This window comes from Capsicum annuum, chromosome 3 (assembly GCF_002878395.1).
Source record: "Capsicum annuum cultivar UCD-10X-F1 chromosome 3, UCD10Xv1.1, whole genome shotgun sequence".
NCBI classification, from domain to species: Eukaryota; Viridiplantae; Streptophyta; class Magnoliopsida; order Solanales; family Solanaceae; genus Capsicum; species Capsicum annuum.
In genome coordinates, this window is record NC_061113.1 from 17430416 (window position 1) to 17502504 (window position 72089).

A 72089-nucleotide genomic window follows, 5' to 3' on the forward strand; every position below is an offset into this window, starting at 1 on the left:
AACAGTGATTCTTCGAGCACGCTGTTCTACATCCTTTGTTGTGATGAGTCCTCATGTTCCGAGGACGTGATGTTTGATATTGGTTTCACGGAATTGTTTACATTTAATAACTGAGTATGAGTTAGTTGGGGCATGTCTTAATGGCTCGCTGGTTTTATTGATTTTCTTAGAGGCTTGTTAGACTAGTATAGATGTTGGGAGTTGACTAATAAGTCATATTTTGTTATCTTTCTAAAATTCTTTTATTCTTGAATGATGATTACTCTGTTAATATTTGAGGGTTATTTATGGAAACCCTGTTGATTTGTGTTGAACTAAATGAAAATGGCTCAAAGGGTTAGCTTGGGGCTACTCGTAGCCTCAAGCACCGTGTGATGCTCCGGGACCCATTTTCCGGGGCGTTACAAACTTGGTATCAGAGCCTAAGGTTTTAAGGTATCCTAGGGAGTCTGACAAGCCGCATTAAGTAGAGTCTTGATCATCAGTATGTAGTCTGCCACATCTATGAGCAAGAGACTACAAGACATTTTAGGAAAAAGTGTGATTCTTTCTTTCAGAAGTCTATCGTACTTAAGTGTCTCTCTCTGCTATTGATTCATGCTCTCCTCTTTCAGAAATCAACAGCTTTCATGGACCTCATGAATTGAGTGTTCAGACCATATCTGGATATGTTTGTCATAGTATTCATCGATGATATACTGGTGTACTCCCGTAGTGAGGATGAACATTCTGATCATCTCTGAACTATTTTGCAAACCCTTAGAGATTACAAGTTGTTTGCCAAGTTCAGTAAGTGTGAGTTTTGGCTAAGGTCAGTTGCTTTTTTGGGTCATATCATTTCTTTCGAGGGTATTAGAGTTGATCCCCAAAAGACCAGAGCTGTTAGAAATTGGCCTAGACCTATTTCTCTGATTGATATATGAAGTTTCTTGGGTTTAGCTGGCTATTACCACCGTTTTATTGAGGGTTTCTCCTCTATAGCATCTCCTATGACTCGGTTGACCCAAAAAAAAGTAAAGTTCTTGTGGTTCGAATCTTGTGAGAAGAGTTTTCAGGAGTTGAAGACTCGACTCACTTCAGCCCCTATTTTGACTTTGCTTGATGGTGTTGATGGTTTTGTGGTGTACTGTGATGCTTCATGTCACGCCCCAAAATCCCATCGGGCCGGACTGGCACCCGAAGCCGAGAAGGCCCGGGAGAACCCGTTCAAATACCTGTACTTTCACTTACATGTCACCAAAAAAATTGGACAGCACTTCGTTGCATATAGAAAGGTCTAATTACCTGTATCAGCACAACACGCACAAATATATATATATAATACTTGGCCGTCAGGGCCACCACATATACAAATATAACGTTACTATATAAACTTCCATGACTTTACCCTTCCTTATGTCTACAAAGCCTCTAGGATATACATGACATAACTAGGGTCGGGACAAACCCCCGCCCACACGTGACTCATGTACAATAACAAAACATAAGGAACCGACTCGGAAAGCTCCGAAGCAAACTGGAGCTCACCAACAATAGCTGTATGACCTGGCTCCTACTTGTGCGGTGTATGAGTTGAGGTACCTGTGCCTGCAGCATGAAATGCAGGTCCCCCGTGAGGGACGTCAGTACGAAATATGTACTGAGTATGTAAAGCTGTAAATAATCACATATGATATAGGAGCTCAATAGAAATCAGAAACAAGTGGATAAGTCGTAATAGGAGTGGACCACACTTACTAGAACTTGTGACAACCTGTACATTGTATTTATTCAATCACTTTACCTTCGTTCTTATCGTCTTTGTAATCATTACTGTACTGTACTGTGACCATTAGGATGCCTCCAGTACATATCAACTGGGATCGACCCATGCTAGGCTTATGCCCCTGGGATACCACCCATAAACACATGAAATAGGGATCGACCCATGCTAGGCTTATGCCCCTGGGATACCACCCGATAAGAGAGAACTTTCATCACTTAGTTCAATTAATCTTTGAGATTGTTATTTCGGTCGTCACCACATTTTTGATACCTTGAAACAATGATACATCAATAGGAACCAAGTAATAGACCTTCTATACAATAACGATGTAATAAGGACTCATTGGTACATCAACAATATGTTTCAGAATCATCAATATCACAACAATGAAATAAGAGCCTTTTGGTATATCAATGAACATTTTGACACTTTATAGGATGGAAACAACTTCGTTGGTAACGTAGAACAATACATGTTTTTGGACAACCTCGGAATCTTACTTGATGGAACATTGGTGTTTTCATGCCAAAGAACATTGTTAGAGTATGCTTTACATACCTCGTTGTAGATTCAGCTACCAATTCAACACAACTTCCCGCCTTTACAAATCACTTATCTACAATGAAATGTTTGGCATCTAGTATTAGCAACCCAACACCACAATTCTCTTCCATAATTCCATACTACCAATATTTGCAAAACATTCCAAAAACCAACTTGAACAATAGGTTTATGTGTGTATATGTATATAATCATCATCTCAATACCACATCATCAATACCACATCATCACCCCAAATTCCTTCACAATTTAACATAATCCAACCATGCACAAGAATAATCCAACATCATTTCCAATCATCTTTCAACAACAATCAAATAACATACTTCTTATGCTCACATGCATATATATATATATATACATATCCATATAAATAACACCAACATAATTTACATCCTTACCAAAAAAAATGGCCCTTTTGATTTCGAAGTCCTGTTGGCACAAATAAGGGGTGCTTCTCGAAGCCCTTGAGACGGTGAACACAACTACGGAATCAATTTGGATTTTCTACGGTTGAATCACAAGATAATTGGAGTTGAACTTAGGCTAGGGTTTCTTATTCTTCAATGATTTGGATGATAAATGGTGGATATAAGGCTAAGTATATGTATATAATGACCAATTTTCGTCCATGAGGTGATGGAAAATGACCATATTGCCCTTAAAAATTTAAGTAAATCCGAATCTGTCCATGGTGGACTGTTTTGATAGGCTAAAGTAAATCGGCCATAACTCTTTGCTCCGATATCGGATTTGGGTGAAATTGGTATCGTTAGAAAGATAATTCAAAGGTCTTTCATTTAATATAAATTAATCCACCCAGTTCGTCTTGTACAAGTAGTTATGATCGTTTGAAGTTGACCCTAAAAATCTGTTTTGAGAGGCTGAAGTAAAACGAGTATAACTCCTTACTCAGATGTTGGATTTGGATGAAACCAATTTCATTGGAAAGAAGACTCAAAGATATTTCTTTTGATATATGGTAGCTCAACCAGTTCATTATATTGAGGGAGTTATGATCGTTCAAAGTTGACCCAAAAAAACTGGCAGGCCTCAGTAGTTTCCTGCACATTTTACTGTTCACATCCCGGCCACCGTTTTAAAGTTTCGAACGAGCTCGCTTATATCCGAAACTTATCCGTTTTTGGAAATCTTTATATCGTTGGAAAGCTTATTCAATAACCTTCGTATGGAACCATCGACGGGAAAATTCCGATATAAATAAAGTCGATTCCTATACACCTATAATCAAACTATACACTTGAAACCATCTCAAAATAATCAATACTCATACTTAAACTCATATATACCTAACTTAGGATCAATACATATACCCCAACACATATAACAATGACTAATGCACGTAATTAAGTACGGGGTGTTACACTTCAAGAGTTGGTTTGGGTTGTGTATTGATGTAGAAGGGTAAGGTGATAGCTTATGCTTCTAGACAGTTGAAACCCCATGAGAAAAATTACCCCACCCATGACCTTGAGTTGGCTGCTATTGTGTTTGCTTTGAAAATATGGAGACACTATTTGTATGGTGTCCATGTTGATGTTTTCACTGATTATAAGAGTCTGCAGTATGTGTTTACCCAGAGAGAATTGAATCTTAGGCAGAGACAATAGTTAAAATTATTAAAGGACTATGATATGAGTGTGCTGTACTATTTGGGCAAGGCCAATGTTGTGGCGGATGCCCTAAGTAGAGTGTCCATGGGTAGTGTTTCGCATGTGGTAGAAGGTAAGAAAGAGTTGGCTCGTAATATACATCATTTGGCTAGATTGGGGGTTAAGTTGTTTGACTCTGATGAAGGTAGTATAGGGGTTCAGAGTATTTCCGAATCCTCCTTGGTTTTGGAAGTGAAGGAAAAACAATACTTAGATGCTAGTTTGGTCAGACTGAAGGAGTCAGTTAAGGACCAAAAAGTAGAGGTCATCTCCCAAGGGGGAGATGGTGTGTTGAGATTGTAGGGTAGATTGTGTGTCCCAAATGTTGATGATCTGAGATAGAGGATTATGGCTGAAGTGCACGGGGCGCGATATTTTATTCATCCTGGTGCCACCAAGATGTACCGAGACTTGCAGAAAATCTATTGGTGGAGTGGCATAAAGAAAGACATAGCAGCATTTGTAGCTAAGTGTGCAACATGCCAACAGGTTAAGGTTGAACACCAAAGACCTGGTGGTATGATACAAGAGTTTAGTACTCCTACCTGGAAGTGGGAAGAGATAAATATGGACTTCGTGATTGGTTTACCTCCTTCCTAACACCATCATGATTCTATTTAGGTTGTGGTTGATAGATTGACTAAGTCTGCTCATTTCTTGCTTGTTCATACTTTATATACTACTGAGGATTACTCTAGATTGAATATCCGAGAGCTAGTCAGACTGCATGGAGTTCCCTTGTCTATCATTTTGGATAGGGGTACTCAGTTCACTTCGAAATTTTGGAAAGCTTTTCAGAAGGGTCTTGGTAACCAAGTGCTTTTGAGTTCTGCATTTCATCCGCAGACCGATGGTCAGGCTGAGCGGACCATCTAGACCTTAGAGGATATGTTGAGAGCTTGTGAACTCGACTTTAAGGGAAGTTGGGATGATCACTTACTGTTGATAGAGTTTGCTTACAATAACAGTTTCCATTCTAGTATTGGAATGGCTCCGTTTGAAGCCTTATATGGGAGGAAGTGTAGATCACCCATAGGTTGGTTTGAGGTGGGTGAAGCGGCTGTGAGTGGTCCTGATTAGGTATTTGAGGCTATGAAAAAAGTTAAGTTGATTAGGGTAAGGTTAAAAAATGCGCAGAGTCGTCAGAAGTCATATGCGGATGTTAGAAGGAGAGACCTTGAGTTTGAAGTTGGTGACCTAGTGTATCTGAAAATTTCACCCATGAGGGGGGGGGTGAAGAGACTCAAAAAGAAGGGGAAGCTTAGTCCCCGTTATGTTAGTCCTTACAAAATTCTTAGCCGTGTTGGTAAGGTAGCTTATGAGGTCGAGTTGCCTTCCGAGTTGTCCTCTGTTCATCTAATATTCCATGTCTCCATGCTTAGAAAGCATATTAGCGATGTTGTGGTAGTGAATTCCTCTGTGAGTGCTGACATTCAAGGAAATCTTTCTTTTGATGAGATTCCTATTGAGATTCTTGATTTCAGTGTCCGAAGACTAAGGAACAAAGAAGTTCCCTTGGTCAAGGTGTTGTGGTGAAACCAATCTGTTGAGGGTGAAACTTGGGAAGCTGAGGCGGATATGCAATCCAAGGACTCGCACCTATTTTTTGCGAACTCCGATCAAGCCGAAGGTATCGTTCTTTCCTAAACCATGGACTTTTGATAAAAGCTGCAGTAGTTCAGCTGTCATTTATTATGTACTCAGCTGTAGTTTCTTGAATTTATGCATTCTATGTTGCTTTCGGAGTGAGAAACGATGTGGTGATGAGTCTAAAAAATGGTTTCAGCTGTATTCTCTATTCCCTATCTAATCTTGACATGTCTAGTGTCATTCGAGGACAAATGTTTCCAAGGGAGGGATGATTTAATACCCCGGGAAATTTTTCGTTGAAATTTGTGCGTAAACATGTTGGGTTCTATATTCTAGAATGAATAATAAATTTTATGTGCGGAATGTCTAAGATTATGACCCACCATTGTGTAGAGTATCAAATAATCTTTCCAACGATATGTGGATCATCCAAAACAGACACCCGAGCGACTAGTTATGAACATTCCGATCGAACCATGAATAGTAGTGAACAGTAAAACGTGTAGGAAAAAGTACTAAGGCCTGGCATATTTTTTTCTCCAACTTTAAATGATCATAACTCCTTGTACATAATGATCTGGGTGATCTACTATATATCAATGGAAAGATCTGCGAGTCCTCTTTCCAATGAAATTATTTTCATCCAATTTTTCTATCGGAGCAAAAAGTTAAGGTCGATCTACTTCAGCCTATGAAAAGTAAATTTTTGGGTCAACTTCAAATGATCATAACTCCTCGTACACAATGATCTGGGTGAGATACTATATATCAACGGAAATATATGAGAGTCCTTTTTCTAATGAAATTGGTTTTATCCAATTTGGATATCGGAGTAAAACGTTATGGTTGATCTACTTAAGACTATCAAAACAGTCCACCAAAGGACAGATTCGAGAATTTTTTTGATTTTTAGGGGCGTTTTGGTCATTCCCCCTCACTTAAAATCCATCCAACCCCTATATTAAAGCCTATTAGAAGCATTATATATTATATTTCATCAAATTCCCTCAAAAAGAAAACCCTCAGCTCCTACATCCAACTTCAAGAACCTCCAAAGTTCACCATTAATTCTGCAAATTTATTCAAGATTTCAAGTTCCTAGTTCAAGAAATCCAAGAACCATCATTCAAAGGCACAATTAACATCTCAAAAATGAGTATCGATCTAAAGTTAATCATTCAAGGTATGTGGGGTTTTTCAACAAGAACTCTCTTTCGTTCTTGTGCCCAAAAGTAATTTTCTTTACAAAGGCATGATTTTTATTTGATTTTTACGAATTTAAAGCATGAACCCATATCTTATGATGATTATTATGAAATCTTGATGTTTATGATTTTGAAAGATGAATTTACATGTATGGAGATATAAAGCAGGAATCTTGAACGATATTTATCATGATTTTGATATTTGGATCGTGAATCCCCATTGGAAATTGTGTTTTTTTAGAAAGTGTGTGTTATAAGTACGTTGATGTTGAATATTTGAGATATTTTGAATGATTTGACCTTTTGGTCTTAATGGAGTTGTTTTAAACTCAAGTGTGAAAGAAATCCACAACGTGGTTGATTTTGATAGATGGAAAGCATGATGGCTCCCGATGTATATTTATATATTACTGAAATTATTTTGTTATGGATTGTCTTTGAAATGATCTGAGCTAAGTCTGGGAGAAATCTTTAGCACCGAGTTGGAGGTGACCTTACTTCCCTAGAACTACGTGCCCCCGTAAGAGTGAGCCTGAGGCTGATTTATATAGTGATCACTAGTTTGTGTGGATTTAAAATCGATAGTCCTACTCCGATGGCAAGGATAGGACGGCTCTCCCCAACGTGGGTTGTACGTTGGACTCCATGTATCTCACATGATTTATATTGGTTATAGGATCTTCCAGTGTGTGTGTTTCCTTGTGTCTATGGTGAATGGTGAAGTGATTTGAAAGTGGAATTGTGAAAGTTATTCTTTCAAAAGATTTAAATGAAATTTACATTATGAGAATTGATATTCTTGATGAACTGAAAGTGATTGACAAATTATATGATGACTCACATGTGTTATTGTACTTATTTCATCCTCTCATGATAATGATGATTTTCTTCGAGCTATGTGGGTCTTTCATACATCCTGCATATTTCTTATAAATATTTATGATGATGATGTTTATACAACTGCATACACCCTCATATACTCGGTTCCTTTCCATGGTACTGACCCACATCTTCGGATGTGGGCTGCATTTTCTCGAAATGTAGGTTCAGGTGCTCAGTTCCAGGTTCGACAGTGATTCTTCGGGCATGCTGTTCTACATCCTCTGTTGTGGTGAATCCTCATATTCTGAGGATGTGATGTCTGATATTGGTTTCACAGAATTGTTTACATTTGATAACTGAGTATGAGTCAGTTGGGGCATATCTCAATGGCTCGCTGATTTTATTAATTTTCTTAGAGGCTTGTCAGACGAGTATAGATGTTGGGAGTTGACTAATAATTTGTATTTTGTTATCTTTCTGAAATTCTTTTATTCTTGGATGATGATTACTCTGTTGATATTTGAGGGTTATTTATGGAAACCCCGTTGATTTGTGTTGAACTAAATGAAAATGGCTCAAAGGATTAGCTTGGGGCTACTCGCAACCTCAAGCACCGTGTGACGCTCTGGGACCCATTTTTTGGGGCGTTACATCTAAGAGGTTAGAGGATGTAGGTCCTATAGAGCGGGAGGAATTTGTCACAACTTTCTTAGCTAGATTCTTTCCCCAAGAGCTGAGGGAGGCAAAAGTTCTAGAGTTCATCAACCTTAGGCAGGGAAATATGACGGTTAAGGAGTATTCTCTCATATTTACTTAACTAGCTAAATATGCCCCTCATGTGGTTGCAGACAACAGGGATAAGATGAGCAAGTTCATGTCAGGGGTGAATGATAGCATGGTAAATGAGTGTAGGTCTGCGATACTAAACAGTGATATGACTTTAGCCATGCTCATGACTCATTCTCAACAAATAGAGGAGCAGAAGATTAGGACTAGGGAGACGCAGAACAAGAGAGCAACGTCAGGCAGTTTCAATTTTGCTCAACCAAAATCAGAAGGAGGAAACCGTTCGTAGTTTTATCCTAAGCCAGCAATTCCAGCTCCTTCCTCCGCCAGTGCGCCAGTGTTAAAATTCAGAGATGGCAATAGAGATCGAGCACAAGGCTCTAAGTCTCAGGGCAGTGTCAGCAGTTCCTGAACTAATTCCCTGTGTTAGACTTGTGGTAAGAACCACAAGGGTTCCTATAGAGCTGGTAGCGATGTTTGTTTCGATTGTGGTAAGCCAGGCCACATGATTAGAGAGTGTCCGCAATCAGATCTACAGGGTCAGCAAAATCGCTCTACAGCCCAGTTCGATCGCCCAAATCAATAAAGTGTCGCTTCCAGTGCTACTAGTGGGCAACGCCCAAATAGACTCTATGCTCTTCAGACTCGACAGGATCAAAAAAATTCTCTAGATATCATTACTGGTATGTTACAAATTTTTTATGTTCATGTTTATGCTTTGCTAGATCCAGGTGCATCCTTGTCTTTTATTTCTCCTTATATAGCAAGTGATTTTGGAATCAGTCTCAAAATTTTAGCAGAGCCCTTTTTAGTCTCTACCCCAATGGGTAAAACCATCATAGCTCGGCGGGTATACAGGCACTGCCCGATTATGATATTTCAAAAAGCCACATTGGCAAATTTAGTCGAGTTAGAGATGACTGGTTTTGATGTTATTCTCGGCATGGGTTGGCTTTATTTCTGCTATGCCATAGTCGATTCCAGAACCAAGGTAGTTCAGTTTCAATCCCCGAATGAGCCCTTCCTAGAGTGCAAGGATAGTACTTCATCTTTTAGGGGTCATCTTGTTTCCTACCTTCGGGCAAGGAAAATGATTTCTAAGGGGTGTATGTATCATCACGTGAATATTAAAGATTCCAGTTCTGAATCTCCTATTCTTGAATTAGTCCTAGTTGTAAATGAGTATTCAGACGTGTTTCCGAAGATCTTCCAAGCATTCCTCCTGAAAGGGAAATAGACTTCAGCATTGATCTCCTTCTAGATACTCAACCTATTTCTATTTCGCCATACAGAATGGCACCAGCAGAACTCAAGAAACTGAAAGATCAGTTGAAGGATCTCTTAGATAAGGGATACATCAGGCCCAGTGTATCCCCATGGGATGCACCAGTCTTATTCGTGCGCAAAAAAATAGTTCTCTTAGGATGTGTATTGATTACCGTCAGCTCAACAAAGTTACGGTCAAGAATAAGTATCCTCTTCCCAGAATAGATGACTTGTTTGACCAACTTCAGGGTGCCAATTATTTCTCCAAAATAGACCTCAGATCAGCTACCATCAGCTTAGAGTTAGAGAATATGATATCCTAAAGGCATCTTTCTATACTCGATATGGTCACTTCGAGTTTCTAGTTATGTCCTTTGGTCTTATTAATGCCCCATCCACTTTCATGGACTTGATGAATCATGTGTTCAAGCAGTACTTGGACATGTTCGTTATAGTCTTCATAGATGATATCCTGGTCTATTCCCGCACAGAGTGTGATCATTCAAATCATCTCAGGATTATTCTTCAGACTCTCAGATATCACCAGCTATTCACCAAATTTAGTAAGTGCGAGTTTTGGATAAGTTCAATAGCATTCCTTGGCAATATTATTTCTAGTGATGACATTAGAGTAGATCCTCAAAAGACCAAAACGGTAAGAAATTGGCCTCGCCCCGTCTCTCTATCAGATATTATGAGTTTCTTGGGATTAGTTGGCTATTACAGATGGTTTATCAAGGGATTTTATTCTATTGCATTCCCCATGTCCAGATTGACTCAGAAGAAGGTCAAGTTTCAGTGGTCAGATCCTTGTGAGAAGAGTTTTCAAGAGTTGAAGACTCGACTCACCTCAGCTCCAGTTCTAGCTCTTCCAGATGGTTTAGATGGATTCGTGGTATATTTTGATGTGTCTAGAGTGGGTTTAGGTTGTTTCCTCATGAAGCATGGTAAGTTCATAGCCTACGCCTCCAGACAGTTAAAGCCCTATGAGAAGAATTATCCTACTCATGATCTTGAGTTAGCAGCCGTAGTATTTGCCTTAAATATTTGGAGGCATTAGCTATACGGAGTTCATGTAGATGTCTTCATGGATCATAAGAGTCTCCAATATGTCTTTTCTCAGAAAGATCTCAATCTTAGTCAGAGAAGGTGGTTAGAGCTTTTGAAAAATTATGACATGAGTTCCCTTTGCCATTCGAAAAAGGCCAACGTTGTGGTTGATGCCTCAATAGACTCTCCATGGGTAGTGTTTCTCACGTCAAGGACAACAAGAAGAAGATAGCTCAGTAAATCCATCAGCTCGCCAGACTAGGTTTTCTCTTAGTCAATTCTTTAGAGGATAGTGTATGTGTTCAGAGTAGTTTAGAGTCATCTCTAGTTTTTGAGGTAAAATAAAAGAAAGCGAGGGATCCTATCCTTATCAAGCTAAAAGAGTCAGTTCAGAATCAGAGAGTAGAGAATTTCTCCCAAGGGGGAGATGGGGTTCTTTGTTGTTAGGGTCGTCTGTGTGTTCCAGATGTAGATGCTTAAAGCAGCAGATTCTTGTAGAAGCGCATAGTGCATGATATTGTATTCATCCAGGGGCCACTAACATGTGCCGCGACCTACAGAAAATCTATTGGTGGAGTGGGATGAAGAGAGATGTTGCAGAGTTTGTGGCTAAGTGCTCTACATGTCAGCAAGTTAAGATATAGCATCAGAAGCCTAGTGGACCCATGTAGGAGTTCACCATTCTTACTTGGAAGTGGGAAGAAGTGAACATGGACTTTGTGATGGGTTTTCCCTGAACTAATTATCAGCACGATTCAGTTTGGGTTATTGTAGACAAGATGACCAAGTCATCTCATTTCCTTCCAGTTTATACCTCTTATTCAGTCGAGGATTACGCCAAACTCTATATCAGGGAGTTGATTAGATTACATGGTGTTCCATTATCTATTATTTCAGACAAAGGTACCCAGTTCACCTCTTACTTCTGGAAAGCATTCCAAAAGGGTCTTGGTACCCAAGTCCATCTCAGTACAGCCTTTCATCCTCAGACAGATGGTCAAGCAGAAAGGACCATTTAGACTCTTGAAGATATACTAAGGGAGTGTGCAATTGATTTCAAGGGAATTTAGGATGACCATTTGCCTTTGATTGAGTTTGTATACAACAATAGCTATCATTCCAGTATTAAAATGGCTCCATTCGAAGCTCTCTATGGCAGGAGGTGTAGATCTCCAATTGGTTGGTTTGAAGTTAGTGAGGCCTCAGTCATAGGTCTTGACTTGGTTTTTGATGCCTTAGAGAAATTTTAGTTGATCAGAGAGACTCAGAGCTGACAGAAGTCTTATGCATATGTTAGTAGAAAGGATCTCAAGTTTGAGGTCGATGACTATGTCTATCTCAAGATCTCTCCCATGAAGGGAGTGAAAAGGTTCGGCAAGAAAGGGAAACTCAGTCCTCGCTATGTCGGTCCCTTCAGGATTCTCAGTCGTTTAGGCAAGGTAACTTATGAGCTTTAATTGCCTTTAGATTTTAGCCTCAGTTCATCCGGTCTTTCATGTATCCTTGCTCAAGAAGTACGTAGGTGACCCAGCAGTTGTAGTCCCTATTTAGAGCATTGATGTTCAGAACTGTCTCTCTTATGAAGAGATTCCAGTCGAAATCTTAAACTATCAGACTCGTCAATTGAGGAACAAAGAGGTCCCTCTAGTTAAGGTTCTTTGGCAAAATCAGTCCATCGAGGGAGATACTTGGGAAGTAGAAGCAGATATGTGTACCAAGTATCCTTACCTCTTCTCTGCCGATTCAGATCAAGTTTAAGGTAATAGTTTGCCGTAAGCTTATTCAGTTTCATATTCAAGTTCCCATTATAAATGTGGTATCTACTACCATTTCATACTCTGTCACGCATTCATGTATCAGTTTAGTTATAAAATCATGCACCAGCTATGCATCCTCGTCTTGAGAAACTCAGTTTATCAGAACACTCAGTTAGCCATGCATCAGATGTGCATGAGTTTAGTATATTTAGCATGTCAGTCATGAAGTCATGTCTCATTAACTCATGTTTAGTTCATGTTCATTTATTATTTTCCCTTTTACTCAGTCTCATTTGAGGAAGAATATTCTCAAGGGGGAGATATTGTAATACTCGTGCTTATTCCTAGCTAGAAATCATCTCAAGGATGCTAGTACTTACTTTGAATTACAAATATATTTTTGTACCCATGGTATTTTTTTATATTTCTACTTACTATCAGGTAAGAAATTGAGTTAGCTTTCTAATGATACCAATTTTGTCCAAATCTGACACCAAACGAGGAAGTTATGGATGTTTTACTCAAAACTGACAGAAATGCCCAGGTGTGACGTCCAAATTGAAGGATTGCCAAATAAGTGATGGACCGCAGCTTTGACCATTACAGCCAAGGTAGTAGGGCCACGTTCTGGATAAGGATTGACGGATGAGTTGATGGACCGTCAGATTTTGGACGGACCATCATCCAGGCCGTCAACTCTTATCCAGTGAACCCCATTTCTGGTCCATGTATGACGGTAGAAATGACGGACTGTCAAGTTCCTGATGAACCGTCAGTTGGGTCGTCACATGCCACGTTCAGTTTACTTCCAGGCCATTTTAAAGGAGGTATTTTGGTCACTTACCACTCGCCTATATATACCCAAATCAGTTCGAATTCAGCCATTTTACTCATTATTATTTCACAAACAAAAACTAGGGTTTCTCTCTAAATTTAATCTCCAAGAAAAAGACCCAATCTTCTTCAAAAATTAAAGGATTTCAAATCCTTCAAGTTAAAAAAAAAACATCAAGAACCTTGAGTCAGGTATGTGTAGTGTTCATCTATGGATCCATTTCATTCATAGAGCTCAAGAACCATGTTTTAAATATTTTGTGATTTTCTTATTGTGATATGAGCATGTACATGTTGATGATTGTTGTTTAAGTTTCAAGATGATATCTAAAGGTGATTTCATGAAGTATATGTGTTTGTTAGTTGAAGCCATGATCCTTATGTCGCTTAATATGGTGAAATTCATGAACATATTTAAGCTAGAAGAATGCATGCAAAGTATTTGATATTATGCCTAGATGATAGAATTCATGTCTCATGATTTAATAGTGCTTAAATGACAACTCCATGCTCTATGCTTTATGATTTCCCATGAATTCCATGTGAGTGATATGCGTTGTTGTTGTGATATGGATTGACCATGATATTGAATCTATGCAAGTATATACATGTTGGATGAATTTCCTTTCTATGTACAAGATGTTGAGAACTATGATTAGTATGAAATCCCCTACTTATGATATTATGAATTGTGGACTCCAACCTTATGATCATGTCAGTCATGTGTGTTAGTTTTCTTCTATCTAGTCCTGGGGGTACTTGTACCTGAAAAATATAGTTGTGTACCTAGATCCATGTCATGTTATCACGATAATCTCAGTCAAGCCATGATCTATAGAACTCAGTCGGGCATGTGACTCAGGAAACCTCAGAAATCTCGTGATCTCAGTTAATTCACAAATAGTAGCACTAATCTGTCAGTCAACGGAATTCAACTACCCAGTCTATGTACGTTCAGTTAAATCAAGTTTAGTCTATTTAGATAGGAGTAGAAGTTAGAACCAAGTTAACCCAAGGATGGGAACTCACCTGTCAGTTTAGGGTGTGATTCTTAGTAATCATCCTTGTGTACCAGAACTATGTAGCCAGCGTAAGTTGAGACATCTTAACCTGTCAGATTAGGGTTGATGAGGTAGCTTAATCTGTCAGTTTAGGGTTCCCACCATTCTCATTTTGAGTACCTACCAGCTAAGGGTCACTCACAGATGTCCTTATCGGTGGCGCAGTATTGACACCCTTCCAGTCGGGGCAGAGATTGGACCCCAACTTAGCTATATGCATTATTGGGGCATGTCGGTTAAACAACTACCTCCCATAATTTTAGTCCCAGTTTTAGTAACAGAACTCAGATAGTTCTTCAGATTTCAGTATATCAGGACTGTCAGATACAATCAATTCAGTTACAAAACGAAACACAGATAGTTCCATTAGATTCAGGACTATCAGACACAGTCATTTATGTTATCAGAATTTAAGTATTTGTCATGATAGGTATTAGTATATCATGTATTAGTGTCCAGATCTAGATATCACGTAATCACAATATCAGTTACTACATATACATATTTGCACTCTTACGTTCATATCAGTCAGTCAGTTAGCATCGTTCATGCATGTAAACTCTTTTTGCATTTAGCCTACCTCACTCTTATACTCAGTACTCCCAGTTGTACTGATGCATTTATGCTATGGTGCTTTCTTTCACGTTACACCATAGGTTCGCAGATACGAGCTCCAGATCAGCAGTAGTAGTAGCATTCCAGTCGCAGACTTGCAGTGAGTCCTCATCCATGCGAGGATGATATTATTTATTTCATTTATTATTTTAGTTCAATTTTGCTAGACTGAGTTAGTTGGAGACATGTTCCTTCAACTCCTTATTCAGATAGTATTTTGAGGCTTTCAGATTTGATTTAGATTTGATTCAGATTTCAGTTATTTTGGGTATTCGTTACCCCATATGGATGTTATGATTTGTCAGATATTCTGTGTAGTTGAACCTTATGGCCTATTATTTATATTTTTCACATTATTACATCATATATTGCAGTATACGGGTATAGATATCAGCCATGGGTTAGCTTGTGGTCCTTTGAGGTCATAAGCACCGTGTAGCACTCTGGTTCAGAAAAATCAGGGCATTACAAATTATTGTCTCAGCCCAAAGGTTTTTAGCAATATTTCCTGGAAGCATCATTGTTCTAGCCATATCTTCAAAAGTTCTGTTTTTCCTCTCCACTACTCCATTTTGTTGTGGTGTTCTAGGAGCTGAGAAGTTGTGATCTATACCATTTATTGAACAGAATTTTAAGAATTTAACATTCTCAAATTCTGAACCATTGTCAGACCTTATGGAAACTAATGAAGTGCCTAATTTCTTTTCAATTTTCTTAATGAAGATTTCAAAGACATCAAAGACATCTTCTTTGGAGGCTAGAAACAAAGTCCAAGTAAACCTAGAATAGTCATCAATAATCACAAACACATACCTTTTTCCACCTCTGCTTTGAAATATCATGGGTCCACATAAGTCTACATGAACCAGGTCAAGTCATTTGGTTGTGCTAACATGGTTCTTTTACTTAAAAGAGGATCTTACCTGCTTCCCCCTTACACATGCACTACATAGCTTTTCTTCCTTGAACTTGGTATTGGGTAATCCCAATACCATGTCTTAGGATGAAAGTTTGTTTAGTTGTTTCAGACTTGAATGACCAAGTCCTCTATAACACTTAGACAAGTCAGCTCAGGTCCAGGTAATGCCATGATGTCATCTTTGTATAAATTTTTATATTTCCTTGCAGTGAGCACAACCTCTTTAGTATCTATCCTTTTTACCTTGACTCCTGCAGCAGTAAAAACAACTTTATTACCTTTATCACACAGCTGTGAGATGCTCAGCAGATTATGTTTTAATCCTTCTACAAGATAGACATCATCCACTGCTTTTGACTTAGATGATCCAATCTTTCCAAGTTCAGTTATGATTCCCTTTTTCCATCACCAAAAAAAACTCCTCCATTTATTTTGGAGAGTGAAAGAAACTTTTTCTTATCACCAGTCATGTGTCTTGAGCAAGCACTCTCTAGATACCAGTGCCTTTTGTTTCCTTTCACCTTATCCTGTAAAAGAATTCAAAGGTTAGCCTTAGGAACCCAGACAAACTTGGGTCCTGTTTTATGAGTGAAAGGATAAATTACAATTCTCTTAGTCTATGCAGGCAACATGTAGTGCAACTTATTTCTTTGACCAAAACTGGTTTTGTTCCTTTTGGTCTGATAAGATCTGTTAGTCAGGTTTTGACTGGTTAATCTGATTTTTGTAGCTACTGTACATTCAGCGGTGGGATGTCCTAGGTTTTCACAAATTTAACATAAATCTTTTGAATCATCAAAACTTTTGTGAAATCCCAAACCTGCCTTTTCATTAAAATTTTTCTCACTTAATTTGTGAACAATTCTAGAGGAGTTTGTCCACCTGTTTGCCCTTTCAAGATCCAATTTTAGTTTAGAGATTTCCTGATTCAACTTATTCATTTTTTCAGTTAAATCATGGCATTCTCATTTGTATTTAACAAGCTCAAGTTCAACATCTTCTTGTTCTTTACTCATGGACTTCTTCCCATTTTCAGTGAGAGTTAATTTGAGAACTTCAGACTTAAGATTATTGTTTCAAATCTCAAGTTCTGCAACCTGTTTGTTGAGACTGTAATTGTCCTTGTCAACTATATTTGAGCAAGCCTTTAGATATATGAGATCAAATTTAAGATTTGCTAGACTATTGAACAATTCATCCCTATCAGAGGTTAACTCTTGGAAATCATCAATCAATGCAGGGAAACAAGTTTTGGCTTTGAGAACAATTTCAGTTTTTCTTTGAGTTCATGTATACTTACCTCAGAATCCTCATCTTCTTCATCCAGATCTGAATCCCCAAGGGCCATTAATGCAGTTTCATCAACTTTATCTTTATCTGAATCAGAACCCCAGGCTGCTATCATTGCATGCTCCTCTTTTCTTTTTGCCTTCAGTTCTTTTTCATCCCTTTCCTTCTTCCATTCTATTTCCCAGACTGGGCAGTCTCTAATCTATTGATCAGTTTTTCCACATTTGTAGCACCCATTTGGATTGTCATTGGAACATTTCTTAGTACTTGTTTCCTTCTTTTTCTTAAAGAATTTTTTGAAGTTCTTAGTTATGAAGGCAACTTGCTCTTTATCAAGTTCAAATTCCTTATCACTATCAGAAGCTTTCAATGCTAATATTTTCCTAGGAGCTGCTTGTTCTTTGAATTTGTATGTTTTATATCAAAACTTGTGAAGAACACATTTGGGTTGTTTCATTTTTATTGCGGTCCTTTGTATTGTCAAGAATAATTTATGTTTTTGTCTAAGAATTAATTTCAGATTTTCTTTATATTTTAGGGAGTCTAACTGCACTTTATGGTTAGATGTCACAAAAAGTGACATGTTATTTTCTAGACTAAGAAGTGAATAGAATAATAAATGGAGTTTTATATGTGGAATTGACAAAAGATACTTATATATCTGGGGACAAAAATATAATTATAATAATGGGTTAACGGTTTACCCGATAAAAAAATTGAGTAATCCGTCTCCACACCAATAAGCCATTAATTATAAAAAAATTATCCGTTCTCCAACCATTAATCCGATAACCCATTACCAATTAGCCAATAAACTAATTTTGCGGTTGGTTAACGGTTACGGTTTGTTTTTGAACAACCCTAATTATAAGTCAGAACAAGGCATACAGAAGGTTGTTGTCAACAGACAGATTCGGGGGATTCGTGGAAATACCAAGGTGTAAAGTGGATTATCTGAGAAATATAGCAAAATAGAGATACTATGTTTGTTTCAGAGCCATTCTTAATATTCTGAGTTTGGATCAATGGTGTAACAAGGCAATGACAAATATTAATGATTAGAAGCAAGATTTTAATGGGACCAGTGTAAGAGAAATTGCCTCAAAAGCCAAAGTCGCAAGTCCCAAGCCAACCACCTTGTTTTAAATTCACAAGTTTTCTTTGTATGAAACATGAATAGTTGTTACCTTCAAATCAAAGGCCACAAAGCGTAAATGTCCAGCGGTGCAATTCCTTGTTTCTACAAATGCAAGAGTAGTGTTGCTATACAGGTTTGGTAATCACAATTGTGGTAAAACTCATCATCTTGTACCCCTAAGAGACACATTCTCTAATTTGGGTCTTTCATGTCTCACAGTTAGGAGATGTACTTCCTAATTTGAATTGTTAATTCTAAAAGATACTTTTAGTAAGAACCTTTCACTTTCATTCTTAAGAGAGGAACTTGTTGGTCTCAGTCATTCAATTTTACCCTCAAAAGGTGCATTTGTTGATCAGAATCATTGATTCATCTTTGCATTATGCATTATTGCAAGTCATTGTGATTGGCTTTGACACTCGCACAAGCTTTTGAAGATAAATAAGGGCAAAAAGAAAATTTAATTCCTGTTATTGGGCACTTTAGGACCCTTCTAGCAAAATGAGACTTTATTTTTCTGAAATATGAAATCTTTCTTTACCATAATCTTTGTTTGGAATAATTTTTGTTGTAGTTTTGATCTTGATTTCAGGAGCCCGCCTGAAGAACAGGGTGATGAAATTGCAAGTTAGGAGCCCACCTGAAGAACAGGGTGATGAAATTACAAGTCAGATGTCCGCCTGAAGAACAGGGTAATGAAATATGAAATGAAAAGTTAGGAGCCTGCCTGCAGAACAAGGTGATAAAATTGCAAGCCAGGAGCCCGCCCGAAGAACAGGGTAAAGAAATTGAAAGTCAAGCAAAAAGGTGAAGAATTTAAAAGTCAAGCAACAAGGTTAAGAGATTGAAAGTCAAGCAACACGGTGAAGTAATTGAAAGTCAATAAAGTGAGGAAACTACAAGTTGGGAGCCCGCCCAAAAAACAGGACGATGAAATTGAAAATCAAAAGATTAAAAATAGCAAGTCAGGAGCCTACCTAGATAATAGGGTGATGAAATTGAAGGTCAAGCAATCAGGTGAAGAAAATATAAGTCGAAGCCCGCCTGAAGAATAGGGTAGAGATTTTCAAACTCAAGTTCAAAATTCAGAAGTCCTACATGAAAAACATGGTCAATGTTCGAGTTCATCTCCAACTATAACTTTTGTGTGGAGAAAGAATCTATTCTCAAATTCATCCCAAAGAAGATCGGATCTTTTTTCAATTTTGAAAGCATCAGAAACTCATGTCAAGAGTCTAGAGAAGCTGCATAGATAGGACTTTTGTAATTTCTATTATCTCTTAACTCGTAATTTTTATTTTGATGTAATAACAGAGCCGCGAATCGGAGCCTCGACAGAGCCTCACTCAATTATCCAACTCGATATAGTCCCTTCTTTTCCAACCCTTTGAGATACAAGTGACTTGATTCCCTCATAATTCGGGTAAATAGGATGTCCAAAATCAAGATTCGATCGCATTCCTTCATTCTGTTTCCGTTTTTTGAATAACATTCGGGACAAAATTCTATCTCGTTGTCTACTTTTTTTATTTGAAAACCCTTTGTCCTTACACCCAAAAAGAGGCATGATGTAGACACATAATATTGTCCCTCCCCAAATCATTTTTTACTCATTTACCACCTTACCATACACTCCTTTTTTACTTGATAAATTTTCCACAAAATGACAAAAAATAACAACCAACTCTCAAGCTTGGACCTGGGCATCGCTACAGCGTGCATAGTCCTATCCTCAAGCTTAACATCATCTTGTGCATGTGCACTTGGCCTTTGCTTCGCCCGAGTAGGGAAACCTGTAATCCTTGGCCTTTGTCTCAAGCGTCTTCCTTAGTCATGCCCTCTCATGTCTTATGGCATAGCCAAACATAGCCCACACAATTTGCATCCAACTTTCATAGCACAGTGTCGCCCCACAACTGCCCGTATAGGCCAACGGACCCTTGCTCACTTGGCTGAACCTTGAACAAGCTTACAAGTTAGCTCACGAGTCTCATGGGGAGAGTATCTCGATTGCTCTATCGGCTTGGAGGCATACTTCCATCATTTAGACAGCCTGCGGAGCATGTCGGTTCATATAGCCAACCTCTAGCCTTGTCAGGGTGCCCAATGCTGGTCCACCCGACCCTACGTTGCCCATAGGGTTCCCGAGCCCTATGAGTGCATTGCACATTCCTTTGACATACCAAGGCAGGCCCTTGAGGTTGTCCCTTAAGGCAGCACACTTGGGTGGCCATCTATCGACACACTCGGGGGAGGCTGGTAGGCCGTCACCATGTATACCCCCCTTATATATGCTTAAAATAAATAATCCCTATGTCTGGCACTAGACATCATTTTGCCCGAGAATTGTACTGGGGCTTAGATCATTTATCCGACCTTTAAATTGGGTGTCGTTTGTTCCTACTCCTTTCTCTTGACTTCCTTCACACCTCCATGAAGTTTCACCCCATTCCCATACACATGGAATGATTTATGGCCTTCGGACCAATCACGAAATTACGACAATGCTACTGGACTTTGGCCAAGTCAAGCCACTATCCAAACGGACTCCAAATGACTCCAAATTTGGTAAGCATACATAAGGTACCCTTAATATCAACACTATAAACCGGAATCCTTAGATTCCACTTGTAGGTCAAAATGGCACAACACTGACATCGAACACCGCACACGATCCTCACCATGCCTCCGCCCCCTTGGGCTCACACCAAGCCCTCTCCAAATCACCTTGGCACTCTCAGGACATGTCATGCAACATATATAGATTCTTTTTGCCTCATATTATGCCCTTTTGCCTCATCTTCGACTTCAGCATATTCCCTCAGCATATGCCGCCTGCATAGCTGACAATGTTGCGGCCTAGTTGGCACGCACAATCCTGGCGGGTGACAGGCCCCAAAACTTTGAGGCGTTACACTAGTCTACATGAAATAAAATTATCTAAAAATACTGGTTCAATCAGTTAATTTGACCAATATATAATGTATCAACTAGCTATGAATTTTTATGAATTCAATCTATGTAAACAATAGGTAAAAACACATATTTTAAGAAAGATGTGATTGGTTATATCATGTGTACTACTGGGAGCGGATCTAGGGAGTCATGAGGATGTTCACCCGAACATTGCGACAAAAAATTACATTGTATATATAAAGTTACTTGTATACTTTTTGTGTGTTATATATAGATTTTGAATCCCCTCAACCCAAACTTGTGGTTGACTTATTTATTTAGGGAATTTAAAATTCACTTTGAGGGTCTAAGTTCGATTCACAGGCACTGCATTTTTATTTTCGAACCCCCTCAGTGAAATACATTTTTATTTTTCTACCCCCTTGAAGAAAATCTTGCATCCACCACTGAGCAACATGCAGGCAGCTATTAGCAGCAAGGGAACATACCAAAACTATATACTATCTCAGAGAATTATTAAGCTGTCCCCTAGAGAGAATAGTCAGAAAAACCTCTTGTATTGAAAAAATTTTTACTAGAAAAGCAACTAAACTTAGGTAATATTGGCGCATTTATCTACTATACTTGTGAAAAGCAACAACGCCCAGTATCATTGAGTTTAAAGTTTAATACACCAGATAATAGAACAAAAAATATTGCTCATGAAAAAATCACCAAGCAATACGAGGCAAAATTTAACGACACTTAATAAAAATTCATTTAATGCAACTCTTACAGATTATCAGTCACATGATTGTTGTTGCAGTCGTGGTCTCTTTGTGAAAAGGGACAAACTAGGCTCTTAACATAGATTTCTACCTCGGGACATGGAGTAAAGTTAGTAACATCTCGATACCTGATCGAGGCATCTTTTGGATTGTATCTCGTGAAATGTGATCCAAACTGAAGCAAAATATCACCTTTAGTTGACATTAAAAATGGTGGATAAATTATAAGTCCCGCACGATCTTGAGGAGGAGGAAACTTGATGGTAAACATTTTTGTCCAAGATTGTTGTATCCCGTACTCCTTCAAAACCCAGATATCAACAAGAGTCGATGTGTAATCGCAAAACACGGAAAGATAACCCTCAAAAAAGTATGTCTTTTAACATAGGAGGGGTGCTCTACCTTTGTCCATTTCTCATCAGCTAAATCAAAAGCAAAAATGATCTTCGCACCTCCGCCAAACCAATGAAGTTTCCCATTCACAAGCTTAGGAGAGCCATCCAATAGCCTTCTACCTTGAAAATCATCAATACATCTCCCAGAATCGCTCTTTAGACTATACATTTTGACCTCATGAATATGAATCAAATATCCATCTCTATCTCTAACAATAGGGAAAAAACCCACAACTTTGTAATCATCTTGACACTCATCATATACAAAACCAAAATTTAAACCAACAGGTTCAACCAGGTAATTTAGGTAATCTTCAACTACGGAACCTCGGCTTAGATAACTAAGTAATTTCTTATACTTTCTAGTTCATGGATTCCATAGATACAAGTCATCTAATTCATAAAATACTCTAATGGCTAAACAAATCAATCCATTGACAGAACCAACAATCCGAGGACGACCCTAGAGATTTTTACCGGGATAATCCAAGTTGTTTACCTCAACAAAAGATCCGTAGAGTAAAGCAGTAAGAGAATAGTCCTTGAAACCGTTTTTAAACATAAGACTGTGGTGTTTGTAGTCCTTGTTAGTAGCGGATAACAAGAGATGGTTCTTCACAAATTCAGGGCTACGGATTAAAGAAAGCCAAGACTTTAAAACAGACCTAAATTTCAATAGGGATTTCACAGGAAGTCTCAGCAAGGTTTCTGTTATAAGGTCTTCAGGAAGGTTAGGCATCGCCAATATTGAAACTTCATCTTCTTTGGATTCCATTCGGGGATTTGGCTGCGGAGAAAGAGACTACTCGGTTTAATGTTTGAGAGATTTATGAATTTATAGTAGTAGATATGTTATTGATCAATGGGCTTTGTAATTTAACAGGCCAGCCAAACTCATAGTTTTATATTTTATAAAGTATAAATAATTATGATATTATTTTTATTTTTCTTTAATAAAAAATTAATACTAAAATTTTATAATAAAATCAGGACAAATTATTGCGTCTCAAAATACAGGATAGCGTTTAAACACACGTGAGTTTAAAACAACCTCCCACAATGAGAGCCCACCTTCAAGTTTCTCGAACTCAAGCTCAAAAATGATGGATGGCTCAAATAACTTCCAACATAGCTCAATTTCGAACCCTATACTCCTATAGTGTTAGAGAACACAAATCTAACACAAAAAACACAAGAAAAATACAAAACCAAAACTCAAAATTTGACCTAGGGTCAAAAACGGATTTAGTATTTTGGGGGGATTTTTTATTTTGACACTTTTTTTTGTTAGGATTTACAATTTCTAGACTCTAATAGTGTTAGGGAACAAGGATCTAATACTAGAAACACACAAAAATTAACTTTTTTGAAAAACCCTAAAAACGTGAACAACAACTTTTTTTCTTTTTTTCTTCTTTTTTACTTTTTTTTTATTTTCAAGATAACAATCCCAAGACTAATTTTGTTGGAACAAAATCAAACCTTTCTTTGATACCAAATAATACAAGGATGACCAACAACACAAGAAAACATACACCAAAACAATCCATAAGTTGAGAAAACCCGAGACTATTTTGGTGACCACTCTCGGATTCGCTACTTATAACAAGAATAGAGAGAACAACGAGTGTTAACACCTCAAAACATCCAACCAACAAGTTATATTAGCACACTAAAATGAAGAACAACAAGGCTAAAACAAATAGAACCTACGGGCTTTACAACAATACAAGGGAAACCCGACACTAGAACAAGAAACAAAGATAGATAGTTAGACATAATGAAGTTGTAATCTTAAGAACCCAAGAATGGTAACTCTTGGACCCTTAACACCACACTCAACATGCAACTAACTCTTATAATAACACAAGAGGGCGTTCACCTCTCAAGCACCAAGGTATCAGGCTTTACAACACACAAGAGAATCCACCCTTATGCTATGCCCTAATTTCAATTTTGGAGCTCTCTCTCACAAGAGGATTTTCTTACAATCTCAAATATAAACTAAGAAAATAAACCCTACAAGGTTCTATTTATACAACATTACAAATAATTGAGAAATGATAAAAGAGCCCTTTAGTGACTAGTCTTCAAAAATACTCAAAAGTGTCATGATCATGATCATACTTGTATCAAAAAGGCCCCATTCTACTCCTTTTAAACGTGAAAAAAAAAGACTGAACAAGGGGAGGATTTTCGCTTATGGCTTGCTCACTTTAATTCTCTTAATTAATATTATAATATAGACCAAATTACCCATTTACTCCTCATTAAAAAAATTAAATTATTACAATAAACATAAAATTTTATCAGGATAATACAAGTCAAGTGCCTCAGTTACAGAATCGTAAAGTAAAGACTTAGCAGAATAGCCTCTGATATCGCGGTTAGAATCATAAGCCTTAAACATAACTCTGTGGTGTGTGTAGTGTGGGGTCCTACCCCATAAATGAAGTCTTTAAAAACTTACCATGGGTAAACTTTTTTCAAAGAAAGTTGGCTGCAAATTGGTAAGCAAGATTTAGTAGTTGGTTATTTAATGTGTTCACTATGAACACTTTGAATCTTCTTCATCTAGTGATGTCATGGATGACATCAATGGGGGTAATTATTGCCTATAAAAGGAGCTCATCATCTCCTTGGAAAGATACACCAACAAAAGAGTAAAAGAAAAATAGAGTGAGGCATCACAAAGAGTTTAGTCTGTGAGAAAAAATAGAGGGTGTTAGTGATATTATAGTGAGGTAGAAAATTCAACAGAGAAATTTCTTTTAAGTGTAGTAATCACTTTGAGTATTGCACTTATGACTACGGTCTAAAATTCCTTACTACAAAGATATCAGTTGCTCCTCATAGCCCATAGTTTTTCCCTCATTGGGTTTCCACGTAAAAATCTTGGTATCATTATCGCTCTTGTTGTTCTTGTTGATTAATCGTATTACTGTTGTCATAATTATTATTTTTTATTACCGCAATATTATTATTGTGGAAGGATTTATTCCCAACAACTGCTATCATAGCTCAGATTCTGCTCATTCACGAAAATAATATTTTGCAATTGGTGGTACTATACTCGATAAAGATAAAATGTCCAGAGTAAAGTACGAGGTAGCAAAATTCAATGGTGATAGCGGTTTCTTAATATGGCAGAGGGGGATGAGAGATCTGCTCATCTAACTAGAATTACACAAGGCAATAAGTGGCAAATCCAAAAAGCCCAAATCCATGAAACTGGAGGATTAGAAAGAAATTAATGAAAAGGCTGGTAGTGCAATCAGGTTACACTTAACAGATGATGTGGTCAATAACATTGTCGACAGAGATAGTGCATGTGGTATTTAGACAAAGTTAGAAAATCTCTACATGTTCAAAACTCTGACAAATAAATTGTACCTAAAGAAGTAGTTGTACGCCCTACATGTAGGTGAAGGTACAAATTTTTTGTCACATTTAAATATACTTAATGGACTAATCACGCAGTTGGCCAACCTCGAAGTAAGATCAAGGAAGAAGATAAAGCCATCATACTCTTGAACTCATTGCCATCTTCTTATGATAATTTGGAAATAATTATTTTACATAGTTAGGACTCTATTGAGATAAAAGATGCCACATCAGCTCTTCTACTCAATGAGAAGATGAGAAAGAAGCCTGAAAATCATAGATAAGCTCTCATTATAAAAAGTAGAGGAAGAAGTCACCAAAGGATTTTAAGTAGCTATGGTAGAACCGAAGGTCGTGGAAAGACCAAGGTCCGATCCAAATCAAAAGCCAAAAATTGCTATAACTACAATCAACCAGGTCACTTCAAAAAAGATTGCCCAAATCTAAAAAGGGGCAAAAGGTGAAAGTAGTGGCTAGAAGAATGACGATAATACTGTTGCCACGATGCAAAATAATGATGATGTTGTTCTCTTCATAAACAAGGAAGAAGAGCGTATGCACTTGGCAGGGACAGAGTCAGAATAGGTGATTAACACAGCAACATCTTACCATGCTTCACCGGTAAGGGATCTTTTCTGCAAGTATAAAGTAGGTGATTTTGGCACTGTGAAAATGGGTAACTCAAGTTATTCAAAGATCGTGGGGATTGGAGACATTAGTATTAAGACTAATGTCGGATGCACATTGGTTCTAAAAGATGTACGTCATATACCCAATTTGCAATTGAACTTGATCTTTGGAATTGCTTTGGATCGAGATGGATACGAGAACTATTTTGCAAATACAAAATAGAGACTCACCAATGAAGCATTGCTGATTTCGAAAGGAGTTGCTCGTGGTACGTTGTATAGGACAAATACAGAAATTTACCGAGGTGAATTGATTACAATTCAAGAAGAGATTTCTTTAGATTTGTGGCATAAAAGAATGGATCATATGATCGAGAAAGGATTAGAGACTCTCGCTAGGAAATCACTCATCTCTTTTACCAAAGGTACAACAGCAAAATCATATGACTACTACTTATTCGGTAAGCAACATAAAGTCTCATTTCAGACACCGTCTGAAAGAAAATTGAATATACTTGATCTTGTATATTCTGATGTTTGTGGTCCGATAGAGGAAAAATCGATGGTAGGTAACAAATATTTCATTACTTTTATTGATAATGCTTCATAGAAATTATGGGTTTATATCTTGAAAACCAAAAATCAGGTATTTTAAGTATTTCAAAAGTTTCATGCTCTGGTGAAAAGAGAGATGGGTCGAAATTTAAAGCATATCCGCACTGACAATGGAGGTGAGTACACTTCAAGGGAATTTGAAGAGTATTGTTCAACTCATGGAATCAGACATAAAAAGACTGTTCCTAGAACCCCATAACACAATGGTGTAGCTGAGCGAATGAATCACACCATTATTGAGAAGGTGACAAGCATACTCAGAATGGCTAAACTGCCCAAGTCATTTTGGGATGAAGCAGTTTAGATGGCCTGTTACCTGATTAATCATAGTCCATCAGTTTCATTGGAATTTGATATCCCAGAGAGAGTTTGGACTAACAAAATGTGTCCTACTCTCATATGAAGGTGTTCGGTTTTAGAGCTTTTGCACATGTACCGAAGGAGCAGAGAACAAAACTAGATGATGAATCAGTTCCCTGCATATTCATAGGATATAGAGATGAAGAGTTTGGGTACAGATTATGGGATCCTATAAAGAAGAAGGTCATTGGAATTAGAGATGTAGTCTTTCAAAAAAGTGAAGTCGGAATTGTTTATGATGTATTAGAGAAGGTCAAGAATAGAATAGTATAGTCCCTAATGTTATTACCATTCCTTCTACTTCTGACCATCCCAAAAGTGCAGAAAGTACAATCGACAGGGTTGCCGAGCAAGGGGAGCAACCTAATGATTATGCCGAGCAGGTGGAGTACCCTACTTAAGAAAAAAAACAACAATCTCAACCTTTGGTCAGAAAGGCAAAGGGTAGAGTCATCCAAGTACCCTTTCTCAGAGTATGTCCTCGTCAATGATGAGGGGGAGCCAGAAAGTCTAAAGGAGGTGTTGGTCCATCCAGAAAAGAATAAGTGGATGAAAGCCATGCAAGAAGAGATAGAATCTCTGCAGAAAAATGGCACGTACAAGCTGGTTGAACTTCTAAAAGGTAAAAGACCGCTTAAGTGCAAATGGTATTTTAAACTCAAGAAAGATGGAAATGGCAAGTTGGTCAAATATAAAACTCAATTGGTGGTAAAAGGCTTCGAATAGAAAAAAGGTATTGATTTTGGTGAAATCTTTTCACCCGTTGTCAAAATGACTTCTATTCGAACCATTTTGAGTTTAGCAGCTAGCCTAGATCTTGAAGTGGAGCAGTTGGACATGAAAATTGTATTTCTTCATTAAGATTTGGAAGAAGAGATCTATATGGACTAGCCAAAAGGATTTGAAGTAGCTGGAAAGAAACACATGGTCTGTAAACTGAATAAGAGTCTTTATGGATTGAAGCAGGCACCAAGGCAGTGGTACAAGAAGTTTGACTCATTCATGCAAAGTCAAACCTACAAAAAGACTTATTCTGATATATGCGTATACTTTAAAAGATTTTCGAACAACAACTTTATTATTTTGTTGTTGTATATGAATGACATGTTGATTGTAGGACAAGACAAGGAGTTGATTGCCAAGTTGAAGAAATATCTTTCCAAGTCATTTGACATGAAGGACTTGGCCCCAACACAACAAATTCTGGGGATGAAGATTGTTCGGAAACGAACAAGCAGAAAGTTGTGGCTATCTCAAGAGAAGTACATTGAACGTGTACTCGTACACTTCAATATGAAGAGTGCTAAAGTTGTTAGCACACCTCTTACTGGTCATTTGAAGTTAAGCAAAAAAATATGTCCTACAACAAAGGAAGAGAAAGAAAATATGACTAATGTTCTTTATTCTTCAGCAGTCGGGAGTTTGATGTGTGCAATGGTGTGTACCAGACCGGATATTGCTCATGCAGTTGGTGCTGTTAGCAGGTTCCTTGAAAATCCTGGAAAAGAACACTGGGAAGCAGTCAAGTGGATACTCAGGTATGTAAGAGGTACCATATGAGATTGCTTGTGTTTTGGTGGATCTGATCCAATCTTGAAGGGCTATACAGATGCTGATATGGCAGGTGACCTTGAAAATAGAAAATCCACTATAAGATATTTGTTTACATTTTCAGAAGGATCCTTATCATGGCAATCAAAGTTGCAAAAGTGTGTCGCACTCTCTACAACTGAAGCAGAGTATATTGCAGCTACTGAAGCTGGCAAGGAGATGTTATGGATGAAATAGTTCCTTCAAGAACTTGGATTGCACCAAAAGGAGTACGTTGTCTATTGTGACAGTCAAAGTGCAATAGACTTAAGCAGGAACTCCATGTACCATGCAAGAACAAAACGCATTGATGTGAGGTTCCATTGGATTTGTGAACAAGTGGAGAATGAATCGTTCCACGTTAAGAAGATTCACACCAGTGAAAATCCTGCGGATATACTGACAAGGGTGGTGTCAAAAGACAAGTTTGAATTGTGCAAAGAACTTGTCGGCATAAGCTCTCTCTGAGAAAACGTGGATATCTCCTTCAGATGCATGGGACTGGAGGGGGAGATTTGTGGGGTCCAGCCCCATAAATAAAGTCTTGAAAAATTTACCATGGGTAAACTTTTTTCAAAGAAAGTTGGCTTCAAATCGGTAAGCAAGATTTGGTAGTTGGTTATTTAATGTGTTGACAATGAACACTTTGAACCTTCTTCATTTAGTGATGTCATGGATGACATCAATGGGGTAATTCTTGCCTATAAAAGGAGCTCATCATCTCCTTGGAAAGATACACCAACAAAAGAGTGAAATAAAAATAGAGTGAGGCATCACAGAGAGTTTAGTCTGTGAGGAAAAATAGAGAATGTGAGCGATATTGTAGTGTGGTGGAAAAATCAAAAGAGAGATTTCTTTTGAGTGTGTAGTAGTCTCTTTGAATATTGTACTTGTGACTACAGTCTAAAATTCCTTACTAAAGAAACATCAGTTGCTCCTCTTGGCCCGTGATTTTTCCCTCATTGGATTTCCACGTAAAATATCTCGGTGTCATTATCACTCTTGTTGTTCTTGTTGATTTATAGTATTACTGTTGTCATAATTATTGTTTTTTATTACGGCAATATTATTATCGTGGCGAGGTTTATTCCCAACATGTAATCCTTGTTATTAGCGAATAATAAGAGATGGTTCTTCACAAATTCAGGCCTAGAGATTAACGAAAGCCAAGATATTGAGACAGACAGTAAATTGCAAGAGGTATTTCACCAGAAGCTTTAGCAAGATTTCTGTGACGATCTCTGCATGAAGGTAAGGGATTTGTTAGTTTCCTCTGTTTCGAGATGGCTTCATCTTCTTTGGATTGCAGAATCAGAAATGTGGGAGGGTTTAATATTTGAGAGACTTGCGAGTTTAGTTATTAACAAATGAGAAAATAATTGTTTTCGTTCTTGTGTTATGGCTGTATTATGGTTTTCCTGTTCTTGCTGCTTTCTTTGTTTTTCGTTTAAGCCATCGTTCTTGGAGATGGTTTGTGGTAACGTATTTCCAAGGGAGCGAAGGTTATTTAACAAAACCAACTACTTAAGCCATTTTTTAAAAATCCATTTTGAGTTAGAAACGCACAATAATCTTCAAGTTAAAAGCGAAAATAGAATGGACGTCTAGCAAAAATGCAAGCAAGTAATTTAAAGACTGTAATCTGGTCGAGGTACAATATCACCAATACGACAATTTAAACATTTACTTTCTGAACAGATGGGGGAGCAGCATTCGAGAGCATTGTAAATACATAGCAGAAACTATTTGGAGCCAGCCGGGTCACCCAGACAAGCTAGGGCATATATCATCGTCATGTCGAACATTGCATAGTGTAATTCTTACAGGTTATTAGTCACACGATTGTCTTCATGACACTCATGCTAGCCTTCATTTTTGGTGCATTCGCGGTTTCTTCTGTCAAAAAGGACAAACTAGGCTCATAACATAGATTTCTACCTCAAGACACGGAGCTATGTTAGTAACATCTAGATGTTTGATCGAGTCATCCTTTGGATTGTATTTCGTGAAACCTGATTGGGACGGAAGTAAAATCTCACCTTCATTTGACACTAAAATAGTTGGATAAAATATACGCGGCACAGGATCTTCAGAAGACATGATGGTAAATACCTTTGTCCAAGATTCTCTCAACCCGATACTCCTTCATAACCCAGATATCAAGATGAGTCCACGCATAATTATAAAACAAGGAAAGATCGCTCTGAAACACTCCAAGCTTAAACTGTTGGGACATCTTTCAAAACAAGAAGGCTTCTCTACCTCTTCCCATTTCTCATCAGTCAAATCAATAGAAATGATGTTCCATTGCATGTCAAGCCAATGAAGTTTCCCCTTGACAAACTTAGCAGAATCACCCAAGAGCCAAAACGTCTCCAAGAATCACTCTTTAGACTATATATCTTGACGTCAACGTGACTCGGGTGTCCCTGTCCATTTGTGTAAACAGGGAAAAAACCCACTACCTTGTAATCATCTTGGAACTCATCATATGTAAAACCAAAGTTGAAATGAGCAAAACCATCCTCATGGTTACGTCTATAACTAGGCAATGTCTTGTACTTTCTCATTGATGGATTCCATAGAAAAAAGTCATGTAATCTACCAAAATCAGTGATGGAAAGACAAATTAATCCATTGACAGAACCAACAAGCCAAGGATATCATCACGCTTTTTACCAGGATAATTCAAGTCGAATGCCTCAGTTACAGAATCATAAAGTAAAGAGCTAACAGAACAATCCTTGATATCATGATTAGAATTTCCAGTCTTAATCATAACACGATGGTGTGTGTAGTTCTTGTTAGTAGCGGATAATAAGAGATGGTTCTTCACAAATTCAGGGCTAGATATTAACAAAAGCCAAGATTTCGAAAGAGACCTGAATTGCAATAGATATTTCATGGGAAGCTTTAACAAGATTTTTGTAATGAGTTCTGCAGGAAGGTTAGGCATTGGCAAGACTGAATCTCCTTTGGATTCCATGTGGATTACAGATAACATAAGAAAAGGATGTGGTTTAAGTTTTGGGGTATAATTGAATGATGTTTTTGGCTACAAACTCTTCTCCCTATACAAAAAAGGGTGAGGGAAATATACTGCTCCCTCTACTCTTTCAAAAAACAAGTAGTGACATATTTTGACTTGACATGAAATTTAAAAAAGAATAAAAAAACTTTTGAATTCTAGTCTTAAGTTAAAATTATGTCATATGTACCAAAATGCTTCTTAATCTTATGGTCTTAAACATGTCACATGAAAAATTGTTACCACATTGATAACTTGATATGTTTGAAAAAATAAAATAAAACGTATTTTTGGCTAGTAGTGGAGCACTTTCTGAAAGCTTGCCTACGCACAAATTTTTGTTTTATTATTAAGAAAAGTGTTTTTAAAATCAATTAGCAGAACTCATATTGCTACTTTGAAGTGTTTGAAAGCTGAGTAATTTGGAAAAACTTTTTTAAAAATTGTTTTAAAATTGTAGCTAAACATTTTTTGAAAGCTTACCTAACACAAACTGTTGGTATAGTATTGACAAAAATATGTTTCAAGTTCAATAACAAAAGAAATATTGTATCCCTTTTGAAATATACTTTAAAAAAATGCTTTTGTATTTCACAACCGTTTTTCTCAGTTTAGTTTTTCAACTATTTGAATTTGTCAATTTGCATTTCATGTATATTAGGTCTTATCACTATTGCTCATTAGAATTGCACTAAAATTTTAAGGGTTCTCGATAGAGAAAGAAAATAATATGCATTAAATTAAATTTGCTTTGAAATATATAGTTTTTGTTGTTGATGGATTAAAATAAAACCAGCCAATATCCCTTGTAACCTGATAGATAACATGATACTTAGAAACAACAACATAATCTGTGAAATATGTGGATGGTAGGATGGCCGCGGACTTTATTTCTTTATTTGTGGGATAAAGACTAAAGATAAAATAGTCTCATGGAGCATCCCCACTTATCCAATCCGGTGTACCAAACGACCCCTAATTTACTTTTGCTAGGATCAAGTGAAAGGAACTTTGAGTCAACAAGCTTGTTATCATCAAACCATGTTGACACTTAGGAGAAAAGAAATTAATTGGATGAATTTAAAACTTTTCACCAGAAACTCCGCATTCTACTAAACACAAAAAGTACAGCAAAGGCACTAATCATATTTTCAGAATTGTTTGGGGGGAGAGCAACTTCAACTATCCATTACAATAATATACTAAGATTACATTATACTTTACAACCACCAGTTGGTTACTTTTACAACGGCCCCACCATCCACTAAGCAAAGGGATAAAGGGAGGATTGGGTGCTTTCATACGTTTACCTTTGTACAAGGTATGACATCATGCCTTGTTCGACAAAACTCCAGAAAGGTAATAGAAAAGGGCCAATGGTTGAGCTAAAAGCAAAAGTTGTGGCATCTGACATTGATTGCATTGCCACCAATTACAGAGGAAAATACAAAGTGATGGTAGGTAAGGGTAAGGATACAAAGAAGGGTGGGACACAAGGCTATTAGGAGTTCTCAGAGGCACGTGCAGCACATTGGAGGTCTATGATGGGGCTGCCGGTTCAGGCTTGACCAGTGACTGGTCATCCGGTTGCTGAGTAGGATAGATCAGGGCAGCTAGTGATATGGGCATGATGCAGAGTGATTTAGACTGAAGGTATTGCATGGCAGCACCAACATCTTCCTCCATGAGCTTAGCAACCTCTCGTTCTGTGTCGGCATTGGACCACTTATCCCATATATGCTGGTTGGATCTACTTTCACCACTGTCCCCCTAACATAAGAGAAAAAACAAGAAAATACCGAAGCAAATGAAGAATTTGTTAGCTCAAGCAATTAGACAATGTCTTTAGGGTCTTTGATGTTCAATTAATAGTAACAGGATCCCATTCATTACCTCCACAGATTGCAATGGAATGTCAGCAACAAGTTGTGCTACCGCACTAGCTCCTCCCAGCCTACTCATGCTCAGTACCTTTAGGCAGTTTAATTCAAACTATTTACTTAACAGATACGAGAATGAAAACCAGGAAATCTCCAAACCAGCTACGGGACTATGATTGCCAAGAAATCCATGAAACTGGGGAACTCAAAACCACTAAAGAGGCTACACATGAACCAACTCCCCCCCCAACTTCTAACATAGCCAAAAGTTTTGCATATATTACAGCAAATGACATACCAAAACGTAACAGTAACATCCTACTAAGTTAAGAGTTATAGAGTGGGATTATCAATGATTGGCATGATAACTTTCATGTAAGTAAAGCAAGCACTAGGGACCAATAGACGAGACGTAAATTTCTCAATGAGGCACCAATCATCCTTCAAGCGGTTATTTATATGGTATACCAGAGGACCTTTTTGAGAAGGCAACAGTAGACCACTAGACGACTTCTAACAATAGTATGAGATTACCCTTTACTTTTTTCAATTTCTTTTTTTTTTTAATCAAGACTCTTTTCAATTTCTTGAACACATCTAACATTCCTACCCTCATATTTTATGACACTATTTGACACAGAAGCAAAATATTAGTTTGACTTGCATATCATACAAGTAGTAGTAGACAACATATTAAACGAGTAGATGAAAAGTTGAGTTCAAATAAAAAAATACCTCAATTTTGAATTTGAACAGTTAAAATGATTTAAAAAGCTTATCAGAATGATGTCGAACAAAAATAGGAAGTGTGTGCAAATCGGGACCTTGGGAGTAGGAGGTAGAATAGGCCAGGATGAGAATTACTTCCAAATTGCCCAGGAGATGTAGAAATATACTTATTCGAAACTGAATTATTATACAAGCAAAACCATTAACTTGTCCTTAGTATTACACTCATAAGGCAACTATTTCCCATGAAATCAAGCCAAACGTAGCTCAAGGTACGTAGTACGGATAAGATAATTAACTCAATCACCGTTAGAGAAACCAAGAACCAGAAAAGCACATGATCCAAAACACTAAACCCCCAGCAAGGAAGTATCCTCACGAACATGATGGTGAAGGTGAATTATTGAGCTCGACAGGAATGGATAAATGATAATGGTTCCAACAATTTTAAATTAAGAATCAAATCATATGGAGAGGAACAATTGTAAAGCAGCTTCATTGTACAGAAATCAGAAGCTGAGAACCTAATTTGCTATGGAACATGGTAGGAAGAGTGATGACTAAGTTAGCAACAAGATCAACGTTAAAAAATTAACATATTACCTTAACCTGAAGCCTTAAGAACTTCACATAGTCCAGAATCTCATCAAGCATTGCAGCCCTATCTGTCTGGCAAGAGAAAAATAAGATTTCAATACCTCAAGCTTTCCACATCCTTGTTAAATTAACTCTTTATATTAGGGACCCATTGAAATTAGATGCTGAATAACTAAGACAAAGTCCAATTGCAAAAATCCATATCAAAGTGAAAATCAGCAATCCAGCTAATCCCAAAAGCCCGACAACTAGAAAATAGTACACTTGACCATCAGACACAGTCCACCACAAGTGAAAGTTTGCTTACAAGATGATTCATCCTATACCTGTTTTAATTTTCTACGTATTGGTATTTTATGGTCATGCTGTTGACGAAAAAGTAAAATTACTATTTGTAAACATAAGATTTCGTACTTTATAGAGCCTGAGAATGACACAAGAGATGTGTAAAGAAACACACTATTCATGAAAATAAGAACTTGTGGCAGGCAAATAGACACTTGGACACACCTTATTGCAGCTGGGTACCAGTTCCTGCAAAGCCTTTATTCTTTCTGATATCCTCTCTCTTCTCAGCTGCAAAAAGAAACAGGTCGATCAATTATTTAGTACCACTTGTTTCTAGAAGACTCTCTAACAGCTTGCATTATACTATGTGATACACATTTGCCCTCACGGAACTTATCTACATAGCATGCTACATCAATCTTCTTACCCTCTCAGCAATGCTATGTGGATCTGTGGCTTGTCCCCTTCGAGCTCGAACCCTGGGACGAATTGAAGGTGGCTGCGGTACAGTTACTGTTGTGCTAGTTGTTGGTGGGCCTTGAAAGGGCTGCAAGAAACCAAGAGAAATTATAAGTTAGACAAATGCAGAAATTATCTATTCCCATCGTTCACAAAGTAGCCATGTCCGTCTTAGAGAAACATAATCCAAATCATAGTTAACAAGCATGAATCGTACAACTAATCAGACTTCAAAAATAAAACAACCATGCCTCTATGAGGTCTAAGGTTCAAATCCCGTTAAGGCAAAAAACACCAGGTAATTTCTTCCTATATATCCAAGCCTTGGTGAGTAGAATCACCCGATACCCTCATTGAAGAGAGATGGCAAATACAAGGTGGAAAGGTTGAGCTGAGCATAAGCTAATCTCGAACACTGCCATCTTTGAAAAACAAAAATATAACAGTGTTCTATATTCTTATGTCAGATAATATGCCTCAATTAGAAAAGAATTATTCTTCAAAACCATTTGCTTTCCATGTAGTTGTTGGCAAGGAGAATTAAATTGTGTAAATACAAATTCTGGACTAGCTTCAGACAGCTCACCGACTATAAATTTGTAAATGCATTTAGATTTCAACAACATGCCCAATATAATCCAACAAATAGGGTCTGGGAGGGTAGAGTGTGCGTAAACCTTACCCGAGGATATGTTAGCTCCGTAGCCAAGACTTGACCCCAGGTCTCTCGGGTGAGAGCCGAGTATCTTAAGATTTCAGCTTATAAACAAAAATCATTTAAGCATAGTCTACAAAGATCTTGACCACAAAGTTGTCTCTCATAAAACCTCAGGAAGCAAAATCATGAAGTGTAAATAGTTGCAATATGTACAAGTCAATAAGGAATTTAACCAATGGGATTGAAGGTGACAGAAAAAATTCAGTCGCAAGTCAAATTTATAATAGGCACTTTCTATAGACATTGATAGTTTACAATACTTTTCCGAGTTTAGCATTCTTCAAAACAAACTAATTCCTCAATGATCATCAGAAACAATAGTAACTCTTTACAGGGTCCTGTTTCAAGTTACAACAAAACTAACTACACATAACACATTCAACCCAGAAATCTATCACAATCAACACATGAAAACTGAAATTAACTCAATTTTACATTTCCAGCTATTTATATCGAAAAAATTATCTGTACTGGAGAAAAAAGCAATAACTTTCACAACCAAAACACACACACACACACACACACACAGAGAGAGAGAGAGAGAGAGAGAGACGGTGAGAGTAACCTGGACATGGTGAACAGGAGGCACAGAGTGTCTAACTGCATGAGATTGCAAATGCTCTAATCCTGCATATAAACTCCCTATATTCATCCCTTCTCTTTCCTACAAAACAAACAATAATAAGAATAATAAGTTGCATATCCTGAAATTTGAAAAATGCCAAAAGAAAAAATCTCAAGTTCAAATCCAAACAAAACAAGCTAAGTGATTCTTCACATATGTCTTAGCCTTGAAGGACAAAATTACACGATATATGTTGCTGGTGGCGAGGTGGGAGGTGGCAGGTATCCATGGAATTAGTTGAAGTTAGCAAAAACTGACCCAAATACCACAATTATCAAAAGAAATTAAAATAAAAAATAAATAAACACTCCCTCTGTTTCTTTTTACTTGTCCCTAATGTTTCAATTTACTTGTCTAAGAGAATTTTGTTATATTTTTCCTTGTCTACTACGTAAATTAATAATTGTCAAATTTAGAGTTTCAGAATTTAGTCCTCCATTTCATTTTACCTGGCCCTTAAGAAAAATTAATAGACATGTATTTTATGTTTTGGATTATTTTATGTTGTTATTTAATACTAACATATCCTCGGGTAAGGTTTACATACACTCTACCCTCAACTTAAATTATTTTAGGTTGTTATTTAATATTAAGGGCATAAAGGGAGAAATATACTCCCTCTAGTCCAAAATAAGTGATTTTTTGTTTCAATCACACCTATTAACGAAAAGAAATTAGGACATTAATTGTACTTTGCTTTTCATTTTTAACTTTCAGTTATTATCAAACTAGTCTCGAAATTTCATCACATTAAAATAAAGTAAATTAAGTCTCTTGAAACTCATAACCTAAAAAGTGTAAACGGAGGGTAAAATTAAAGGAAATTTTAAACATGTCTTTTAAAGAGTGAATAATTCACTTATTTTGGAGATTGAAAAAGAGCTCAAAAATTCATTTATTTTGGACCAGAGGAGTAATAATATTCTCTTAATTTCATAAATTGGATAGTAGTAATAGTTAAATTTAGAGTTTCATAACATTTAATTCAGTATCCTTAACCAGTGTGTCACGTCAATAAGGGCCAAGTAAAATGAAACGGAGCGAGTAATTGCTTACATGCTTCACTGCATAAGCACCACCAGCATCACTGACGTCATCACGTCCGTTATCCAAGCTTAATCCCAATGGAAACAACGGCTGCTGTAATACTCCACCACCTCCAGCACTACCACCACCAGAAGAGTTAAACGACGCCGTATCTGACGGAGTATTACCAACATCAGCTACAGGCAAACCAGTGTAAGAAGGAATCGCGAGAATTTGCTCGATAAAATCATCGGCGTATCCCTCCGTTTGATTGTTCGACATGCCGGAGATTTTTTCCGGCGAATTAAAATAAAAAAAATTTAAGGTGAGAAGAAGGGTGAGGGTTTTGAGAATACTGAAATGAAATTGGAATGAAGGGAATGGAACTGTTTTGGTGCTTTGTGGCATGCGTTTTAAAAAGTGTAATGATTTTTACTTCTTTTTTTTTAATTGTTTTGGGTTTTTGTGAGTAGTCCTTGGAGGTTATTGTAATGTTGTTTTTGGAATCTATAGGTTTTGTAAATGGGCAAATTTTGCTCTTTTCTTTTTAGCTACTAAAGATTTAGGAACTATTCGATCATAAAAGGCACAAATAGTTTTTAAAATTTTTTGATAGTACAATTTGTCATAAAAAAATTCAATCGTACAAAAATTAGAAAAAAAAAAATAGTTTTTGGATCAAATTTAATTTTTGGAGACTTTTAAAAATTTAAAATTTACCTCAAACTTTTATATACTCTCTTACTTGTCCTGATTTGTAAAGTGCACACTTCTACTTACACTTTTGTCATCTGAATCCTTAACCCATTAAAAACAAATTTTCTAAATCATTTTTTTACATGACATTCTATGTGGCTGGGACCACATAGGAACGTGTGATACAAATGTCAAAGGCGCATTCCACCCCATAAAACAGGGCCCCAACAATCAAATTAGGGCATTTATAAGCCTTTATTCCTCATTTGCTTTCAACACCATTGTTGGAGCAATTTAAGATTTTTTTTTCTCCCTTCTTCTCGATCTTCTCTCTCTAATTTCTTGTACCTTAATTTTTTATTTTTTTATACCTTTTTTTTGTTGTATCTTAATTTTTTAGTCCACTTTTTTCTCTAGTTTTTCGTAATACCGTGACAATTCGAATTTGTTATTGTGGGCTTTATGTTGAACTTAAAATGTTAAGAACACCAACTAATTTCGAAAGAATGTTTTGAAGCTGTCAAAAATATAAAGCTAGTAATGGTTATGGATTCTTTCGATGGGCTGATGCAAATGAACAATACTAAATGAACAATCCATTAACAATTTCAAAGCAAGGAAGTAAAGGTCGACATAGAAGGCAATGAAGACAAGAAAGGTTAGGAAGAAATGATGGAAGACATGAGAGATCAAGCACTAGCATGACACTGTTATCGTCATTGTTGTCATTTGATTTCTATTTGTTGTATTTAAGATGGCTTGATATTTATAGTTGCAATGTGCAATGAAAATAAAATTGAAATTTAATGATAAACACTATTTTGCCAATACAGATATTTCCAATATATAGACACATGTTTTAACAAGAGTTTACATCAAAAAGTTTGTCTTAACAACACCGTTAATGAGAAATGCACCAAAAATTATAACACACTTTTCTTAACACTTGGGAGAAATTGAATTAAAAAACTAGCAATACACAAAGAGAATTCTATTACCATGTGCCTTGAGTGCTTGGTGTGGACTGATTCTTTCTGGCTTGAGCGCTTGTTGTGGCTTGAGTAGTTGTAGAAGATTTTACCTTTGATCTACTGTAACTCTATTTTTGTAGTTGTCTTTGAGTTACTGCAATCCACATTTCCATCTTAATCCTTTTGATTTGTAACCCAAATCAATATTGGTTAGAACTGAACTAATAAGTGTTGGACTATGTAACATTCTGTCATTATTTTCAGACTAAAAAATAATAAAATCAGTTTAAAATGCACTAATTAATATTAGTTAAATGTGTTTAGATGATAGAAAACTTACCCTCTGCATTACACTGCCATTTGGTCCAAACAACACATCAAACTTAGTTGTTTTTGCCTTTTTTGATTTTGATATTTTATATGAAAGATCTGCACCATCTCTCAAAGTTGTACTAGTTTTCTTCTTTTGGACACCAACACATAATAGACTGTTGAGTTGTAGGTTTTGTAGCATTATCACATACTGCAGAAGTGGTTGCAGACATCACAACAGCTGCAGGCTTTATCTCAGTTATTGAGGCAGTTTCAGGCCTCACACCACCAATTAATGTATCATTTCTAGGCCTTTTTGCAGTTGTTGTTGCACTATAAGGCTTTTTTCTGCTTGGTTTAGTATTTGCAAGCCTCCCAATACCTGCTAAAGCATTTACAAGTCTCTCAGCAACAACTGAAGTACTAATGCTAGGTTTGTAACGCCCCGAGATCCCATCCCGAGACGTCACACGGTGCTTATGACCCCGAAGGACCACAGCTAATTCTTTACTGATATCTGTACCTGTATACTGCATAATATCAAAAATAAATGCAAAAACTAGTCATAAGGTTCAATACATCTATGAATACTCATAATATAGAAAACTGAATACTAATACGTCTTTCTGACAAGCCTCTAAACTGTCTGAACTGTGGAGTTGATGGTACATGTCCGCAACTAACTCCGTCAACTAAAAATAAACAAAGTCTGAAATAATAATAGTAAACTAAGACTTGTCCTCGAAAGAAGAGGACTCACTGCTACTGCTGCTGACTGGGACTAAACTGCTGAGGATACGCTGGAACCTATGGTTTCAAATAAAACACCATAGCACAAATGCATCAGTACAGAAATCTACTAAGTATGTAGACGGGGTAGACTAATGCAAGGGTTCATGCATGCACAATATCTAAACTGAATAATCATGAAAATACCGCATGAGAACACATATATGAATGCACAGAACATGAACACAATCATCGCAACTCTAGATACTGAAACTCGGATACCACTTTACTCAGACTGAACTTACTACTGACACTGAGATATTGAATCACTGACTCATCTGATATTGATAACTGAGGATCTGGATGTGCTTACATCAAGGACTGAACTCTGAGCTTACTGCTTTTGACTGACAGAATTAAAGATCAACTTTGCTAACAGATTATTCCAGAAGCAATTATCAATGATAAGAAGTATGATCATGTCTGAATCTGACAATAAGAATACTCAATAGAATAAAGGATCTGAGATGGATATCAAGCCTATCTGACGGGAGATATCTAGATATGATAATAAGAATACTCAATATGGTCTAAGACTGAGATCAAGCCTATCTGATGGGAGATATCTAGATATGATAATAAGCATATGTATATGATACCAAGCCTATCTGATAGGATGGTCCATGAATCAATGGAACTATCTAAGTTCTTTATAGAGATGGATAACTGTATCTGACAGTCCTGATTTCTGAAGATAGATACTAAAACTGCAACTATGAAAAGTAGTTACTTAACCGACATGCCCCAACCTACCACAGGTGGGGTCCAACCTGTGATCCTAGCTGGAAAGGTGTCAATACCTTTCCACAGGTAAAGACCTCTTTGGTCAAGCCTCTCTTACGGGATGACCTTCGCAGGAAGTCGGCCTGAGGCAATATAATAGTCAAACCTCTCTGACGGTGACAGCCTCTACTGACGGGAAAACCCTGCATCCTACGCTGGCTATGTAGTTCTGGAGTTCAGGGATTGCTCCTAAAGACTCAGCCTCTCTAACGGGAGAGCCGTCATTCCTTCCCTCGCTCGGTGCTAGCTTCTACTCCCAACTGAAAGACTCTAAACTGAAACCTTGACTGAACACAACTGAACCGAATCTAATACTAATCATGTTTCTCAAAAGATCTGACTGACGATGTAGAGCTTGAATAGATTACTCGAATTGCTTCTGAGATTAGAATTGATCACTTGAATACTATTAGATCGGAGCTGATTGTAGGACTGAGGCTAGATTACTGAGCTTTCTTAAGTTCTGCACTTGTCTAAAGATTCAGAGTTTTATAGTTCACTGAGTTCTGAGAATCATGGCTCAACTGGAGTTATCTAGAAACTGATATGGGCTTTAGACAACAGCTCTATTGTCGGGTATAAATACCCCCAGGATTCGATAGCGTAAAAGTAAAGCATAATCATTCATTCATCATCACAATTATTCATGTATTATCACAATCATTCATGCATCATCACAAGCGTTCATTAAGATATCACCTCAAGTATTTAAGGATCGTAAACCTCTATTCATCACCACAATTACTACAGAGTCACCTCAAGCATTTAGAAATCATCAACATATACTAAAGTAGAGAAAATATACTATTAGATTATATCCCATTCAAAAAGGTCTTACATCAAGTACTTCATACCTATACCAGTCTTGACACCTGTTTGGGTATCACATGGCTTGGGGAAACTTCATACTATCATGTCACAATTTACTTACTAACCACTTGACATGTATTAAAAACTTAGCATATATCAAAGAGCACATAATCGAGGAATTTACTACCATCATATCTCGACTTGTTCACTAGGGTCTTTCAACAACCACTAGACATGACCGATTTTTACATCTACTTGGGGATTTCATGCTATCTTGGCACTTTCACTCACTAAGGCATTTTATCAAACACTAGGCACGCAAGGACTAGCTCACAATTTGGAGTTTCACATTCAACATACTATAATGGCTCTTATGTTTCACCTAAGCTCTTTATCAAACCTATGGGGAAAATTCTTCACTTATTCAATCATTTCTACACCCAAAAGTCATGAACACATCACAAGAAAAAACAACTTCAAGAGGGTCTATCACAAACATCACATGAATTCCACATACTAGGGTTAAAGCTCATAAATTTTATAGGCGCACATAAATCAAAACTCAACAACACATTAAATACGAATTTCAACTTATACAAATCATTAACAACTCATAAACATAAAAAACTTTTAGTTTTAAAAAGGGTTCTTGAGCTTCTTGGATGGAAGGGACCCAAGAATCGACGTCTACATACCTTAACCTTTGAAATTGGATGAACTTGACTCTTGAAGAAATCTTGAAGAATTTATAGATGATTTTTTTGAAGGATTAAGGTTCTTGATAAAACCCTAGATAGATATTCTTGAGAGAATTGGAAGAGAAAAATGATGAATTTAGGGTTTCAATGAGGGTTCTCATATTTATAGAGGCTCACAAAAGGTGGAAAATGACCAAAATATCCTTGCAAAAACATCTCTAAATTGCTGAAAAAAATAGCTGACGACATTCGTGACAGGCCATCAGACCCATGATAGGCCGTCACGAAATATCGTCAAAAAAAGGTTGAATTTTTTATTTTCTGCCTAAGGCTGATGACATTGTCAGAAATGTCGTCAGAAATGTGACAGGCCATCAGAAACTTCATCACCTTTTTTCAGATTGACATGCTGGAGTAAAATAAGCATAACTCTTTGCTCCAATATCAGTTTTTGACGAAATTGGTATCATTGGAAATATAATTCAAAGAGATTTCATTTGATATACAGTAGGTCCTCTAATTCGATATATACAAGAAGTAATGGTCAATTGAAGTTGACCCAAATTTTGACGGTCACTAAAACTTGAACGATAGGAAAGTTCGATAGGAAAGTTTTCAACTCGATCATGAGTTAGGGGACCTCTATGATCTTAATTTATGCTCAAATATATTCTCACACGATTCAATGTATTTCATACTTGGGAGGATATTTCTGAAACATTTTGACTCAGATTTTCGCTTTACCAAATACGCTCTAAGGCTCAGAATGGAAGAGGATTTTACGGGGCATTACAAGGTTGCACACTTGGTTAACTGCCACTTACAGATGGTGTAGCAATTCCATAGCTATCAGTGAAATCTTTTTTCTATAAAAAATATATTAAGGTCAAAAACTCATCTAAAAAGTATAAAATTCATCAATAAAAAGATATTTAGCTTACCAAAGTTGGACATCCTATCTTGTTGTATCCAATAGACTTGCACAAAGAACATGTCATTTTTAGTTTCATTTTTTGTTGTCTTTTAAAAAAAAAAATTAACAGGCTCTTTACTATTATTTTTTCTATTTTTACTTGGTCTTCCTGGCATAAGATTAATCTCAGGTATTGGTCTTGCGCTTTTTGACCACATCTTCATGTTTGTCATTAGTTGAATATACTTATTATATGTCTTTAGATATGTTTTCCTCTTATACCAGTGATCAACAAATGACTCCACATCCCATTTCTTATAATGCATTGCATTAATTGCATGTGCACAAGTAATTTTCTTTAGTTGTCATGAACTATAACTACATTGATTCCTCTTTACATTAACAACATGTGTATCTGGTGGATCACCAATGTCAAAGTTAATATCACTATTAAACCTCACCTCACACTTGGCTGCATACTCACCATTCTCTACAAGAACTTTCATAGCCATTAGTGATACATCACTGATCCATCTTTCTGGAAACTCTTTCATTTGATTTATCATTTTTATGACTTTGCCTCTTATTTCCTTTATTATAGTGATAATTGTTTTGAACCTAGAACCTAGAATTCAACCGTTGAAAGTCTCACGCATGTTGTTCTCAACCATATCACACCTGTTATGGTCTTTAGAAAAAGCCCTACACCATTCCTCTTTGTTGAACTTGAGAAAATCTTTCACAATTTCATCACCCAACTCACTTATTTCATTAAGTTTTAATTGCAAATACACTTCAAATGATGCCCTTGCAACTTATCAGAAATTTTTTTCCTTTCTTCACCTCTTCAATTCTGTTTTCAGTTGGCTCATATATGTCTAGCACACCATCTATGCTCAATATTTGACAGCAGATTTGTAAGTGTCAAATGTACACCCTATCAAATCATGTAAAACAGTAGTTAAACATTAATTGTTGCAGCAAACTAAAAAAGTAATAACTAAAAAATGTGAAACATAATACCTTCTGCCTATCATACATCACTGTCAATCCTTCACCTCCATTTTCTGTAGGTTTCAAATCATGGATGATGCACCAAAGAAATCAAGACCATGTGTCCTTGGTTTCTTTATCAACTACTGCCCATCCTACATAGTATATTTGATTATTTTTATTTTTGAAATATAAGATAACAAGATACTTTTACATATACTCTTGAGAAAGGCATCATCTAAATTAATTATTCTTCTGCAACCTTCTTTTCATCCACTTTTTAAGGTCCCAAGACAAATATAAATGCCCGTAAACACCTCTTTTTTTGAAATTGTATTATTAGATGTCCTAATAGATATAGTGGTACCAGAATTGGTGGTCTTCAACTGTTTAACATAATCATACGATCTAGCAAACTTTTCATGAAATCACCAAAATGCTCATTGATAACTCTAATTTTTGCCTTTCTACAGGTTGTTTTACTAACATACAATTCATAGTCCTTTCTTAGAAGAACTTGAATCTGATATAATTTTATTAAAGAATCACTCATAATTCTGTCCTTGTAATGCTTACTAATGCGCCAAGGATTACACAACTTATTTCTTGTCCTTTTAGAATACTTGTGGACAGGAAAATAAGTCTTCACACTAAATTTTTTTATGTTATCAAAAGTTTCAAGAATAACAAATGGACAATCCTTATGCTTACACTTTGCTCTTACCCTTTCCTTCTCATTAGGTTTCAACTTAAGATTCACACCTTTCTGAATAGAGTAAGTCTGCAGTACTTCTCTAAACTCAACACAATTCAAAAAGACAATATACAACTGAAAAAATGCCTTCTTTGCAGTTTTATCAAAGTACATCTTGGTAGATGAAGTTCTAGGTGATGGATCTAGCACCTCATCATCATTAACAGAGTCTCCTTCTTCACTAATGTCACTATTCGAATCTGGACTATCAAAATAAGGGTCATCTCCACCCAGTTTACCTTCATATCTAGCCCCTTTGATCTTAAAAATTTCCTTAAAATCAATATCTATACTTATTGATCCATATGGTATCTCATCTAGATTCACCCTTAGTCTTTTATTTAATTTATTTTTCAATGTTAGACTGTCTAACTTGAAGTAACTCTTCATCCAAATCACTTAAATCGTCAATATATTTATCAACATCATAAAGCGAATCACAATCATTGTCACTGATATCTAAATCTACTTCATAATCAGAAATTTGAAGATGGTATGCGGAGAAGTCATTAACTTGACCTTTCTCTAATTCTTCTAGAGAAATCTTAGTTTTTTCTTTATTTGCCCTAGGAGTCTGATTTTCATTTACATACTCATTTTCATTCATATCCAATGGTTGAGGTGAAGACACATCAGCCCAATTAGTTTCAAAAGAGGTTGTCATATCATCATTATAAAGTAGCAATAATGGTGGAGTGACTGCCACATCAGTCTTAGACACACTAGATTCTTCTACTTTGAAGGCTAATTTTTTTGATAATTTTAACTTTATTTTCATCAACAACAAGTAAAGATTCACTAATTTGTTGAACAACATATACATCAACAAAATCTCCAGCTTTTAAACTGTTGATAAACGTTAAAACATCACCATCACTATTTATCATGTAATAACAACCCTTTTTGTTAACTCCACGCTCAAAGATTTCAACCTTTTTCACGTCTAATTTCAGTGCTAACTTATGAAACAACATTATATAAAGCTCATCTACATCTACTCTAATTTTTTTTGGATCACAAATTTTATTAACATACCTTTGATTAGGGTTTGACAAAAGGCACCTCTCCCTAGTTGAATTAAATTGTTACTATTTTATTAATTTTGTTACAAAGCCTGTACAATGACAATATAACATATACAATTAGTCAATTATGCAGAAAGTCCTAATTTTTAAAGAAAAAAATAAATGAAAAAAATTCAATTCTGATTTTACCAAAAAATTTCTAGAATCTAATCGAAATTACAAAGTAATAAACTATTGATAAATCTTAAAACATCACCATCACTATTTATCATGTAATAACAACCCTTTTTGTTAACTCCACACTCAAAGATTTCAACCTATTTCACGTTTAATTTCAGTGCTAACTTATGAAACAACAATATATGAAGCTCATCTACATCTACTCTAATTTTTTCAGGATAACAAATTTTATTAACATACATTTGATTAGGGTCTGACAAAAAACACCCCCTAGTTGAATTGAAGTGTTACTATTTTATCCATTTTGTTACAAAGTGATACAAGAAAAAATACGAGAACACAAGAAACACACAAAATAGTCCACAAATTGACCCAAAACCGAGAGCCCTTTTCAGAACAAGTCTCGGCTTCAACAACAAACAATAGGAACAACAATATGATAAGAATAATAAGGTATTTGGACACCAAATCAGCCAACAACCAAACTAGATTAACAACAATAAATGCGACCATAAGTCACGGATCCACTAAAAACAAGAATAAACAATTACAAGTTACATCACAAACAAGATTACAAAAAAAGTAAAGGGATAGATAGATAGACAATTGATGGTATAATCTTAAGAACCCAAGAGCTTATTTCACTCTTGGACCCTTAACACCACACACAAAACCTATCTCTTACGTGATACTAGATCGGATTTCACCTCTCAAGCGCCGACATTTCCAAGCAAACAAAAGTGATTCCACACTTATATAAACCCTAGTTTCGGGTTTGCCTCCTAGAGAAGAGAGGAATTTGTGTTTCAAGTCATACAAGACTTACAAATATCATCAAAAATCTAACTAAAGAAACCCTATAATGTTCCTTATATAGTACATTACATAATAGAAACTAAAATGACCAAAAGGCTCCTCCACTAAGGGTGCCCATCAAGTGTAGTGTTTGGATGATTTTAGTGTGCATTTTGAGCCTCTTTTATATTTCAATTGCACACACCAAGGCTCGGGTCCAATACACACTCTCACAAGTCCATAACCGAGATTATTCACGTATCATCCTCTCCATCTTGAGAGAAATTTATCCACAAATTCACGGTTTTACCTCGTTCAATTGACCACTTCAAAAGAAAGCACTCAAAATAGCCCGCAAAACATGAATGGCACAAAATAGTCCGCAAAAACATGAGGAACCCAAGAGCTCAATAACATAAGTCTCGGTTAACGTCTTCATTTTGAACCTTGACTTCCTTTTCATTTGAGTCTTGTCTTTAATCTCATCTGTAACACATTTCACCTCTTTTCTTGGTGACGAGTTTCTTGTGGATCTCTACATCTTTCCCTCAACTTTTCTTCCATAATATAAGCATCATTGTAGACTCTATGTCTTTCATGTTCCTTTCTACCATACTCCTCTATAGGGATATATCGATTTTGGTGAAGTGGAGTTTCGGTTGAGAGGAATGATTTAATAAGGTAGAGCTTCGGTTTTGGAGCTTAGATGGGAGGAAATTGGCTTCCAAGTCCTTCGTGTTGGACTTGATCGAATTGAGGGGGAAGTGACTTATTTATGTCTCGAGTTTGAGGACATTTGGTGGCTTAGCTTATATCTATGTCATGGGGTGGTGGTCTTGGAGGATTGATCATTTGAGGTAAAGTCTCGAGAGTAGAAACACGAGAGTTCCTTCGACTCTCCACTCGATCCAACCTCTCAAGTATAGTAGACATATCCGAGCCTAATTTTTGAAGACCTGCATTCGCCCTAGCCATGTCTCGGGAAATAGCATCAAGGTAGGACAAAATAATTTTCATTATGGCCAAGAAGTTAACTACAAAACAAAAAAAATACGTTAGTTGTACAAACATATTCTCACTTTCTTTATTTCTTGTCTCTCGGATCCCTCACACTCAATCTCACAAGTGTTGTAAGTTTGCTTGTACTCTGAGACGTGTTGAGAGGTGAATCCAATGTTTACAATGACTCCAAAGAGTAAGGAAAACACACAAGGATGTATTACAATGACTCAAATAAATTAAGACACACAAAGAAAAGTTAACACGAAGAACGGTTTCAAAACTAACTTACAATCTAGTACTAGCTTGTAAGTTAGTAATGGAATCAACAAACGAGACTAAAGAACAACAAATTAAAACTAGAAGATTAAAAATTTGAGCCAAAATTATTACGTGAACAGTATATATGGTGACGTGGCAGTCCACTAGTGATTCGGTTCTTGACAAATTTTAATTCACAATTCACCATTTGGACTTTGGTGAAAGTTTTTCAATGGAGGAAAATACAAACTAGTCTTTGGAGCTCCTTTTTTAATTCAAATTTCAAGACTCAAAAGTCTTTGATTAGACTTGTACTTCTCCTTAAAACATGGACCCTTATTTTATGGAAAGTGGTTGAGGTGTGGTGTAAAGTCTTTTGGTGGTTGGGGTTCTTTCAAGACTTAACAAGTACTACACCTTGTCTTTCACCTTTCTAAGATCTAAAGTTCACTTTAACATTAACAAGGTGATGAATATGGTAAAAAATTTCAAGAACACGACAACCACAACAAGAACAACCGACAAAAATCTCTCAAGAACAACAACAAGTCCATCACAACAAGGTCAACAATCTCATGGCTAAGACCACAAGGATAGCAACAACAATCAGCTAAGTCTCTTTTGTGTTGTGTTTTCGATTTTATAAAAGATGAAGGTTGTGATGAACAAAAGGAACACAACAACAACCTTTCAAGATCTACAATAACACCACAACACAAGGACTTCAACTCGGTCAAGGCTAGAACAACAACAACATCCAATCGGCCATACTTTGTTTACAACAACAACATCAACAATTCAAGCTCAAGTTTAGATTGACTCAAAGTGTTAGTGGAGAAAAAAACTAACACTAAAAACACATAAGATAAGTAAAAAAACTCCTAGACCTAGACTCAAGAATAAATCTTGGCCAAGAACACCACAAGAACACAACTTCGGCTAAGACAATAACAATGGATAGATTGTTATTTTTCTGAATTTTTCAGTTTTCAATAATTTTTTTTTATTTTCAAGTTTACGAGCCCAAAATTGATTTTGTAGGAACAAGATCAAGTCATGCTCTGATACTAAATGATACAAGAAAAACTATGGGAACACAATAAATGCACAAAACAGTCCACAAATTGACCCAAAACCAAGAGCCCTTTTGAGAACAAGTCTAGGCTTCCACAATATGACAAGAATAACAAGGTGTTTGGACACCAAATCAGCCAACAACCAAACTAGATTAACAACAATAAATGAGACCACAAGTCATGGATTCACTAGAAACAAGAATAAATGGTTACAAGTTACAAACACTAACAAGATTACAATAAAAGTAAAGGGATAGATAGATAAACAATTGATGGTATAATCTTAAGAACCCAAGAGCTTATTCCACTCTCGGACCCTTAACACCACACACAACCAAAAACCTATCTCTTACGTGACGCTAGATTGGATTTCACCTCTCAAGCGCCGACGTTTCCAAGCAAAGTGCTAACATAAGTGATTCCACACTTGTATAAGCCCTAGTTTCGGGTTTGCCTCTTAGAGAAGAGAGGACTTTGTGTTTCAAGTCATACAAGACTTACAAATATCATCAAAAATCTAACTAAAGAAACCCTACAATGTTCCTTATATAGTACATTACATAATAGAAACTAAAAATGACCAAAAGGCCCCTCCACTAAGGGTGCCCATCAAGTGTAGTGTTTGAACGATTTTAGTGTACATTTTGGGTCTCTTTTACACTTCAATTGCACACACCAAGGCTCGGGTCCAACATGCACTCTCACAAGTCCATATCCGTAATTATTCTCGTATCACAAAACTTGTACAATGACAAAATAATATACACAATTAGTCAGCAAAAAGTCCTAATTTTTAAAGAAAAAATAAATAAATAAATTCAATTATGACTTTACCAAAAAAAATTCTAGAATCTAATCAAAATTACAAAGTATGCCATTTAAGGCACAAAACTACTACATATATATGTCTAATAGGAGCATTAGACACGAAATAAAGCAAAAGCCTCAAAATTTTCAGTCCCAGTTACAATTTTATCCAAAAAAATTTAGAATCTAATCAAAATAACAAAACATGTCAATGAAGGCACAAAACTACTATATATATGTCTAACAAGAGCATTAAACATGAAAAAATACAAAGCCCCAAAAATATCAACCACAATTATGATTTTACTAAAAAAAATTAAATTCTAATCAAAATCACAAAATATGTCATTGAGAACATATCACCACTAGATATACTACCTACAATATCATTAGACAAAAAACAGAGCAAAACCCACAAAAATTTAAAGAAAAAATTTATGAATCGAGAAAAATCCTAAAACCTCAAAACAAACTCCATTAACTCGAACAAAATCGTGAAACAAACTCGAAAATCCTAAAACTAGAACAAAAGTTTAAAAACTTACACTGATTGCAACAACCGTCAACAAGAATTGGGCATAATCAATCAACTTTGTGAAATTTGAAAATGAGAACGAAGGGGACGAAGGTAGAAAGGTCTTAAATGACCTAGAGCTTAGGTGTGTCTAAGTATTTATACCTTGTACAAGTAATTTTCTACGTGTCAATTATTTTTTCAATTTTTAATAACGTGTCCGCGTTTGTGCCACACGTTTACATCAATAGACCCAAAATGGTTTAAAAAATACGTTTATAATGGATTAAAGGGTCCAGATGACGAAAGTGTAAGTAGAAGTGTCTACTTTACAAATCAGGACAAGTACAAAGGTTCCCGAGACAATTTCGCCTTTTATATGTTATATACCTAAAAAAAGAACTGCTAATTATTCCTCCCAATTATAATTGTTCCAACTATATCATTCTTATCAAGTCAGTATAATCTATGGATTTTTTTTATCACAAAGTATAATTTACACGACATATGTTAATTATAAAATGATAATACAAATTTATGGGCATTATTGATAATTTTTAGAACTTATAAGTATAAATTATATTTTATATTTTTTATCTTGAAAAAGAGAAATATGTTTCTCAAAAATTACGGTCAAACACATGGTAAAACTTTACTCAAAACTAACTTGTCAAATATATTTAAAAATCTATGATCAAACACTAGCCTACTAACCACGCTTCATTTGAAACTGAAGAAATAGTTTTTGACTTTCTTTTAAAAAATGTTTTATATTTTTTTTCATAAAAGATCTTCATTTTTACATATAAAAAATTTGAAAAGAAAATTTTCTTAAATTCGTAAGGAGATTTTTTTCCTATTCAATTTATAACAAGATCAAAGATGTCATTTTATCGTTCGAAAATTGATGAATATTGATTAATGAGTCTGTTTATTTATTCGTCTTCATGTAAATATCAGATTTTTCTACGTTCTTACCACTAGAACAAAAGCCACGGAACCAAATTGTTCATTGTTCTGTATTATTAATATCAAGTATTAATAAGTTGCTTTGACATGGAGAGGTGGAATTAGCTTTTTGATTATGAGTTCAATCGATTTAGTAGCTTTTATTCAAATTTTAAATTTATATTAAAACTTTTATCAAATGTATAAAAATTATTAATTTAAAGTTTGACAATTTTAAAAAATTTGAATCTTAATCATGAACTTTAAATCACGACTTTGCTTTCAATGACAGAGAAGGGATATTCCTTGTGTTAAAAGTTTAATATTGTTAAGTACTTAAGAAATATTAACTATATCTATATTTGTTCGAAGTGTAGTTGAGTAAATAGATTATGTCTTTCATCTTATAGTAAGGAGATTAAATATGGTGAAGAAAAAATTAGGAAAACCTTTCTGAATAAGTTCCTTATATAACATATCTTTACCCATTAAAAACGTTGCTTAGTTATTGCTTAAAACAAGAGAATTAATCTAATTTGATTATTATTATTATTATTATTATTATTATTATTTAATATTAAAAATAGAAAAATTAAATAAAACTTGACTTGGTTGCATTGATAACTTGGACATTACCCTTTACTCCTCTATTTCATTTTAATTTAATTGGCACACCTCGGGAAAATTTTAGTTAGGGGTATTTTTACTAAATTCACCTTATAATGACATTTTAAAACTCTATATTTTGATTATTATTAGTTTCAATTATTCAATATTAAGATAAAAAGAAAAAAAAATTACTTGAAAGAGAACGGAACAAGTAAAGTGTGTTTGCTGCCACATGAAACGCTTCATTCATAATCAAATCTTCAACAAAGAGATTATGGATAATAACTTGTTATTTCTGAACTTGGGTAACAATATTATTCTACCATTTTGAAGTCGAGAAACTTTGCAACAATAAACTTCTTCATACCAGCATTCACTGCCTTGTACTTCTTTTCCAAAGCATCACACAGTTCTTTTGAGGTCTGCATCATCCCCAACCCATTTAGTATATAGTTTTTGGACAGAAAATTTAAGTTCTTTCAAGCACCAGTCACTATGAAGCATTCATCATCCGGAATTGATTCTGACAAATGAAAAATTAATGAATTTCTGTAGACTTAAGGTAGTCAAGTAGAAGAACATTTTCTGTTGTCAGCGCTTAAAGTCTACACTAGAAAACTTTCTTCATTTCTCTGCCGATGCATTGAAGGAGCAACATTTGGACGGCTCGACGAGGCAATCTTTGTCGTTCCATCACTTCAACGAGGCATTTCGACGAAGGGTAGTCGGTAGACACCCCTCAAACATATGTGGCTTCACCACTGGAGATAAAGTTTGTGTACCCTCTATCCTTTCCGGGACCCTATTGTGTGGGATTTCACGGAGTTGTCATTGTTGTTGCTGCTTATATTGTCATCCTAAAATATTGCAGATATTGAGGTGCTTGTTCTCTACTCTTTTGAGTTTTGACTTGATGTGTCCTTCATACACAATAAGATTAATAATAATGAGAAAAATAATCCAAGTATGATTAATATTTAGGTTGAAATTAGAGATAAATGAGAAACTTTTGAAACTTCTCCTCTAGAAGTTAACAAGCAAATTAAAGTAAAATTATGGCAGATACGTATTTGACTATCTAAGCATCAATACGTATTTGACTATCTAAGCATCATATGCTTTTTGAAAATTCTTTGCTATATACTCCTATAAACTTGTGGATTTGACTAATCTCATGACTCATCAACATATCTGTGAACTTTTCATTAGTTTTTTGTAGTACAGTTCAATTACATATCTCTTCAACTTTTAAGCTGGTTAAAGAATTGACTTTGAACATAAATCAATTTCAAAAACTAGCTTATGGGTTGGAATGGCCTAAAATCATTCCAGGAGATCAATTACTTATTCACAATCGACGTAGGACTTTTAAAACAACCTCCTAATGGCCAAGACCAGAAATCTGAAGCATGAATAATATATTAATATAACATTGGAGCAAAACATCAAGTAATAAAGAATTCGAGTTACATAACATAAACATGTGGTACAAATATATATACTCCACTTGAACAACCTTAAACATCCTCTTATTCGAAATTGGATTTTCCACTAAGACTAGAAAAGATAATATAAGAGTATTACACATATATAGAAGCAAACTTTAAAGCAAAGGAAAAACCTCAATACGCAATATAGTACTCCACTTCAAAACTACTTTACATATATGCTATCAGGGACATAAAACTGGACCGAATCGACTTATGCTCACCCTTGTATGGTTCTCCACAAGGACCATAAGTTGTAGCCTATCTTGCTGTGACTTGCCTTGGAGATAGTCCTTCCTCTGATACATCAGAAAATAGATCAATACTTTTAGACAAGGCATACACAATTTCCACCATCCCAGGCCTTCTTGAAGGATCTTTATTCACACAAGAAATAGCCACAGACATCACATTGACAACACTCTCCATAGTAAGTTCCTCCCTAAGAAAACTTTCATCCATCCATTCTTGCAATTTCCTCACCTTCCTCTCTTCACTCCCTTCCGAAAACTCGCCAACTTTAGCCCACAACACTTTCCCTTCGTCATCGATAGCCTCCTTCCCTGACACAAGCTCGAGCAGCACAACCCCGAAGGAGAAAACATCCATCTTAGTGGATACAATACCATCGGTGAGGTACTCAGGGGCGATGTACCCCTGAGTACCCACAATGTGCATTGTTATGGCATTGCACCCTGATTTAGCTAGCCCAAAATTGGCAACTTTGGCTCTCATGTTGGCATCTAGGAGGATGTTGCTACTCTTTATGTCTTTGTGGACAACTCTTGGCCTTGTATGTTCATGTATATATAAGAGACCATTCGCAACATCTGTGGCAATTCTTAATCTTGTCACCCAACTCAATTTTTCAGGTTTGTCACCATGAAGCCAAGAATGTAGCGAACCATTTTCAACATACTCATAAACTAAGTAGCAATTTGCTTCTTTAGGGTCTATGCAAAAGCCTTCTAGCTTCACCAAATTCCCATGGTTCACCTAACCAAAAGAAAAAAAAAAAAAGGGGGAGGGGGGGAATTATTATAATTTGGACAATAATTGTTTGAAATTGAACAAAACAGTACTTAAAGTTGAAGTTGACAAAGAGCATGAAGTGTTTTGGACATGGATTTCACAAAGAAAAAGAGTTAAAAATTGATAAGTGAATAATCATGATTTTGCTTGAAATATTCGAATAAGTTTTTCCATATTTGAAAAATTAAAATTCATAGAAATACAGATGTCAAAACACAAATAACAAAGTAGAAATTTTGTTAAGAGTGTCAAAACAACTGACCACCCATTATTTGCATGCGACTTCGTCACTATCAAAAGAGGGTATTTGCTAATACTGTAATACTACTCAATTATTTATGAACAAGTTTCTTGAGAATTTAAAGATGGTAGATTTCAAATTTGCCACCAAACTTAGAGCTCATTTTTTTTTTTTTAAGTTTATAATTAAATATTTATACAGATTTAACAAATTTCATAACATAAATACATAATCTTAGTAAAAATTATTGATTTATTTGAACCGATACTTAATAATGTAGCTACGGCGCAACTATTGTAAAGGTTGAAAAATAGGACATGACCACGTTTTCTATATTGAATAAGACAGCTAATAAATTACTCCCCCATTCTACACAATAAGTTAATTGTTGGATTTTGATATATATCTTAAGAAAAAAAATAAAAACATAAATTTATCATATTTTTTTATTTTTATCTCTTCAAAAAGCAAAGACATATGATACATCACTCCCAATGCATATTTAATGGAGAATAAATTTTTTAAAAAAATTTAATATTTACCTTAAATTATGAACCATTCACTTATTTTAAAATACTAAAATTGCTCTAAGAATTCGAAACGGAGGAAGTATATTCAAAGTAGTACAGCCAAACCAAGCTAAAAAGCATGACGTATATTTGGGAGAAAGTAGGCAGGTATTGACAAAATTGAGGTCACAGACTAGAAATTTCATTGAGTAATCAATTGTGTTTTGAACTTTGTCTTGAGTTTATTAATAATTTAATTTCTTCCTTTAAAAAGAATTATCTATTTTGATTTGATATAAAAAGAAAATTAAAAAAAATTAAATCTTATAGTGTTAAATTAAAATTGTATTGAATATACCAAAATATTTTTTTATCTTTTGATTTTAAATATGTCATGTAAAAAATTGAAATTAAAATATTATTAAAATATAAAAAGACTATTTTTTTTTAAACGAACTAAAAATAATGGACGGAATTGACATCTTGTTAATATCTGAAGCATCATAATTCTCACAACAATAATAACATAGTTTATAAAATCTCACAAAAAGGATTCGACGTCAATAATGTATATGAGACCCTCATTTTGTGAAAATAGAGAAATTATTTATGACGGATGGACTCAAGTAACACACATCCAAAATTTAGTTCTTGTTAAAAGGGATTTTGAGGTTCGAATGTGGGGGTGTGGGTGGTAGGGTCTCCTTTAATACACAAATGAAAAAGGAAAATAAAAAGTGAATAATTGAAATTTTCAAAGAAAAGATTGATGAGGACAAATAAATCAAGTATAAAATGATGTTGATTAGCTTAAATTATAAATTATATAATCCAAACGAGAATAATAGTCTACTTAAATATTTAAATGGAAGTCCTAATGACTCAAGAATACGACAGGTCACTAGACCTAATGATATTATTAATTTTTATTTTTTTTTAGTTAAAAGCTTAAATCTGATGCCTTTGAGGAAAAGGAATTCTGCAGTGGAATTCTAAGATCAGTAAAATAACAGAAAATTGCACCTTTGCATCAGACTATTGAAATATATATATCAAAAATTATAAAAATTGTACCCCAAAATATAAATTTCAGCTATTCTTTTTCGTAGTCCCATCAAATCTAAAAGACAAGTATTTGACAAATATTTAATAGAGACTACAGAACCGTTTGACAGGAGGAATAATGATAATTAATTTTGAGATTTAATTTAGAAGAACAGTTTATCCCATGTTTGGTTCTGACAAAATGTATAGAGTAACTCATCCCGAGATCGGAATTAATTATCTCCGAATTGTAATATTTTTCTTATTCCTCCTTAAGAAAGAAATAATTAATATCGAGACTAATAATCTCAAAATAACCTGTTTTCCAACCAAACTACCCGTAAGGTGACTTAAAAGAGTGTTAACTGCATACTAAGGAATCATTTGATAACCAGCAGTGGTAAAACTGCTTCATCCTTAACTAGAAGTCTCGAATTTGAGCTCTGAGTATGAAGAAAATTCTGTTGAGAGCACTACCCTTTAATGGATCCTACAAGGTGCGATCCAAATTAATCTGAGCGTCAATACAAATAAAAAATCCAAAAAAAAAATCATTTGATAGGTGTAATGATAATCTATCAAGATATTTTATCCACCTTTTTATGTAGGATGTAATCTTACCATCTTAGTACAAACAGTGAGGATAAAAATAGTCCAAAACTTAGTTAATTAGTCAAATCAAACATTAAATAAAGTTATTCTTAAAATTTATCACAACCACGAACGCAAAACCTACCTAAACATAAACACAAGGGACCATTTTGTCATTTTCTCAATATCAATACCCAAAAGCAATTCTTGATAGGATGCCAGTTACCAGATGTATAGAAAATAAGTAAAAATTTTACCTTTTGCAAGATTTTGAGTTCTTCACGAGCATTCCACTTCATTTTCTTGATAGCAAACTTTTCCCCATCAATTGTTCCTTTATACACAGATCCTTGAATCAAACACCCTTCATCAAATCCATCTGTTGCTTCCCAAAGTTGTTCAATTTTATACATTTTATACTTATCCAAACACTCTGATACATCAGCCATCAAATTTACCTCAACATCCTTATCAAATGACCCCTTTTTTGATCCTAGATACTGGCTTTTTTGTCTTTCTACATCACTGTACTTTTCCTTTTTCACTTTTCTCTCCTTGTAAAATAAACCAACAAACAAAATTAACAGTGCCCCACAAAGTCCTAAAGCAATTGCTAGTCCTATGATAGTTCCTTTTCTGTCATTCTCTTGGACTATGGGTGGGAGTGATGTAGGGGGTGGAGGTGGGGGTGGGGTGTTTGAAGTATTTTGTGGCAGATTAGGAAGATTAGTAAGTGGGATGAAAAGGGTATCAAGAGGCTTGGTGTTATTTCCATTAATACCCCTTATGGCTTGTGGGGTTGTCTCAAATCTTGAAGCTATTGAAGAAATGTTCTCAGAAGGTTGAATAACATAGCTGACTAACAATCTTGGCTGTGTTGTACTATTTGGACACTTGCAAAAAATTGGGAATTTTATAGACTGACCTATATCAATATTTTCTGGTACAACAGTTGGATTAATAGCTTCAACAGATTGATAAGTTGTAAGATTTCCAAATTTGGAAGTTGATATACCATACATAGTGTCACCTGGTTTAAAAGTGTAATTTAGACCAGCATAAGATATGCTACCAAAAGTTGCATTGACAGTGTTGCAAGAACATGAGATTGGTACAAAGAGGGGTTGGTTATTGACAAGAGTTGTGTTTGGGTTGGAAATATTACTAGGGTTTGCTATCATTAGCCTGCTAACTGAGAAAAGGTCACCAATTGAGGCTAAATCAAGAAACTCTGGTCCTTTAGCTCTGAAAAAAACATAAGTTTGACATGGATTAAATTGGTTTGGATTACATTTATATCCTGATATGCTTGGTGGTTCTTGTGCATATGATATGTTTTGGTTGTTGAACGTGAATAAGAAGAAAAAGAGAAGTAAAAAACCATACATAGGTTTTGTTATCATTTTCTTGGTTGATGTTTTGTTGAAGGGGAAATGGATGTTGTGTATATAAAAAAATATGATGGAGCTAAGAGTTTTATATACAAAAGTTCTTGTTGTATTTTCTCATAGTCTTGATTTTGACCAATTAATGAGTGATGGAGTTTTTTTCATTTGATTGGTGCTTGGTGTTTAATTTCTCATATCATATGGTCTTGTCTGGATCATTTAAGGAAGATGGAGGTTTTTCCATTTAGGTGGTCCCACTTACAAGAATTTTGGATCAACCATATTGTAGAAAATACTCTGTTAGTATTTGCTTCTAACTGTTGTTAGTATTTGCTTCTAACTGTTGTGACTGCTAGATATTTTCACACGTCTGGACTAGCTATTTCTTGAATATACATCTTTTCTAAAGTAAATAAAAGTATTGCAAAGAATTAGGGATGTGGTTTGGTAGTTGGTTTGGAGTATAGTAATGCAAGTATCAAATTCTGCATAAGTAATATCGTATTTGATAATTGACTAGGAGGTAAGTTATGTTGAAGCTATTACATAGTTGTATATCTTGTATACATAGTTAGTTATCTACATGTATAATTGTAATTGTTCCAACTATATCATTCTTATCAAGTCGGTATAATCTATGGATTTTTTTATCACAAAGTATAATTTACACGACATGTGTTAATTATAAAATGATAATACAAATTTATGGGCATTATTGATAATTTTTAGAACTGACAAGTATAAATTATATTTTATATTTTTTTTCTTAAAAAAGAGAAATATGTTTCTCAAAAATTACGGTCAAACACATAGTAAAATTTTACTCAAAACTAACTTGTCAAATATATTTAAAAATCTATGATTAAACGCTAACCTACTAATCATGCTTCATTTGAAACTGAAGAAATAGTTTTTGACTTTCTTTAAAAAAATGTTTTATATTTTTTTCATAAAAGATCTTCATTTTTACATATAAGAAATTTGAAAAGAAATATTAACTATATCTATATTTGTTCCGAAGTGTAGTTGAGTAAATAGATTATGTCTTTCATCTTATAGTAAGGAGATTAAATATGGTGAAGAAAAAATTAGGAAAACCTTTCTGAATAAGTTCCTTATATAACATATCTTTACCCATTAAAAATGTTGCTTAGTTATTGCTTAAAACAAGAGAATTAATCTAATTTTATTATTATTATTATTATTATTATTATTATTATTATTATTTAATATTAAAAATGGAAAAAATAAATAAAACTTGACTTGGTTGCATTGATAACTTGGACATTACCTTTTACCTTTCTGAATAAATATAGTAGATGTTGAATCCCCCTCGACTAATTCATATATTTATTTTTGAACCCCCTCAGTGAAAATTATGATTCCGCCATTGCCCGCATAACTTTAACTAGTTACCAAACGATAATCTATAAGTATCGTATGAAGCTCAATACTCTATAGATCAGCATGATTACAATTTACAATCTACAACTGTGGAACTACAAGAAAATTAAAAGGTTTGTCTTCTTTATGATTGGAGAATGGAGTCTCATTAGTCGAGAAATTCAATTTTTTTTTAGGGAAAAGGGTTAAAAATAGGGATAACTAGCAAACATACACTCTAATTATTCTATTTAGCCTAAGTTTCAATTAATTATAATTCGTAATTCTCTCTAGCCCATTAATTATTCTTAATTACAATTCTTAGTCTCTTTTATGTATTTTTTTTCTATTTTCTATTACTTTCTTTTTTCGTTTTTCTTTTCAGTTTTTTTTTTCAGTTTTACTTTTCCTTTTTCTTGTTTTCTCATTCTTTTTTCTTTTTTAACTTTTTTCTTTTTCATTTTTTTCTTTTATTTTCAATAACTCTCCTTTTTTTTTTAAAAAATCTTTTCTCCTTGTATTTACATTATAGTGAATGTCTGTTAAGATCTAATAAGAGATTTAGTTGATATATATCAGGATTTAAAGTATCTGTCTTTTAGTCAGAAACTAGAAGTATTTTTTTCCTATAAATAGAGGGTTTTATTCATTATATTCTCAATCTTATAATTAAGATTCCCAAAAGAAATAAAGAATTACTCTATTTTCACTCTCTATTTATTCTTATTCTTGTTTATATTTTCTTGTTCTTGTTTTTATATTTCATAACATTTCTTTCTTTTTCTCCCATTTTTTCTCTTTTTTTTCCTTTTTATTTTTTCTCCTTTTCATTTGTGCGAACTAACAAACATAATACAAGTGCGAACTATAAAATACAAATACAAATACAAATTATAGCACACAAATATAAGTGTGAACTATAAAATACAAATACAAATACGAACTATAACATACAAATATAAGTGCGAATTATAAAATACAAATATAAATGCAAACTATAACATACAAATACAAGTGTGAACTATAAAATATAAATAAAATGCGAACTATCATTTGTATTTTTTAATTATTGAAAAGAACGATTGATTTTCTTTCTATGAATACTTGTTTGTATTTATTGATACGAGTTGTATTTATTGATACAAATAACTACAATTCAAATTTTTATACTATACAATATATACAAATACATATTGTATTTGTATTTGTAAAATCATTTGTTTTATTTGTTTGTAACTGTATTTGTATCAAGTGATGTTTGTTTATTTACAAATACGAATGATAATTTTGACATATAAATACAAAACGGTATATTTGTATCAAATGACACATTACATATTTATATATTTTAGAATCAAGAAAATAAAATTAAGAGAGAAGTATCAATTAATCCCCTGAACTTGTCATGTTTTATTCATGGTACACCTAAACTTTGACTAGTTCTAAGTATCACTCCGAACTTGTTCTTTTAGTATGTCCTGTGGCCCCTTTTTATTGATGTGGCAAAATGTTTGGTTTCACACTCCATCACGCGCGTGATGGAGCGATTTTTCAGCCACATCAGAATTTTTAATGGTTAAAAAATGAAAAAAAAATCACTTTTCTTTAATTTTTTCAAAAAATACAACTATCTCCTCTTCCTCCATTACTTCCAATCTAAAAAAAAAAATTCATCAATTTATTAATTTTGTAAAACTCCAGTTTATTAATTAGTTTATGAAATAAAAATTTCATCCGTTTATTAATTTTGTAAAAATTTCGTTTATTAATCTAAAAAAAATTTCATCCATTTATTAATCCAATCTAAAACTCCAGTTTCCATTCCTGTAAAACTCCTTCAATTTTGTAATCTTAATTGTATATATCATATGAGTTATTGTAACTAAAAAATGTACAAAATATCGAAGCAGATATTTTTAAAAATAATACATAAATAAATAAATAAATACTAAATAAATTAAGACACATAATTATAATAAATGTAGTTATATTGGTTATCTATTTTTAGTTCCTAAAAATTTGATTTTCGATTTAACTGATAAAAAAATACTCATTAAATAGAAAAAGTAGTAACAACATTAAAAAAACTGAATTTTAGTCGCAACTAAAATTCTACTTATGGGGTGTAAAATAGTAATTTAGCATAAACTTATTGGGTTATCAATTTACCCAATAACCCAATGAAAAAAATCAAAATCGAATCAATGACCCAATGATTTTTTTACAAAATCAGTAAAAAATCGTTAACCTAATAACGACAAATCAATAACATTTTTATCGATTCAATTTTCGTACACCCCTAACTTAAATTGAAATTCTTACTCCATTAATTATAACAAGAAACGTATTTGTGCATATGAGTCTCCTCAAAATACTAATCGAAACACTAATCGAAAACTACTATGAAACACTAACCGAAAAAAATAATTTTATATTTTTAACACACACAAAAAAGTATAAATTTTTAGATAATAGCTTACTTGATCGAAAAAAATTCAACCTTTCACTATTTTAGAGTTGAGAAAGATTGAAAAAATATAAATTTTTTTTATAGAGAAATCAAATAATTAAGGGTAGAAGTGAGTTGTTTTTTAATATACGATAAATATAAGGAAAGTGGATGGTATTTATCCACGTGGACACCACATCAGCACTTTTTTCCACGTGTCCGCGCGTGTATTACACGCAGTGGACAGTCAGTAAAAAAAGGGCCATGTGACTTACTAAAACAACAAGTTTGGGGAGTAATTAGGACAAGTTAAAGTTCAGGTGTACCATGAATAAAACATGACAAGTTCAGGGGGGTAATGTATACTTCTCTCTAAAATTAATACATTTACTTGTTTGTATACAAATACAAATGAAAAATTGTACATAATCACCGCTAAATACAATATGCAATCAATTTACAAATACAAATATAAAATAATTCTTTAAAAATAAAAAAAAATCGACAAAAATAGAATGCAAATACAAATATAATATCTGTATGCAAACACAATAAAACCGCAATACAAATATAATTCAATATAATATACAGTCAATTATAAAATACACATACAAAATAGTTCTTTAAAATACAAGTGCGAATTATATAAAAATAAACGATGGTGAGAACTATGAGAACTAACAAATACAAATACAACTGTGAACTATAAAATACAAATACAAATGCGAAATACCAATACAAGCGCGAAATTTAAAATACAAATATAGTTGTATCAATGAATACAAAAATGTAAATGACAGTGTGACTGCAAATACGATAAATAATTATGGTATTTACGTTATCATCCATAACTTGTGCTCGAGTAGTCATATTTTTCAAAAATACAAAAAATATAAAATAGAACAAAAAAAATGATAAGAAAATAAGTACAAAAAAGAAAACAAAAAAATCAAAGAATAAAAGAAAAGAAGAATGAGAAATAGAAGTTAAAGATAGAAGAGAGGAAAAAAAAACAAAAAAAAAACAAAAAAATAAAAACAGAAAAAAAAATCGAGGAAAACACGAAAAAGAAAAAAAAATGGTAGTGTTTTGAAGAGACTAAATATGTAGTGTATATATATTTTTTATGAATACAGACCACCGAGTAAAAGTAAATACAGCGGCTGTTAATCGAATATAATGGCTAAATAGGTACTGTATTTATATCTAATATGAATAGACTGTTCTTTTTTCAACGTTTGCGGGTACAAAATCTCTAATTTAACACAATAACTTCAAGACTATTTCAAGTTTAAAACAAGAACACTAAGAAGTACAACAACACCTCAACACAAGATCAAAGTGATCTTTCTAAGAAGTGTGTTTTATTTTTTCAAAAATTAAGATGAAACAGAAATGTAAAGCCAAGTCCCCCGACTTCACGAAGTGTCCTTAAGTAATAATTCCCCTCACTGTACCCGAGGTTTTGGAATCTTCCTCCCATGATAAAATGACTTTCAATCCAACTATAGTGGTACCTCAAATAATTAGATTCGTCAAACTCACTCAACGATTTGATTGGTCACAAGGAATGTTTTGAAGACAAGAAGAGTTTGTATTTCAAAAAAAAATTCATACCAAAACTTGTGGATAAATGCAGGTTTATATAGCTATCAAATGCCCCTTCCGAAAGGTGGCAGTGGTTCATCCGAAAAGATGTATCCATTGGAAGAGTCATATCTGTTCATTCGAAACATTGTGTCTTTTTTTGAACAGACACAACTATCTGAACAGTCACTCCTTTTCCAAAATGAAATGTCTTTTCATAAAAGGTTGTGTCCCTCCATTTTTCATTCACGTCAATTGAATCCAACAACCCCCTACATGAATGGGGAATGACTATTCTTTGTAAAACTTTACGGAAAAATATTTGATCATCAAGCAAAGACTAATTGCATTAAGATAAGTGGGTTTTCCTTTGAAATTTTCGTAGTGAACATGTATCGGATGCACTCGGTCAATCGGTAGATTTGATATCTTTGAATCTTCGAGCTTTAGTGTACACATAGACAACACACGTCATACAACTGGCCTTTTACCGTTTATGGTTCTCACGGTTTTGTTCTTTTCAGCCATGAACACGTCCTGATTTTTTGAGAGCTTAGAGAATAGGCCTTTACTAACATTCTCCTTGAAGCGGCTTCCACTTCTCCCTCACATAGGTGATTTCTAAACGTTCAATCCTATAGATTAAAATATTTGGTCAAATCTGCCAAATTTAGATAATCATTAAAAGACTTTTCACCTTAAGTCTTATCCTTATTTACTAAACATTGTCTATATCATGAGAATGGATTGGGGTATATTGACAACGTTGAGCCTATCAGACACAACTTTGTTTGATCTCCTTGAACCTAGCTCTTGGGATCTCCAGTTTGCTAGGTAGAGTTACCGTCATGCTGACTTATCCTAGGCCTTAAACCCATTATCTAACGGTATTATGTCTTCGTCTTATGTGACGAGATTTACCGTTGTACATCATGCTCCTTGATCTACCTATCGCCGCTTGGCTATCACGGTTTATACATATTGGTGCCACTGGTTTGGGCCAATAAGGAATATCTTCCAAGAAATTCTTGAGTCATACTGCTTCTTCACCGGCTTTATCTAATGCGATAAATTCAGATTCCATTGTAGAGTGAGCAATACAAGTTTGTTTGGATGATTTTCAATAGACCGCTCCTCCACCGATAGTAAATACATATCCACTCATGAATTTTACGTTGTTCGATCCGGTGATCCAATTTGCATCACTATATCCTTCAAGTACCGCAGGATATTTATTATAATGCAAAGTGTAGTCTTGAGTGTATTTAAGATGCCCCAAAACTCTTTTCATTGCCATCCAATGAGTTTTATTAGGATTACTTGTGTACCGACTCAACTTACTAATAACATGCTATGTCTGGTTGTGTATAGTTCATTATATACATTAAACATCCCAAGACTCTTGCCTATTCCAATTGTGAGTCACTTTCACCTCCATTCTTTCGAAGTGCAAAGCTCACATCCAATGGAGTCTTGGCAATACCAAATTCTATATACTTGAATTTATCAAGTACCTTTTCGATGTAATGAGACTGTGACAATGCCAACCCTTGTGGAGTTCTATGGATTTTTATCCCTAAGATCACATCCGCAACTCCAAGGTCTTTCATATCGAACTTGCTTTCGAGCATTCATTTCGTTGCATTTATGTCTGAAATGTCTCTACTGATAATCAACATATCATCCACATATAAACACACAATGACTTGGTGACTTGGAGTGTCTTTAATATAAACACATTTATAACATTCATTAATTTTGAATTCGTTTGTCAACATGGTTTGGTCAAACTTTGCATGCCATTGCTTAGGTGCTTGTTTTAGTCCATAAAGTGACTTAACAAGTTTACACACCTTATTTTCTTTTTCTGGAACCACAAAATCCTTTGACTGTTCCATGTAAATTTCTTCCTCCAATTCTCCATTTAGAAATGCGGTTTTCACATCTATTTGATGAGGTTCAAGACCATATACTGCCGCCATGGCAATTAACATTCGAATTGACGATATCCTTATTACCGACGAGTACGTATCAAAGTAATCAAGGCCTTCTTTTTGTTTGAAGTCTTTTACTACAAGTCTTGTCTTATATTTATCAATAGTACTATCCGCTTTCATTTTCCTTTTGAAGATCCATTTAGATCTTAAAGGTTTGTTTCCTGGAGGAAGATCAATAAATTTCTACGTATGGTTGCTTAAGATTGAATCAATCTCACTATCGACTGTCTCTTTCCAAAAGGATGAGTCTGAAGACGCTATTGCTTTCGAAAATGTTTGAGGCTCATTTTCTAAGAGAAATGTTATAAAATTCGATCCAAACGAAGTTGACGTTCTTTGACGTGTACTACGTCTTGGATTCTCATCATTATGTACATTCTCACTTAGTTCATCTCGAGGTCATTTAGACCCTCCAATAGACTGTTCATGTCTATTTTTATACGGATAAATATTTTCAAAGAATTCAGCGTTATCTGATTCAATTACCGTATTTTCATTAATATCTGGATGTTCAAATTTATGAACCAAAAACTGACATGCTTTAATACTTTTAGCATATCCTATGAACACACAGTCCACTGTCTTAGGTCTTATCTTAACTCTTTTTGGCATAGGAACTTGGACCTTCGCTAGACACCCCAACACTTTGAAGTATTTCAAGTTGGGTTTCCTTTCTTTCTATTTTTCATATCGAATTGATTGTGTCTTACTATGAGAAGCTTTATTGAGTATTCGATTGGCTGTAAGGATAGCCTCCCCCCACAAGCTTTGCGGTAAACCTGAACTTATAAGTGAGACATTCATCATTTTCTTCAAAGTTTGGTTTTTTCTTTCCGCAATTCCATTAGATTGAGGTGAATATGGGGTCGTAGTTTGATGGACAATTCTATTTTTTACACATATTTCGGTGAAGAGAGATTCATATTCTCCGCCCCTATCACTTCTTACATTTTTGATCTTTTTCTCTAACTGATTTTCAACTTCAGTTTTGTATTGCCTAAATGCATCTATTGTTTTATTCTTACTATTTAGCAAGTAGACATAACAATAACTAGTGCAATCGTCAATAAAAGTTATGAAATACTTTTTTCCCCCACGTGATGGTGTTGACTTCATATCACAAATATCAGTGTGTATTAAGTCTAAGGGATTGTAATTCCTTTTAATAGACTTATAAGGATGCTTTGCATACTTTAATTCCACACACATTTGACATTTTGATTTATTGCACTCAAAGTTTGATAAAATTTCTAAGTTAATCAGTTTTCGTAATATTTTGTAATTAACATGGCCTAACCATTCATGCCATAAATCATAAGACTCAAGCAAGTAAGAAGAAGCAGAAATTTTATTGATTTCAATAGTATTACATTCATCTTATATAGGCCCTCAGTGAGATAGCCTTTTCCTACATACACTTCTCCTTTGCTAATTACAACTTTTTTGAAAACAGTTACACATTTGAATCCATTTTTGTCTAGAAGTAAAACTGAAATCAAGTTCTTCCGTAACTCCGGAACATACAAGACATTGTTAAGTGTCAACACTTTGTCAGAAGTCATCTTCAAGCACACTTTTTCTGTTCCTCCCACTTTTGCAGTAGCGGAGTTTGCCATGTAGATCTTTTCTTCTACTTGAGCCGGAGTGAACATCAAAAACAACTCCTTGTTAGCACAAACATGACGGGTAGCACCAGAATCCATCCACCATTCACGAGGATTTCCTACCATATTGCATTTGGAAAGCATAACACACAGATCATTCGTTTCTTTCTAAGACTTAGCCAAATTTGCTTGGTTCTTCTTCTTTCCTTTCTTCAGGGCACGACAATCCTTAGAATTGTGGCCAATATTGCCACAGTTGAAGCACTTTCCCTTGAATTTCTTCTTGGGTTGATTGCTTTCATTTTCAGTTTTTTTTTTTGAGTTGTTTTGGTCATATTCTACAATGTTTTTTCCATTGATTGTAGAATTGCCTTTTGACCTTCTTTCCGCAGCCTTATTATCTTCTTTAATACGCATTCATACAATCAGATCTTCAACTGACATCTCCTTACGTTTGTATTTCAAATAGTTCTTGAAGTCTTTCCACAAAGGTGGTAGCTTTTCTATTATTGTTGCTACTTGAAACGCTTCATTCACAATCAAGCCTTCTGCTAGGAGATCATGGATGATCACTTGCAGTTTCTGCACTTGGAAAACAATAGACTTTTTGTCTACGATTCTATACTCTAGGAATCGTGCAACAAAGAACTTTTTAGTTCCGGCATCCTCCGTCTTGTACTTCCACTCTAGCGCTCCCCATAACTTTTTTGCAGTCTTGGTTCCGCTATATACATTGTAAAGGTCATCTTGAAGACCACTCAAAATATAATTCTTGTAAAAGAAATCTGAGTGCTTCCAAGCCTCCATAATCATGAAACGTTTTTTTTCAAGGGTTCCCTTGGGCAACTCCGGAGCTTCCTCAACCGTGAACCTTTGAAGAAAGAAAGTTTTGAGGTAGGAGAATATTTTCTACTACCATCTCTTAAAGTCAATACCCGCAAACTTTCCGGGTTTCTCCGCCGGTTCCATAGCTTATGGAGTATTAGTACGACTCATCGTGGCAATACTAGTTGCCGCCATAGTTGTTCCAGCATCATGCATTTGACTATCGGTCATCATTTTTCTGTCACAATAAGACAGTACCTTTAGTATATCGAAATACTTATTACAAAGTTGCAACAACTTTAAACAATTCTTGTTTCTAGTTTAACGATGGAGTTTTTATGACTTTCAATCGTCAATCGAGTGATCTTTAACTTGTGATGAAGATTTTATGTCTTCAAATCACTAGTTAAGTTCAAACGCAGTAGAAAGCTTACAGCTTTAATTTCCAAAAATAAGCTATATAGATTCTGAAATAATTATTTCCTTAAGATTGTTGTTTTTTCAACGTTTTTGGGTACAAAATCTCTAATTTAACACAATAACTTCAAGACTATTTCAAGTTTAAAACAAGAACACTAAGAAGTACAACAACACCCTCAACATAAGGTCAAAGTGATATTTCTAAGAAGTGTGTTTTATTTTTTCAGAAATTAAGATGAAACAGAAATGTAAAGCTAAGTCCCCCGACTTCACGGAGTGTCCTTAAGTAATAATTCCCCTCACTGTACCCGAGATTTTGGAATCTTCCTCCCATGATAAAATGACTTTCAATCCAACTATAGTGGTACCTCAAATAATTAGATTCGTCGAACTCACTCAACAATTTGATTGGTCACAAGGAATGTTTTGAAGACAAGAAGAGTTTGTATTTCAAAAAAAAAAATTCATACCAAAACTTATGGATAAATGCAGGTTTATATAGCTATCAAATACCCCTTCCGAAAGGTGGCAATGGTTCATCCGAAAAGATGTATCCGTTGGAAGAGTCATATTTGTTCATTCGAAACATTGTGTCTTTTTCTGAACAGACACAACTATCTGAACAGTCACTCATTCTCCAAAATAATATGTCTTTTCATAAAAGGTTGTGTCCATCCATTTTCCATTCACACCAATTGAACCCAACACAAACTACTGATAAAACCGAATACAGCGGGCGCAAACTGAATACAACGTCTATAAATGGTAATTATGTAAAATATAGCTATTAAAGGTGAATTTTACAGCAACGTGTTGCTATATCTGAAAGATCCCCTTAAAAATATCCCTCAACTTTAAGAAATTGGCCAACTTTACCCTCTGTCATACTATCAGGCCAAATACACTCTCACCATTAACAAAGTTGTCATCTATACCCCTAAAATGGATGGAAAAACCAAATCAACTAAAATTATCCAATTTTGAAAAAAAAACCCACCCAATCCCAATTTGACCTGCTCCGATCCAACCCATCTAACTTACAACCCAAACAACCCCCCAATGCAATTGTGTTCTTGTTGTTCCTCTCCCCTTTTCTCTAATCTCTGGTCCTTCATCTTCTTTTTTCTCTCCACTTTCTATCTTTTTACATTTCTTTGAACTTGAACGCATCAATTGTATCGCGGTGCCACCGAATGACCAACTCTGGTCGTGCAAATCAACTGTCAGACTTTACAGTGTATCTACAAAACCAGTTAACTGGTTCAACTGTGTTAATGCTGTCATGGCGGGGCCAGATAAATTAAATCAAAATTTAAAAAGAACAATGAAAGCATACATTTCTGTTAAACCTCTTTTAATGGTAGATGAACCCCTGCTAGATGACCCCCTGCTTAATTGATTCTTGATTCGTGTAAGATTATGTTTCTATTGGGTGAATGCCTGTATCGATGTCATTTTGGTTGACAATTTTTTATCTTCTTTTTCCCATATGCTCTAATATGGATAGAACCCTTTCCTGTTTTGTTATTATTCCTTTTTAGCTTATTAATAATTGGAGCAAAGTCCCTTTTTTTAATGTTAATAATTCCTCCACTTCATCTTTTATGCAGGTTCTTGATTTCGATGCTTAATTTAATTTTCTGTTATATCTATGATAATGGAGGATGAAGTTAATTTGATAGAATCAGATGAAATGTTATCTTCATTTGTTTGGGTTGCAAGTTAAATAGTTCGGATCGGAGAGGGTTAAATTGAAGTTGGGTGTTTTTTTTTTTTTTCTAAAATCGAATAATTTTAATTGATTTGAATTTTTTCATCCATTTTAGGGGTATAAATGACAACTTTGTCAACGGTGAGGATATATTTGGCCTGATAGTATGACAGGGGATAAAACTGATCAATTTCTTAAAGTTGAAAGGTATTTTTAACCCTTTTCCCTTTTTTTAATATGCCAAAGAATCATATTATCAAACGTCCACTTTGGTGTAGAGTCCTAATGCCCAATTTCTATTGCTTTAAAGGACCCTATTGAGAGAATTGTCGTGTTTCACTTTGATTTATGATAGACTTTGCATTTATATAGGAAGACCACGACTTTTAAAATTGACTATGGAAAGCCAATAGGACCTTGGTGTATAGGAGCGGTCATTACAATGACCTTTGCCATCAAACAATGGCAAATTAATATTCGTTTTTTTTTATTTTTAAAGTATGCACAAAATATTTGAATTTTCCATTCGTCTCATAAACTCCACAAAATA

General features: G+C 35.0%; 2 protein-coding genes and 2 pseudogenes across 2 annotated transcripts; all 4 read right to left on the reverse strand.

Annotated features, from left to right (window-relative positions):
* Positions 1-20461: 20461 nt before the first annotated feature.
* On the reverse strand, positions 20462-23234 carry LOC124897017 (annotated as a pseudogene).
* A 7413-nt stretch (positions 23235-30647) lies between these two features.
* On the reverse strand, positions 30648-32439 carry LOC107866638 (annotated as a pseudogene).
* A 703-nt stretch (positions 32440-33142) lies between these two features.
* On the reverse strand, positions 33143-38891 carry LOC107864641 (transcription factor UNE12). Its single transcript, XM_016711071.2, has 7 exons — positions 38369-38891; positions 37253-37351; positions 35938-36057; positions 35733-35798; positions 35229-35294; positions 33910-33987; positions 33143-33786 (listed from the first exon to the last, which is right to left on the reverse strand). The coding sequence occupies exons 1-7, from the start codon at positions 38744-38746 to the stop codon at positions 33556-33558; spliced, it is 1038 nt and encodes a 345-aa protein (XP_016566557.2). The 5' UTR covers positions 38747-38891; the 3' UTR covers positions 33143-33555.
* Positions 38892-54674: 15783 nt separating this feature from the next.
* LOC107864642 (serine/threonine receptor-like kinase NFP) lies at positions 54675-59753 on the reverse strand. Its single transcript, XM_016711072.2, has 2 exons — positions 58433-59753; positions 54675-55754 (listed from the first exon to the last, which is right to left on the reverse strand). The coding sequence occupies exons 1-2, from the start codon at positions 59576-59578 to the stop codon at positions 55020-55022; spliced, it is 1881 nt and encodes a 626-aa protein (XP_016566558.1). The 5' UTR covers positions 59579-59753; the 3' UTR covers positions 54675-55019.
* Positions 59754-72089: the final 12336 nt, after the last annotated feature.

Coding starts and splice junctions, on each gene's coding strand:
- LOC107864641 (XM_016711071.2), bottom strand. CDS start 38,746: ATGCCACAAAGCACCAAAACAGTTCCATTCCCTTCATTCCAATTTCAT. Junction 35,295..35,732: donor TGGTACCCAGCTGCAATAAG/GTGTGTCCAAGT, acceptor TTCTCTTGCCAG/ACAGATAGGGCTGCAATGCT. Junction 33,988..35,228: donor TCTTAAGGCTTCAGGTTAAG/GTAATATGTTAA, acceptor AACTGCCTAAAG/GTACTGAGCATGAGTAGGCT.
- LOC107864642 (XM_016711072.2), bottom strand. CDS start 59,578: ATGATAACAAAACCTATGTATGGTTTTTTACTTCTCTTTTTCTTCTTA. Junction 55,755..58,432: donor AACTCAAAATCTTGCAAAAG/GTAAAATTTTTA, acceptor TCTTTTGGTTAG/GTGAACCATGGGAATTTGGT.